The sequence below is a fragment of the Hoplias malabaricus genome, chromosome 14, assembly GCF_029633855.1.
Source record: "Hoplias malabaricus isolate fHopMal1 chromosome 14, fHopMal1.hap1, whole genome shotgun sequence".
Taxonomy (NCBI): Eukaryota; Metazoa; Chordata; class Actinopteri; order Characiformes; family Erythrinidae; genus Hoplias; species Hoplias malabaricus.
In genome coordinates this window covers 33,561,850-33,633,938 of record NC_089813.1, presented here as the reverse complement: position 1 = coordinate 33,633,938, position 72,089 = coordinate 33,561,850, and the positions used below count along the sequence as shown (strand labels likewise).

The window sequence follows — 72,089 nt, the reverse complement described above, 5'->3', positions numbered from 1 at the left end:
GAGCTATAATAAAGGGGCAGTTACAATAAAAAGGCTTCAGTCATGCCTAAAAGGGTAATAGGTTTGGGGAATAATAACAGTGCAAATGCAGAATGATGGTCATAAAAGGGGGTAATAATTATTAAAGGGAAGCTTTTCTGATAGAGAAGCAATAATATTTATTTTTAAGTTAGAAAATGTAGTAAGATTCCAGTTTTGTTCATTGTTGGGTTAACACAGCTGTGGAAAAAAAGGTCTGAGACTATGCTATAGACCATGGGCTATTCACTCAGAAATACGCAATGGAGCTGTACAATAGTTATCTGAAGTGATTGAGGGGATTGACTGTTATAGCTGTGGAATGGGAGGCAGGTTAAGGGAGTCCAGTGCGTTGTGGTAAAGCTCTCTCAAAGCCTTCAGCAACAACAACCGGCAAAACATCTGATTAAAGAGATGAGGTAACGGCTCCTAAAGGGAGGGAGAGGGAGAAAGAGAGAGAGAGAGAGATGAAGAGGGTAGGGGTTAATGTGATTGAGTACTGAACTCCCTGTGAACTGTTTTAATTACATAAATCAAAGGTCCATGCTATACATTAGCCATACGCACTGCACCTTACCCCGAGCACATGAACTCTGTTGTAGTACGAACTAAAGTCCTTACTTAGAGACACCAAGAATCTGCAGATCTGTGTGAGACCACAAATACATATTAGTATCAGTCATTTTTGCTAATTCACTCTTTTAAAATTTTGTACAAAACTGATGCTTGGCATGGTGGAACATTGAGGAATGAGTTTAAAAACACTACCAAATTAAATAATGTGTTCCTACAATTATCAGAATTGTCCAGGCTATGCCTTTTTGTGTCTTTGTCTGTGGTTCTTTATGGAAAACAAAAAAAACAGGACAAGAAAGGAAAAAGATTTGAGAGCATACTGGACAGAAAACTGTAAACAAACAGACCTTTAAAGCCATTTTAAAGCAAACCATTTAAAAACCTAAAGTACTCATACCAATCATAAAAGAACAAGTATATATATTAACATTACAAATGTTAATATTAGGTTAATATTTAAAAATGATGAATATTCTGAGAAGCAACACTTCAGCGCCTCTTATTGCACTCATACACATCATTTAAAAGCTTAACATATTCAAACTGTAATTTCATTAATGTGATATAGTCACACACCAAAACTATATACAAACCTGTTCTGTCCTTAAATTAATTCTGGCTCCTCCTCCATCAAGCTCTAGGGCCTGTGCTGATTGGTCCAGAAGTTCAGAGAATGGAATGAGGTAATTAAAGAGAAGAAGCCACTCCCCCTGTTGAAGATATGTGTAAACAATTTGTGTGATTGCACAAATTAATTTAAGACTAATTAACATTTTATGAGATCTGTATCTATTTTTTCTAGCTATACCTCCTCTTTCAGAGCAGAAAAGTCCAATTCGGTGCCTGCAGGGACTTCTGGGTAGAGACCTGCAGAACAGCGAGGACAGGAATAGACACAGAGAATACGAATTCATTCTTTCAGCTGCAGATCAATAATATTTAATTATGAAGGAAAAAACCTATAACCTACAACTTCTCAAAATCATCAGACGTCACACGTATAAGTGATAAACCTGTGCTTATTTCTATACTCAGTCTGAATTCATCCATAAAGCAGTTGGTGTGTGTTTTTGTACAATGTTGGGACAAGAATCTTCACACTATCTGATTTTCCCTTAGCAAAACGAATACATAATATGTAATATGAATATGAATTACATAATATGTAATATGAAGTGTTCAAATATTTGCACATATTATATATGTACTATACGTGTATATAAAACATACATGACCCAACAGGCTAATATAATAAATAAATTGGTGTTTGTTTGTGTGTATGCGTATGACCTTGTTCTACTCCTTTCTCATAGCTGCTGAACAAAGTGTGAAGTCTAGCACAGTTGTACATCACAAACACTCCACCCCTGGGGCCCTTTGTGGACACTCCGCCTTCACGCTGCACATCAAGAGTTACCTAAAAGAAAGATTCAATCATCGGTGACACAATATCCACATACACACATATACATACAGATAGACATCAAACACAATTCATGTATACAGAAACAATAATGCTATGTAACAACATGCAAAGATGATGATGATGATGAAAACATCCAACTGGTTTGACAATACACACAGTACTCTGCAAAGGTCTTAAATATCTGGGAAAATTATATTTAAACTGTGTGAATGGGTTAGTGTAACCATTTCCATAGCTTTCCTCAAGAAACTCCATACCTACGTCTAATCTATAAATATTAAATTTAACGTACTATTTTCTTAACGTATAGTTATTTTATTTTCATATGTATTACTATATTTTTAGTTGCCCGACATGTTTACACAGTACTGTGGTGTGCTGAAGTGTACACTCACTGGGCTAGTGTGCACAGTAGATAGCAGCTCAAAACGAACTGTAGCACAGGTCATGACCCTGATGATGTCATCCCAAGTCTGCCCTACAATGAAAACAAAAACAAATTAACTGTCAGTCCAATTTATGACTACACATACACACCTTATTTCTCTCACACAAATGACAGAACTCATTTTTATCCTACACATGACACAGATATTCTTTTGACAAGCAAATGATGCTTAGACTCTTACCTTCCACTTGATCTCCATACTTCATTTCTGAAGCCTCCTTCATCTGAGCTCTTCTCAACCTGAAAAAGACATTTATTTATAAGGGTATGCGTATGTGTATGTGGGAGGCCTACCAAACTTCAAATGTGAAACAAGATAAAACAATCAGTTGTTTGTGGACTGCCCAAAAAAAAAAAAACATGGGGTAAAATGAGCAGTTCTGATTACTAAGGGGAATCATTAGAGCGGAGAAATACGACAAATAAGAGCCAAGATGACAAACGCAAAAGTGGATAAATAAGAGAACCACACAAAAACAGTTAAAACATATATAGCTTTTGTGCCTTGTTTCTTGTTGCTGTGTCTGGGGAAAGATATAGGCTCATTAGCTTTTAAAGGAAAAGGCACTAAAAACAGCTTTTGTAAAATGGGCTGTTTAGACATGGAAAGATGTGTGTTTAATTCTTGTGGTTTTCCAAACAAAGCATGTCAAAGACATTTCATTTTCAAGGCCCCGGAGTACTGTGATGTATATTAAATACAAATAACACATGTGCATGGACAACACTGTAAAACTTACTGTAGATACTGAGCTGCACTCATTTGTGTGCCAGGAGTCTTTACTGGACCGCATATCACCAGCCTCTGAGAGAAAGAGAGTGAGAGAGCATGAGAGACAGAGACTTGTTCCTAGAGACTTGGTGGTATGAAAGTGGTCAGCAGTTAGTATGTGAGATACTGGTGTTTGATTCTTAAGTCCATTTCATATTAAATTAAATTGCTGTGGGGCACTGGGATCATTTTGCTTTTGAAGGTGCTTCTGCCTAGAAAACTCAGCATGGGCCTGATCATTTTAGAACAGTCTGAATATAACTCTCTGTGATTTGATGCTGATGGCACTGGGAAAAAAGTTTTCTGACCATTTCTACTCGCCATATTTAGTCTCCTTTTGTGTGGTTCCAGTGATCCTCCCAAACTGCAAAACAAATAATGTATGCTTCTGAAGAGTAAATCAACCATTTCTTGGTCTGTTTATTAAATACTTCACTCCATATGATACTTGGGGAAGCAATATCCAGAGAAAAGAGAAAGTAAAAATAAGATCCCCCTGGCTTGTTAAAGGGATGACTATAATGAAATCTACAGCTAAACGTTGTTAGAAAGTGAGGAGAGAGAGAGAGAGAGAGAGAGAGAGAGAGAGAGAGAGAGAGAGAGAGAGAGAGAGAGAGAGAGAGAGAGGGGCAAAGAAAGTCTGGTCACTGTGCGTGACAGACCTGTGTTGCTGTGGCGCCAGTTGCTCTCCACAGCATAGCTGTCTGCTGCTGGCGGAACTCATCCTGACAGGAAGTGACATGCAGCACTGTTGCCATTGCCGCCTGTAGGATAGACAAAAACAAACATCTTTACTCAGATCACTGGAGCTAAGAGAGAAAAGAGCCCTACACATCAAACCAACAACAAGATCCCTGATCAGTCAGCTTCTGCCTTTTATTTCCTAATTATGATGATGATGATGATGCATATCAGAGGCAGAGAGAATCTAATCAGACATCAGTTTGTACAAGTGATATTGAAAAAACATATCTAAAGTAATGTCCAAAATTATATAGGCCCAGTTGCAAGTGACAGGAAATTTTAGTCTTCTGAAAAAAGCATTTTAAATGTGGTATAACTAACATCAGGCAAACACTACAGATGTGTTTTTTATTCAAGACTCACAGGGTAATGTGCTACAGCTCTGTCCAGCTGAGCCAGATGACTCAATGCATCTCTCTGCACTGTGGGGAGGGAGAGAGAGAGAAACAGAGAGAGATAGAGAGACAGAAAAAGTGGGCCTGTGACATTTCCGCATAAATTGGATGTTTCAGTCCTAAGAACCTTCAGTCCTCTGAGTGCATCAGATGCTCACGAAAGATAGTGCTGGCTGAATCCTGGAATATTTGGTCAAAATAGTGTATCATTCTGTCGTCTTTGACGTATTGGAGAAATACTTGCCACTCACAAACTGGCCATACCACCAGTACGCAAGAAGTTGTAATAGGCTTTTCCCAAACACAGCCTTAGTCTCACCACATAGAAATAGTGCCATCTTGTGAATTAATGCAAAAACAGCAAATTTGATACCCTATTAGTCTAATAATGCATTTACAACATACTAATTATCAAATAATGCCTCATATATGTGTGTGTGTATAAATGCATATGATGTATAGTGCCTTACCCGTGCATGTGCCTAGACTGGGGTCATAACCATGCAGCTCCACCTCCTCCATGACACGTTTAAGGTTTATCCTGACATCTTCTCCCAACCCACCATCCCCTCCCTCCATCTCATCCCCTTTACTCCTCCTCTTCCATTTCTCCTTCTCTTGCTCTCTGTAGGTACAGTTCTCAAGGGCGTTCTTCATCTTCTCTTCTCTATCCTCATTGCTCCAGCTATCGGACACAGCCAGCCAATCAATGCCCAGCATTCTGAGGAAGTTGATGATGTCACTCTCCTCGGGTAAGGCAGGACAGAAGGACACTGTGTACCTGGGTGAGAGAGAATTAAGCAGAGTTACATATTACACACAAATTTAGTAGTCCAGTCTCTCTCTGAACCTCATACACACACCTACCCTTGTTTCCTGAGTAGCGCACCTATGTGGTCAGCAATTAGAACGGTGCGGAGCTGCCCCAGCGTAAGAGTATCAGGAGTGGGCGGGGCTTGTTTGGCATGTAGTGCGGGGCAGTTGATCAAGACACAACCCTGTCTCTGAGCCGCAGGCCTCAGGTATGAGGCTATGCCACACAGAACCCCTCTGAAAGCTGCACAGCGATTCACAGAAACACGCAAACCCTCAGCCATCACCTCACAACTTGCTACTGGCAACACACCACTCCCCCGGAGAGAGAGGATACGACTCACAACTGCCAATGGAACCTGTACACACAGACACGAAAACAATCAACAGATATGCAAACATTTCAGAATTGTATCTGCTATTTCAAACTGTGAATTGGGACTGAGGTATGGTGACTTTGCTAATCAGTTAGAGAGTCCTAGGGTTCAGTCTGTTGGGTGTCACACATGAACAACCTATAGCTGTTATACTGTAATGTGGAAATAATAGTGTTGTGGATATGAACCATAAAAGGACAGGTAGTGGAAGAGAGGTAACTGGACGACTAATAAAGTATTAGTGAAAAAATAAAGCATGCTATTTTCTGTTTAGTGTTTTAACTGAGACACATTTTAAACACAAATACACACCTATTTATGTACACAGATGTATACATACATACACACAGTGTGTGTTGTGTAAATTCAGATTAATGTATTTTGACATTTTATCATGTGAATACACCACGAACTGTTGCCTTATTCTGACCCAAATCTCTGCGGCCACTGAAGAGTTAATAACATTTGCCGCAGGGTTCAAACGTTTGGTCAATAATGGCAATGTCAACCACCTAGCGCAGAGTTCTGGCATCCCACAGCACTTTAAGCAGCTCTGTTTGAGATAATTAATAAAATGCAGGGGTAAAAGTATTAAAAATCATTTTATCAGAGACTGTGCAGAAAACGTACTGAGGCTCAGCAAGCCACAACATCACACCATGCGCTCTCCATCTGCTCAGGATAGAGCCTCAGAGCCTGTTACACTTAAAAAACGAGTTTTATTTCTTTTTTTAATCATAAATGACTCCTTTAAACGTTCAAAAATAAACATTTTTACAAAGTTTCTCAGCATGTAAGAAGCTTAACCCTCTTATGCTAAAATAGTACATTAAATAATAGTATTTCTCGCAACATTTTCAGCGTAAAATAATAAACATGAATTTTTTTGAGCATTAAAATATTAATTGAGCAGGGACCCTGTTTCTACTCTACAGACCGTTACCTGCGGCTGAACTCGAGTTCTAATTCGAACCTTCCATTCCACCTTAAGTAGTACAGTAGTCAGAATGTAACGGCCGCTCTATTTAAGGTGGAACGGGAAATTTGCATCAGAAGCTGGCAAATAAAACCCAGTTCCTGCCTTTTCGCAACACCTCACCTGTCCGTCCGCATACAGCGTGGCCAGGACTGTGTTGGGCGATAGGAAGTCCCGGCTTCTGAGGTTTTTGGCGCTGCTCTCTTTGAACCAGAGCTTGTCGCGCTCATTGGAGCTCCTCTCCCTGCTGTCAGAGCGCTGAGCTTCGGCTTCGTTCTCCGCGTCACTCCGCAAAGCGAACCGCAGAGCCCTCACGGTGGATGCCACACGAAATGTGGCCTTGTCCTCGTTCTCCATCATTCAGCCTCTTCACGGTGTAAACATCGCTGCCGTGAGGTCGACCTCTTCTGTTATTTTTTAAATAAAGACTCGAGTGTTGTGACACTCCCGCTGAGCACGTTCAGGCTACCACCGTTTCGACGGTACACATTTCTCTGTAAAATAGGGGGGTGTCTCAAATGACTCTCTATTCCCTACAAAGTGCACTACCTAGGAATGAAAATATTTTCTTATTTTCTTCAACCCAGTTGTTTTCTAATCATTTATTTTGTAATAACACTTTTTCAGTGGAACATGGATAAATTATTTATTTATTAATTATTTAATTATTTATTAAAATCTATAAATTGACAAAATGTCATATTACGTATAGTGCAATAGTGAGTAGTGAGCCATTTAAGTCTCAGCAATTGGCGTTGGAAACGCGCCATAATACATATGGCAAAGCACCTCAGTAAAACGTATAAAGACGGAACTACTTTAATTATGGTTTGAAGTGTAAATACTGTGCTCATTTAAAGAACTATTTCTTTGTGTCTTTTTTTTCTGGAAACGTTTCTAGGCGAACGTTTGACCTTAGCTACAATGGTTGTTACCGAGTGAGAGGTTTCAGAATATCCAATAGTTCCCAAGGACCATCGTATGGCACTGAACAGGCAGTGATAATAGCTGCTCACATGATAAAAAAACGTTTTGAAATGAGTGTTTGTGGTATATGAAATGAGAAGAACCAAGCAAATACCTGTTCTTAAATTATTTATTGAGTAACAGTATCGTACAGTCATTTTCTTGCAAGTGACTTGAGATAAATTGACCGAATCAAGGAGAGCCGTTAATCTAAGTATGAGGATTGTGGACAGTGGTAGATTGTGATGTCACTTTTGGCTGACACGAAGTTCCCGGTGGCGAAATGTATTTCTTGCAATCCGGGAGAAAACGTGTCATTCTACAGCAACATCAAGATAAATATTATTTTTAAGGAATTATAATTTACTTGATTATGTCAATCGTGGACAAACAAACAATTCTACTGAAACTTGTAGACTATACCTTGTTAATTTGTGAAATAAAAACAGTATGTAACAAACACATAGGCATTTTTCTAATTAGAACAGACAACCAGGTAAAAGGTAGTCATTTTTGTCATAGGGACATCTTTTGGTAATGACTCTACAGCATTATGAAGACCATTTCTGTTTATGGAGGAAAAAGTAAAAATAACACATAACACAAAATAACACACATTTTCAAATTAGTCATTTACTTTTTTAAAGACACAGTAAATTATAATTCTCTAGGCACATAGGATTACTTTAAAAAGCTTGCGATTGTCTCAGCTATAGGGCCCATTGTTGCTGTTGAGCACCACTAAGTGACCTTCACTACCAAACCCTATTGTTGCATCTGCTTAATGTGTCTGTGCCATTATGATTAGCCCGTCCATTAGAATATCGAGTGTGTTCTGTATCTAACACTGAATATGTAATATATTGTGTACACAACGCATTTTTTGATTGATTATGAAAAAGTATTTTGCTAAAGATTTTATTAATTGCACCTTTAGGTATAGATTATATTTGTATCTCTCTCAGCTGTTTAAACAGTTGACTCCATCTGTTGATCATCTGCAGGGAAGATGCTCTATATTGCAGGAGAGGAGGGAAACGGAATCCACATCCAGCTGTCACTCAGCACATCAGCTGCATTATGGGTTCCGTTACCCACCCAGCCGCTGTCCAACAGGGTTTTAATTGCTGCAGGATTCAGGTGAAGGGAAGAGGCATGCCTGAACTTCTGAGCATATGCTTTATATGTTCTGGATTTTTCTGTGATATTCAGTCTGCCTGACAGTCCTCTCAAAGTTATGTATTTCACTGGCGTACAAGTAAATCATTCAGCAGGTAAATCAAGTATTCTCAGAATTCTAAAGTTAAGCAGATAAAAGGAAATAACTTGATGTTGATTCTCACAAATTCTTCAGACTTTTATCAGTCTACCATGGCGTCAGTGTCTTCATGGAAGCAGCAAAAACTTGTTTATTTATCTTGCTTCATCTGCAGTTGGTCAGGAGGCTTGAAAAACCTGTTTCATTATCAGAAAGGCACACAGAGGGGGTGGGGGTATGCAGCTATTTAAAGTAAAGGCAGACAGATTATTAAAGAGATTTGAGAGAAAAAGAGAGCAAAAAGGAATAAAAAGCTAAGAGTATGAGAAGGAAAAGAAGGTTTAAGCTGGAGCTTCATTCATAATACATTATTTAATAGGCACATAGACACTTTGTTCGCTTTTGGAGACCAAAATATATATCAAAGAGCATAAGATGGAAGGAGAGTAGAGAAGAAGAGTGAGGATGAAAGACCCTTTCGCACTCGTTTGGACCAAACTTTCTCTCATTTTCCCTCAGGTCCCTCTGTCTGAGCTCCTGGGGCGAATAAAAGCAGAAGCTGAAGCATATTGCAGCGAGATATACTTGTGTGGGCGTAGAGAAACGAAAGAGAAATAGACACTTACTGTCAGAAAAATGAGAAGAGACACTAAAATACAACTCAAATGACCAGAGTATGCAATGGAAAAAAGGTGAGCAGAAAAGACAAGGCTGTGAAAGATGAAAATAAAAGGGTTATCACAAATTTGGTGGTAAAAAAGCGTGTTTACCTGTCCCGGCCATTCTCACTTTGCTCTCTCACTGTCTCTCACTGCGCTCCAGAGTCCGTCTGCGAATGTGTGTATGTGAATGTGAGTGTGTGAGTATTTATAAGTGCTCACTTCCTCTTCAGAAATCTGAGAAGTGTTTTCACTTTCACTTCTTCACTGGGCTGCCCACAGACACTCCCACCACTCAACTCCTTCTCCTATCAGTCCTTACTGTTTTATGAGCTATACTAATACATTCTCACACAGCCTGATTGTTAGGGCCTCGTGGCAGTTGCTTTCCTTTATCGTACCTGTAGATACAGTTTGGGCACAGCTGAGTTGAGCTGGGCTGAACTAGATTTGATTGTAGTACAATACAAAATCTTATAGTACAAAATAATATGACCCTAAAATAGAAAACATTGTGGTGCTATGGAGGATGCAAATAAAAAAGAATAAAATGATAAATATATTGACTTGTATTTCATTGCAGATATGATATATTTCATTCATAAATTTACATTAAATCCTGCCACTGAGACCCACAGTACCGGAACAGATAACTGTAGGCCAAGTAATTTCTTTTATTTGATTTATATACGGTGACGCAGCAGGTAGTGTCGCAGTCACATGGCTCTAGGGACCTGGAGGTTGTGGGTTCGATTCTCGCTTCGGGTGACTGTCTGTGAGGAGTTGGTGTGTTCTCACTGTGTCTGCGTGGGTTTCCTCCGAGTGCTCCGGTTTCCTCCCACAGTCCAAAAACACACGTTGGTAGGTGGATTGGCGGAAAAAAAAAGTGTCCGTAGGTGTGAATGTGTGTGTGTGTTGCCCTGTGAAGGACTGGCGCCCCCTCCAGGGTGTATTCCCGCCTTGCGCCCAATGATTCCAGGTAGGCTCTGGACCCACCGCGACCCTGAACTGGATAAGCACTTATGGATAAGGAATGAATTAATGATTTTTATGTGATATTAACCAGATGATGTCAGAATGTTATTGTGATCATGATTTGGTTAAAAAATTTGCTTAATCCTTTAGCACCATAAATGGGCCAAGGATCACCACTGTGTAAATAAACGCATGTTCCTTAAGAAGATTAGAAGGAATAGGGATATCGCACCATTTACAATGCATTATGTTATTAATGGAGGATTTTCTTTGCATAAAGGAGCAGGGACCTCAGCTTAATCTGAACAACCACGACCTCTGATCCTCATGATGACACTGCATTTTATGATGGCACAAAACTTGCAATGGCATACACTGCTTTCAAGATGATATCTTTTCCATGGATGCTCAATGGATATTTCAAGACACATCTATTTGACATGGGGCAGAAAAGTTGGGACATTTTGTAAAATGAAATAAAAATATTGTCGCTGTCCAATGAAAAACATGTATACCCATTTTTGAACATTTTTTGTTTACTACATCATTTGAACACAGCAGTTGTCCTTCACATTTTGTGAAAATGATGGAAATGCTCCTAAATTGAGTTTGTGTGTTCTCCCTGTGTCTGTGTGGGTTTCCTCAGGGTGACTGTCTGTGAGGAGTGTGGTGTGTTCTCCCTGTGTCTGCGTGGGTTTCCTCCGGGTGACTGTCTGTGAGGAGTTGGTGTGTTCTCCCTGTGTCTGTGTGGGTTTCCTCCGGGTGACTGTCTGTGAGGAGTGTGGTGTGTTCTCCCTGTGTCTGCGTGGGTTTCCTCCGTGTGACTGTCTGTGAGGAGTGTGGTGTGTTCTCCCTGTGTCTGCATGGGTTTCCTCCAGGTGCTCAGGTTTCCTCCCATAGCCCAAAAAGACAAAGTGTCCATAGATGTGTGAGTGTGTGAGTGAATATGTGAGCATTCGGTGTGAGTTTCTGCCTTGTGCTCAGTGATTCTGGGTAGGCTCTGGACCCACCGTGACCCTGAACTGGAAAAATGAGTTAACGTGTTTCATGAGTTTTTTTTTTTTTACATTAATTTCATGATGTTTAATATAAAGTGATGAGCAAGGACCTATTTTCTTTGCAAATCTGAGCTTTTGTTGAATGCTCCTTTTTCACCTTCTATATTCACATGTTTGTACACTAAACAATCACTGGATTAGGAACACCAACCTTATATCTACACTCACTCTCTATTTTATCAGCTCTAGTGGCCATACAGAAGCACTCTGTAGTTCATCTGTTTCTCTGCATACTTTTCTTATCCCCATTTCACTGTTCTTCAGTGGTCTGGACCCCCACAGGAGGTGAGTTTGGAGCAGGTAGTATTCAGGTGGCAAATCATTCTGAGAACTGCAGTGATACTTTAAATACAGAGGTGTTTGTGCTTGTGTGAGTGGATCAAACACAGCAGTGCTGCTTTTCTTCTTAAAGCCCTCAGTGTCACTGCTGGAATGAGAATAGTCCACTAAAGAAAACATATTCAGTCAACAGCGTTACTGTGGGTGGTGTCTCTGATTTGACAGTGATCTGAATCCAGAGATCATTCAGTGTAGTACAATGTTTCAAAGCACCATGACATGTATTTTCTGTTTTTATTTTGCCCCTGTGACAACTTTTGCTGCTTTAATATATTCCCATTTCTGCTGAAGATGTTTAATATCTTTTTATGCTCTCGCGACTTGTATCTCCAAAGAAAGCAACAGCAATAGAATGAAACACTCTAGAACGGTACACTCTACACCCAATGCCAAGCATCAGCCAGAGGGATATAAAGCCCCCTAGCATCTGACAGAGGAACTGTGTTCCCTGGAGTGATGGTATGAAAAAGAGTGGCGTTTGTAATTCAGAACTAATTCATTATGATTTTGTACACTATAGTGCTATATAAATAAAATACTATGCACAACAATAAATATTATAAATATTACGTTAATTGACGTATTACATGTTCATTTTTGAAGTAGTTTCACTTCCAAACTCAGAATAAAACAATTATATATATGAAAAATATACGAATCCTATTGTTTTTAGGTAAAATGGCACTGAAAAGAATGAATACCACTTTCTCTGATCTGAAATCTGTTCTAAACCTAAGAATGTTCCAGTCAAACAAAGCCAAATTATGTTTCAGTTCACTATGGCCCATGGTTGTTGAAGCACCAGGGAATGATGACTGTAAACTGTATGGCATCAATATATTATGTTTAAACAGTAATTTATACCTCAGTATGTAGCACTATAGTGTATTGTAGTCATTTATAAGCATCAATAAATGCATCAATACTCAATGAAATGAGTAGTTTGATGGATGTAGTAGTTTTGCACACAAACTTGTAGAAGGAATTTCAAGTTATTACAAATTCTAAAATTCTACCTTTCCCTCGATTTATTCTGCTGGTAACGTAAAAACAACATATACAATAAAGAAACATGTAGTGGTCTCAAATATTTGGAACAGTCAGTGAATGATTAAGAACATAAGAGTGTCTAGTGGGATCAATGGGCAATGTGGTGATGTCCAGATTCAGTTAGAGATTGTGTTTCATTTAATATCAGACACCTGGGGTCCTTGACAGAACCTGTCCAGGTGTATACATGTCCTTGTGTGTTCTTTTCCCATTGCGCGCGTGTGTGTGTGTGTGTGTGTGTTCTATCTGGAAAGTCCGGTGGTTTTGGAGGTGCAGGCTTGTTCCCTTGAGACCCATAGGCTAAATGAGGAAGAGTGAATTGCTGCTTCTTGTGAATTAATTTTCACAGATGGGGCAAAGTCACTTTTTTGCCTAAATGTTTAAATCTAGTGAAATCCTGAATGTATCAAATTGAATACAAAATATAGTAATATAACATAAATTGTGTAAGTGTTTGAACTGAATGTACTGCCAAAAGAAGTCTGGAGATCCAGTCAGTTTTTTGTGAGCTTCCCAAATAGAAAAACATGGATTAGAAGGTGTGCTTCTGATTGTGTGCTGCTTCTTGCGCAGAGGGCAGACTCCTTAGAATCATTTATACGAGAGATCAAAGTCTAGGTTAAATGGATTAAAGCACACAAAATGCATACTGACAAAATATGGCAAGAAAACAATGAAGTAGAAAGTGAACCAGGTGATGACGGCTAAAAACCACAGCTCACTCCTGAGCTCTCTCACTGAACTGAGCAGTGGATCATTTTCGTTTAAAGGAACAAGTGCTGAAACCGGCCATTCACAACAGAGCTGTTAAGACGCGGACAGCACAGGTTTGGTGTTTGGTCCTTGTGGTGTTCTGACCATAAGCACAACGCAGATGTTTCATTCAGACCTCAGGTCTGTGTTAACGTGTAAAAAAGTGGTAGAATATGGCCTCTTTTAAATTCAGCTTACATTTCTCCAGCCTACAGTAGTGTTTCAGCTTGGAATGCTTTCTAAATCACGTGTTATGCCTGACATGTGGTAAGGAGGAGAGAACTTGGAAAATGATCATGTAAAAATGAAAACTGCTTAAAACTACAAATATTCACTCTACCTAAGGGAGAAAAAAATAGGATCTGGGCCCTTTAATGTCTGGAAATGCCTATTTGGTTGCGTCTGAACCTTACAGCAGTGAGAAATCAACCACAGCGCTACTTCCTCTTCTGAAAAGCTCATGAATTATTCCGATAAACAATTTTCTCAAAGTTTTGAGAGTCATGTGACCTGGGATTAGCGCTGCTGTATGTGTGAGATCACTTGTTTTCGAATCTGAAAGTACAACAAAATGCAGAGGACTACAACATATTTTAGTGGAAAAAGAAGTTTATTATAATGAATAAACTTCAAGAAAAGTTTTCACATGTTTCAAAAACAAACAGTCTGACCTTAAACTCTCAAACGTATACCCAGCGCACACAAGGGCACATGCACAGTTTCTGTCTGTGTAAAGAGGAAAGAAGGCTGGGAAGACAAAAAAGGGAAGTTGGAGGTTTTGAAATGGGCAGAATGGGTGCATCATTCTGTGTATGCATAAGCAAGTTTGGGTCTGTGTGCAAGGCTGGATTTGAGTTTTTGTAGTGGATCTGCATACGATAAAGTGACTAGAATTTTCTGTGCGTTTTAATACACTGCTGGACTGTAGATGTGGAACTTGGCATCAGTAGACTTCATTAAAACAGGCGTTTCTCGTAGCTGAAAGATAAAAACATAACAATGTAAGTAAGACAAAGCCCAAGATTTGCCCCAAATATGTTCAACTGGTAAAAAAATATATATAAATAGCCATCAAAGATTGCAACTGCAGCGATAAACCACCAGAGGGCAGTGTTACTGCAAATGCAACTTTTGCTTTGGGTATATTACACCAGGAAAATAAAACAAACGTCAGGACCAGTCAACTCCCCTTTATACAAAATGATACTGATTTGGAAATAATAATAATTAATAATTTTTTATAATAATAAAAAATAAGACGACGTTGCATATGTATGTAAAATACGATATCACAAATATATATATACACACACACACACACACACACACACACACACACACACACACACCTGTGTAGACTGTGAACTCCTCCTTCCATCTGAGCTGACAAGGTTCTCTTTTCAAATTTCAGATCCCCAGAATACATCATTGCCCTGGGAATGCAGAGAAAAATTAACTGATATAGAAACTTATTACATGAATGGTTGTTTTGAGCATCCCTTAACCCACTCTCAAAAACGTCTGGTATGACCGGACAGTTCTATATTATAAACAATAATTTGTACAATGCCATAAATGATATAGGAAACACATTTTTGCTGATGTCTGCTTAAAGCGTCCCACAGAGAGTTATACTCTGCACCTAAGGCACCTAAGATAACTATAAATATAACTAAAGCCTTCTCAGTAAGTGTGGTGCTTGTATAAAGTTATATATAATCACAGTAAATACAATATATATATAAAACAAATAAGAGGAATAAGACGTTTTTATCTAAAAAGGAGTAGGTGAAAGTGAGTTTTAAGAACAATGTTTTGTTCAGATTCTCGTTGTTTGCATGACATTATTTAAAATAATTATTAATAATAATTAACCGGTAAAACTAGGTATTGGATGATAACCTCAAATAATACGGACTGCCACCAGGAGAGATCTGGAAAAAGTTAAACCAACACATTCACACTCTCTGGTGCCTAAAACAGTACTGTACTTCTAATAAATAAATAAATAGTTAGTTGTATGATAGGTGTTTTTTGTGTGGGTGCACATGTATGTGTGTTTGCATGTGTTTGTGTATATACCTGAGTTGTGTGAGACTCTTGGCTCCTATATCTTGGCAGGAGTGCTGTATTCCAGCATGGAGGTAGGGAACAAACTTATGGACAGAGCCTTTATCCTGAACTGCGCCTGATACACCCTGAGCCACTTTAATCTTGTCACTTTCACTGAGAGAGACAAAAACAAGAAAGAGCGAGGACATAAATGTGGAGGTTCAGTACTGTAAACTAAGACCAATTTGTCTACAGTCACAAGGCTCAAAAATCCAATCTGCATCTGTGATTGGAAGAGAAATCACATGCACATCAGAATGGGCAACTATATGCAGGAGAGAATGTTTTAGGTACTGAACAATATGGTGTTTAGAGTAACAGTTTATATATCAGTCCCACTGTAGTAGGGTCATCATAGTGCACTCATCTAAAGACCAGACCTGCTAGCGCGGGAGCTTAGTTTGGGAATGTGAAAGAGAAAAGTAAGGACTAAAAGACTGACTGATAACACGAGTGGAGACTGGGTCGTGTTTGTGTGTAATACCTGAAATATCTGGTCTGTGAACCCAGGTTCTTGTCCATGGCGTCGAGTGAGCCCATGCCTCTGTACTTCTTTAGTCTGATTCCATCTGAAAAGAAATACTCACCAGGAGCCTCACTTGTGGCGGCCAGCAGGGACCCCATCATTACTGCAGCGCAAAAAGAAAGAAAAACTAACAATATAAAACTGACTCATTATACTGAGACACAGTGTGATTCTATACAACACTGATTTTAAACATGGCCACCCACCTTGTGTGGGGACATCTCTACAGAGCATTAACTGGTTAATTATACACTTCACTTTTTATTCTGTAACAACACTAATGTTTTCCGTATTGTATCATTTTAATGAAATCATTTTAATCATGTTTTCTTTGAGTCTTATGTACTTTCATTTATTGCACTATTTTAATTGTTTTAAATGACTTATGATGTTTATTATTGCTCTTAATTTAATTGCTTTTAGCAACTGGCACAGCAGGTAGTGTCACAGTCACACAGCTCCAGGGGCCTGGAGGTTGTGGGTTCGAGTCCCGCTCCAGGTGACTGTCTGTGAGGAGTGTGGTGTGTTCTCCCTGTGTCCGCGTGGGTTTCCTCCGGGTGCTCCGGTTTCCTCCCACAGTCCAAAAACACACGTTGGAAGGTGGATTTGTGACTCAAAAGTGTCCGTAGGTGTGTGTGTGTGTGTGAGTGTGTGTTGCCCTTTGAAGGCGCCCCCTCCAGGGTGTATTCCCGCCTTGCGCCCAATGATTCCAGGTAGGCTCTGGACCCACCGTGACCCTGAACGGTTACAGATAATGAATGGATGGATGTGTGTTTTGACTCTGAATTGTATGTAAGGTGCTCTATAAATAAACTTGCTTTACCTAATTCATAGATTACAGAGGATCTACCTCTCCAACTCTCATTTGCACTTTATAAAAACAAATGGAAAAACAACTAATAATGGCATTTTATAGTGATTTTACTCTTTGAGGATAAAAATGACTGAACCCCCCCCTTGTAATAAACATCACAAATGTATTTACCAAGTTAAATTTCAGTGCATGCATTTTGAATCACTTGTTGAGCTTCTCACCTGTGGATGCTCCCAGTGCCAAGGCTTTGGCAACATGCCCAACAGTCTGAATGCCTCCATCTGCAATAACGGGCACGCCAAAACGACGAGCATATTCAGATACTTTATACACAGCTGTAGCCTGCGGCCTGCCACATGCCAGCACTGAGAGAGAGAGAGATTGAGTGTTGAGTTAGTACTGTATCTACAAAACATTAATTCTCATTCAGAACAGTCCTGTGAAAAAGTATTGAGACTGAATTTTACCAACTGTCCAATTGGGGAAGAAAAAAAATGTACTTATTTAATTCAAGGCGGCTCATCAAAAATGCCACAAAAACATGTCCAGATATTCAAGTTAATGTTATAATTATAATTTTTAAATATTGTTAAAACTTTTCATATCCGATAACACTGTAAAATGTATTACAGCCATGGTGTTATGGTGAGTTACCCAGATCCAGAGTTAGATTTTCCATATAGTACAGTAGAACCCCGGAAGTATACCGTTTCTGAAGTCGACATAATCGGAAGCCAATGCCAAATGTCAAGAGAATTTCGACTCGGAGGTTGACCTTAAAACTCGGGACCCGGCCCGACCCACACGACTTTTGTAAACAAACGGCGCTCCTGTTGAGCTTAACTGACGCTAGTTCGTTGATCATTTTCAGTTTATGGCGTCGTTCCGCAAGGTTGGAAGCTTTTTGAGGTTGTGCTCCAAGTTTTTGCGTATTTTACGCGTTTTTGTGACTTTTTTTTTTAGCAAAAGAGAAAATACATCAGAAAGATACATCAGAAATATACAGTATTATCCACCCTCCCCTACTCCGTTTGATTCGCTTGAGTGAGAAGGGGGCGTGGTGAAGTAGCCTAAAATCTTCTGATTGGACGGTCTGACTGTAGAGCTACCGTTATTGGTTGATAACCTTCTCTGTAAACATTTAATTGGTCAGTCTGCACGTCAGTAGTCCTTGTTTACGTCAGGCAAAGCTCAGGTACCTACCCTCATCTCGAGCAGCTATGCCGCAACGTAAATGTAAGTTCTCGGATGAATTAAAAAAAGAAACTCCCATGTTTTGTGTAGCAAAAAAGGTGTAAAGGACTTAAAGCACACATGAGTTCAGCTAAGAATACAACGGCAGTGAGACGTGTCCTCTTTTTCACCATCTCAGATCTGGTCGCCCTAGTCGAGAACCAATTAATCGATTTTCAGTTATTTCTTATGGGGAAATTCGATTCGGAACTCGCGTCGACAACTGATGTGGATTGAAACGGATTACTGTCACCTTCCGGGGCATCACTGTATATCACAATGGCTAGATTCTGCAGGCAGTGGGATTTAACTTTTGAATAGTTTTCAAATATTTTAATTATGTTGTATTTTTCCTGTTCATATTCTTACTGTATGTAGTGGTATTTAATGTTTTGATTTCTGCATCTTACTGCGCAAATAACTATACTTCTTGGGTATAGCTAAGACTTCTGCACAGAACTGCACACTCACACCCACATGCACACAAGATAAATGTCCCAATCAGTGTTTATTCTCAGCATACAGCAGTTAAGCTCAGTGTGTCTTTAGTCTGGATTAAATGGATTGGTTCAGCCAGTTTCCACTGCTGTGGTCAGCACCCATGAGCCAAAGTAAGAAGTCTCTCGCAGCAATCAAAAATTAATTAAGTTTGCTGTAAAACTGTCAGTGTTATTGAATGTATTCATCTTCTGTGCTTGTAGAAAGCATAAAGCCCAGTGGAAAAGAAAACAACAGGAAGAGGAATGGACAAAAGTTTTAAGATGTAAGAGAGAAAATGAGAGATCACTATGTTAGAGGTCTTACTTGCAATGGGAGCACCCTGTTCTGCTTATACTTACATCATTTTTGACAACCCTGCCATGCCCCCCTACATTTTTTCTCCCAAAATTACTTGAGGTTACATCTGAAGAGCGTTTACATCTATTTACAATTTGAAGGTTTGTGGGTAAAGTAGGCAGAGTCAGAGGGGTTGTCAAAACTATGACTGACAGGTTAGTCAGACAGTAACAGGCATCCAAAACCCCAAAAACCCAAACATCAGCAATAACTATCGCTACTGATGCAGAGCCGTTAGCCAATCGGTGCAGCAGGCTGTGAAAAATAGACGGGCAGGTTGTATTACTGAGAAGGGTCCAACCGATAGTTCATCTGTCTGATTAAATTGGCTAAATGTTCATCTACTAGGGAATTAACAGCATCAGTGAAAATGTACTCAACAAAACAGACATCTACAATCATTTTATACATTATATATATATATATATATATATATATATATATATATATATATATATATATATATATATATATATATATATATATATATATATTATTTTATTTTTTTTTAAAGAAATTGGTATTATAAGGCTGAAGCTCTAAATGTAAAGAATGTCAGAATTTATGGGAAGCTCCACTCCCCCTTAACACCATTTCGACAAATCAATATCATCAAACCAAGAATCACTAAAACTACTGGATCCTGTTCCACTGATGACAATTAAAATACATAAATAAATAAAAATAGATCTTTTCAGATATTAGAATTGAAGTGTTCATATCGGTCAGACCCTAGTACTGAGCCTAAAAGAGCCCTGTCTGGGGGTCTCGGGAAGAACTTACTGTAGTATCCCGTTACAGTGGATGGGGTTTTGGGGCTGTGGAGCTTTATATCAGGAGGAATACTAAGTGGAGCTAAAAATAAAGAAAGAAGTTGGGGGAAAAAAAGAGAGAGACACACAAACAAAAGACATGAAAGAAGCAGAAAGGAGAGTGGCATTGTATGTAGAGATTGAAATGAATGCAGGTGTGGAGAATAAGGCCGGATTGATGGGAAGAGCAATGAACAGAGAAGTGTACCAAACAGGAACAAAGACATGAAACAGGAAAATAAACCAACATTAACTTAAATAGATAGAACATAAAAGAATAAAGGGAACAGAAATAAATAGATGGAGGACAAAAGATAAAAATACATGAATATGTTGTTTGGGTATCTTGTAAAGCTTGGGCATCTACAATAAAGCGTTTTTGTTTCCCCTCTCAGGAATAGCCAAGTTTTTTTTTCAGTAGGACCTACGTACTCATCTGTAAGCATTAGTCTCATTGAAGTGAATGGTAACACATTACCTACTAGATATTTTTATTTTACTAGATATTTAAACTCAAAACACAGCATCCAAGGAAAACTAACTGAAGAATTGTGAATGGGATTAAAAAAATATGAATGTATTAATAACATACCCTATGGGCTTCACCTGTGAATTCAGGGCTTGTGGTCATCTGAAATGAGAGTGTATATGTATACGAAGGTGTTCTCACCTTCCTGTGTAATGCAGATGGAGCCACTGCCCATTCCCACTCTCAGAGCATCAACACCAGCATCAATCAGGTTCTTCGTCTGAGCTGCAGTCACCACTGAGACAGAAAAGAGAAAGTGTTCAAGAGCTACATTTTTAAAGCTTAGTTACATACAGGTGTTTTAGGCTCTGTTTAAAAAGAACCCCAAGAAATCCTTCCTGAGATATCAGTTGTGGGCACTTTGTACGTTGATATTATTTATTTAGAACTGATAGCTCAGATACCCAAGTAACTCTATTGACGTACAATGGAACCTCTTCCACTTACGAACCGGGTCACGGAACGGATCAAGTTCGTAAGTAAAGTTCATCTCTCGAGTCAATTTTTCCCATTTAAAATAATGGAAAAGCAATTAATGCGTCCCAGCCCCCACCCCGAAAGTTTACAAAACTCTCAAAAATTTGTAAAAAAAAATCCATGTAGCATTACTAAAAATAAAAAAGAAATATAGTGGTAACAGTAATAAAAAAGAAATAAAAAAAGTTTTAAGTGGTTACATATCGCTACCTTGAAGACGTGACGACTGGCTGGAGCAGTAACACAGGCACTGGCTGTATGACGGGAGGTGGGGGGTGGGTGGAATAACGGAGAGTGGGCGGGTGAACGTGGGGAGACGAAGTGTAGATACGGTTTAATTAAGCACGAATTTCGATGTCTGCTATTTAAACTAATGCTAAATTTCTAAAGCTACAATTCGCTATTCTTAAAAGCTCACTCAAGTCTGGGCGCTGGGAGACTCGTCTATTGGGGTCAGTGGCCATTTCCAGGCTCGGGTTCGTTGGTGGAGGCAAAAAATATTCGAATGCCCGGTTCGTACCTTGGAAAGTTCGTTAGTATAGGTGTTCGTTAGTAGAGGTTCCACTGTATTTGTAAAAAGAGGAGACATTTTAACCCTATGATTTCGTGAAACTATTGTCTGTACAGTTTGGAATTATGAAAACAAAAAGGATGTTTTACATAACCAGTAATTAAATATTAAAACAGCACAGTATGCATACATTTAGATTTCCAAATGGTCAGATCTGGACCTATTCTCACTATTTACATAAAAAATGATGCATGGCAAAAAACACATATATGCTCTAATCATTTTCTACCATCTAGTGGCTTGATCCACCTATTGCAGTTGGTGATATGTTTCACAAAACAACATATTAAATCCTAAACTAGACTTCCTAAACATGATGTATTATAATTATAACAAATAATTAACCATCAGAGCTGAATAATTAATTGCCTTTAATACGGAAATCTTTCAGAGGGCAATAGCTGAGTATTAATCCCTGTTATTTTGGTAAGTACCAACTGTAGAAATACAAGTTAAGAACACAAAGCATGTGAAGGGCAAGCTACGATATCAGTAAGTCGTATATGCTGGGCTTCTTGAAAAGTAAAGGCCTGGATATTTTATACAAAATAATCATATTTAACAACTACAAGATCGGTCAGAAAACATTAGGCCAAAATGGCAGTTAAATACCATTGAATGGAAATATATTACAAGGGCAAGAATGGTATATTAGTTAATGATCGCATTACTTTTATCACACGGCTATGTGCTCTCTCATTAACAAATTACATTGATAATGTAGTATTAGTGCTCGCATTAGTATTAAAATGAACTATTAATAGTTCCCATTAATTCACATGAATTTATTAAATTACTCATGAGATATGAGATCCAAAGTAATGAGAGTTATTGTTACCAGTAATTAATAATTATTTGAGACACGGGATAGCTATTTTGTAATGCTTAATACAATCTTAAATATAATTAACTAATGTACTCTTAATTTGTGTAACCCATTCAATCAGCATCTACTGCAAAAAGACGCTTACCGTTTCCCCCTACAACCTGCAAACTGGGGTATTTCTCCTTTATATATTTGATCATGTTGATCTGGAAAATTGAATTTCCCTGGGAGGAGTCCTGTTAGACAGAAAACATCAGATTATAAACATTAAAATAACTGACATCAAACATAACATACAAAAGACACATTAAAAAACACACACTCACCAGTATGACCACGTCGACCCCGGCCTGCACCAGCAGGTCCAGTCTGTATTTGTCGTCGTTGTGTGTTCCTATTGCAGCGCCACATAGCAGCTGCTTGCGAGAATCTTTAGAGGCCAGAGGGAAATCTCTGTTCTTCTTCAAGTCTGTGCGTGCGATGATGGCCACCAAACAGCCCTCTTCGTTCACTATGGGCAGTTTACCTAGGGAGGATTAAGACCAGTGAATTAGTGAGTCGTGTGACAAAAGAAAACTATAATATTATAGTTTTTTCAATCAATAAATAAATAAAACTAGGTTTATTCATGTACCAGTGAAATTAGGGTCAGGTGACACTGTCAACATTTTATAACTAATGGATTCATTTAAATGGTTTCATTAAGTTACACTGGAGGTTAACAACCTTATTTGTAGCCTGAGTAAAATTTAGTTTATTGGAAACACAAGATTATTCCTCACCTAAGAACAGATAAAATATATCAATGTACCTTTTTTGCTTCTCTGAAGGATCTCATTGGCCTCTTTTAGGGTCACTCCAGCAGGAGCTACTACAAGATCTTCCCTCTTGGTCATCACCTGAGAGACAGGTCAGGCATAAACAGGTTGGTTAAAACAGTTAACAGAAACATTCATTCATTCATTATCTGTAACCGCTTATCCAGTTCAGGGTCGCGGTGGGTCCAGAGCCTACCTGGAATCATTGGGCGCAAGGTGGGAATACACCCTGGAGGGGGCGCCAGTCCTTCACAGGGCAACACAGACACACACTCACACATTCGGACACTTTTGAGTCGCCAATCCACCTACCAACGTGTGATTTTGGACTGTGGGAGGAAACCGGAGCACCCGGAGGAAACCCACGTGGACACGGGGAGAACACACCAACTCCTCACAGACAGTCACCCGGAGCGGGAATCGAACCCACAACTGCGTGACTGCGACACTACCTGCTGTGCCACCGTGAAATGAAAACTGGCTTTTATATGTAACTGTTTATATGGAACTGGCTTGTGACTTTTCCATGTGGTTAAGTTCTCCACAAGCTGGTGCCACTCACTCAGATTTGCAAACTGCTCGATAAAGGTGTGCTGTTTAGTGCTTTGCATCCAGAAAGGCCCCTCCTACCTCATTGAGTGGAAGATCATGCTCCTCCTCTTTCAGAAAGTCAATGTCCCTGGATGAGATAATGCCGACCAGTCGGCCACCCATTTGTCCATTGTCTGTGATGGGAATGCCACAAAATCCATGCCTTGCTTTCGCCTGGAACACATCTCGCACACGCTCGTTGGGACTCATCACCACTGGGTCTGTAATAAAGCCCTGCTCGTACCGCTGGGAGACGGGATGAGGGGAGAGGGAGAAGTCAGGTAAAGGGAGAAAGTGGATAATGGGGGAAGAAGGCAAGGGATGCAGCTATTAGGCAGGGAAATACCACAGGGAGTCACTAAAGGCATCATGACACATTCACATCTTAACACCTGAGACACAACTCTATTTTACTTCCAATTTTGAAAGATTCGAGATATATGTGTAAGATTCGATTATGTGTAACTTATAAACACTTATTATTGTAATAGTTATGTTTCTGTTGAATTTGAAATTCACCATGTGGGGCACCACCATAAAAACTGTGGTTTAATCAGAAAGGGAAAAGATTTTCAGTGAATTACATCTAACAATAATTGATTCTCAATGTATTAAGTTTTTTACCCATAGTATTATGTTACTACAATGTTTCTTTTTCTCCCACACCTAAAGGAATATCAGGGAATCTCTAAAGCCTAAAAGAAAGAAGCAACATTGAGGATGAAAGAACAGAAATACATGTAATTGGTCAATGAGAAAGAAATAGACCTTTTTGCCATTTTTTTCAAAGAGCCAGATAAGTGGGTAAAGTAGAACACATTTAAATTGACATTTACCTTGACCTTCCTCACTTCATTTGCCTGGAATTCTGGTGTGCAGTTATGATGGATGAAGCCAATACCACCCGTCAGCTACAACACAACAAAAACACTTTACACTTTAATGATGCCACTGTATACATCAGTTTACAACATGAGAATTAAAACCATATTACTATGACTAACAATAACAGCACACAATTGATCATGAATTTCACATACAGCCATAGCAATTGCCATCCCAGACTCTGTTACTGTATCCATAGGCGATGAAACCAGTGGTGTCTTCAGTGTGATCTGTTTGGTCAGCGCAGATGTCAGGTCCTAGAGAAATGACCAATCATAATACTCCATTAATCAGACACTGAAGGACACAGGCAGGCGGTTGTGAATAAATGTAATCAGTTCTGTATGTTGAGTTATTGACAACATGAGTGATACGTTTGGGACACATCTTTGGATAAGTGCTTTATTCCTGTTCTATCAGTTCATTTTTTAATTTCTTGCGCATCCCTCACAACGCAAATCAAGTCCACCAAATGAAAGCACTCCTTACACAATGAGTGTGAAATGACACACTTTAGTCATCTGTGCAGATTTGCTGACTGTCAAAGGATATTATAAAACTGCTGTAGGTATAAGTAGATTCTCTAAGAAACTTGTATTATACTTACCACCTGATCAGCTGTGAAGTCAATGTAGCCAGGGAGAATCAAGAAGTCGCTGAAAAATTATATTAGAAAGAGGCCCTTATTAAACGCATAACACAGGAGAAGCAGTTTACACACTCAAACAAGCAATTTAAACTACATTCCAGCAGAAAAAGCTTTCTAAAATCCTGTATCAGAATAAATTCCCTTTTAAAACGACCCATATTCCACAATTGTTCATGCAGTTAATATTTTCTCCTCTGTTTAACTGATCTCCCTTAGGTCCTCTAATAAAGTTTGTATTGTAATTTTAATGCCATTTTATTAATAAGTAATATTAGTATTAATTTAAATAATAATGTATTTACACCTCTAAAAATATTGATGACGTTCACGTGTATGTAAACAAACACTAGGAAACACAACGGGCACTTCTGAGACAAACAGAAATGATTGAGGAACTGTCCATACAGTGTACAATAAATCAATAATGTAATTATTGAGACAGACCTAAATGTTTGCATAGTTTTATGTACCACAAAGATTTTTAATTTATTTTGTGAGATATATTCCATCTACTCTTTGCCCCTTTAAAATTAAACAGGCTGTGTTTGGTTACTATGTCTTTAAGAGTGACATGTGCACATGTCCCTCTTCTGATCGCCTGTTCTGTATTATGCAACATGCAAAAAACTGATTAGAAATAATATTTCAAAATAACACCAGCATTTATAGGCGTACCTCCACTGAAGTAGGCTACATAAACACATGTCAATGTGTCTGTTTTGTGCCACACAAATGCTGAAGTAAATAGGAAGCTTAGTTTCTATATATCACTATGGACGGGATAGTGAACTGCATTTTTGGAAAGGTCAAAATCATTAGCACATTAGATCAAACTCCTAAGGAAATGCTGGTTTTCAGTGATATTAGGATTTTAAATTGATCAAATAGGGATGTGTTCTTACTGCTCTAACGGGGAAAACCAAAAGCTCTTTCAGGAAAAATAAAACAGACTGCTGACAGAATCTGTAATATGAAACTGTGTTTCAGTCCTGGAGACTCTGCACAGTTGTTGTAACCATGATAAGCAGGAAAACAAATATGAAACCTACAGTGATCAGTGGAGAAAGTTTCTTTCTGACAGACAGCAAAAGCTTGAACCTGAAAGCATTCAGACTACCACTGAGACTTTGTAATCCAGGTTATGACGACTATTTAAATAGAAGATGCCAGTACACACACGCGCGAGTCAGTAACAGACATTACAAAATACTCTACTTGTGTCAGCCTTACTGCCAGCTTTATAAGCATTTAAAAATGGTGTCCTTTCATGTCAGCTAAATATATCACCTATATGAAAATACTGATGATCATTTATCTGCAGATTTAGATGCCTAGTTATTATACGCCTAGATGTCAGAGTACAGCTATTGTAATCTATAACTAAAACTTTGCGAATAGTTTTCTGCTGGTCAACTTTCATTAGTCTAAATCGCATCAACATAATCGTAGTCTTAAGAATGAACATTAACACATCTGGTAAAGGCTTATTCAATCATGACTGAGCTGTAATATAGGCTGCAATAATAAGATTCCCCCTAGGGTGTGTTATGACAACAGATGCTTGAGAGAATCAGCTTTTTAGAGGTTTCTGTAGGTCTACGACAGCTTATGACTTACACTTTTATTACCAAAACCTCTTTTCCTTTTTCAAATAGAGGATTTTAAACCTTAATGTGAGTGTTGACACTATTGACTACTGTGGATATTATAGCATAACAGACAGTCGTGATATTATATTATTACTTATTATTAAATGATGGCTGTACAATCACTCTTCATTCTTTAAAATAAGCATTTTTGTGTCTATACACCTCAATTATGTCCTTATTATTTATTTAAATGCTCTGTTCTTTTCGAATGTCCTATACTAAGCCTCATTCCAAAAGGATTCCTTGCTGCAACACTCTTTATAGCTTCAGAGACAGTGGGTGTGGCTTAAACGCTGGAGGCGGGGTTATCTAGAAGTTTGACATCCCAATTATGAATTCGTGTCCATATACGTACAGTACACAAGAGCATAAACTTTCACATACATTACTTAACGGCGTAATTTTACAAAAAATAAATAATAATAAATATATAATATTTCTAATGACATTTCGTTGTTCAGTTTACACACATATATATATATATATGTGTGTGTGTGTGTGTGTGTGTAAACTGAACAACGAAATGTCATTAGAAATATTCTAGAATGCATGTTATTTTAACAGCTTAGACTATCTATCAGTGTCAGTAGCAGAGCCTCTCTGGGGAAACTAAAGCAGTGAAGTTCCCTAGCTCTCCGTTAGCCTGTTTTTCGGTTACCGGTACAGTTCCCGTACTTGTATGTGAGACCGTCTCCGCAGTTAAAGAGCTGCTGGCCCGTGAGACCGTCTTCGGGAACATAACCCGTCTGTCCGCTGATCAGATAGTCCGCCATGGCGCAGAAACTGCGAGAACCCCCTGAACTTGTGCGCTGCAGGAGCGGAGGGATATTACAGTGAGCTCAGTCTGACGAAACACGGCCAGCACCAAGCTCCCAGAGTCCACCTTCCCGGAGCGGATTGCTCTCCTTTCTGTTACTCTGAACGGAGGTCTCGTGGACCCCTGCTGGAGGACAACCCCTGCTCCGTAGTGTCCACTACAACAACACGTGTCTATCTGAGAGCGACCTTGCGCTCCGCGGTTTTAAGTACCACTGCCTGCGTCACGTCCGACTTCCCGACCGCGTCCCAAATCAGACCACACTACACCAAGAACCCTTCTCTAAAGTCTATGAACAACACTTTGGGTTTTGAGCTCTGGAGTGCGCGCTCTTGTGCCTTCCTATAAGTGCCTATAAGATCCCATATGCTCAAAAATGCCAAACACTCAAAAATATTTCCTAAAGACAGGCAGGTCCAGGTCTATCCAGTACATTAGCATTTATTATTAAACAACATGCTTTTGGACTACAATTATATGTTAAATTTACACGGATATTTTGTGTAGTATTGGTTCACATTCAAAATGAATGTTGGGCTTCAACACTGACATATACAGAACACCAGCTACTAAAACAAACGGCCAAAAACAGTTTGTGAAAAGTGCACTCTAGATAAATGTAGAGCACAGTAAACAAGGAACGTCCCTGGACGTTCAAAACAGGTCTAAAAGCAGTCTGTCCGTCAAGGACATATTTTAAACGTCAATGGACGTCCAAAATCCATCTTAATAAGTTAGTTAAGCGGTGACCAATTAATAACGTCAATGGACGTCCAAAATACGTTTTATACAAGTAATTTATTTCGGGACCAATTAATAACGTCAATGGACGTCCAAAATACGTCTAATAGTCGTCTTTTCAATGTCTGCGTTTGGACGTCTTTTCAACCTTAAGAGAACGTTGATTAGACGGCAGTCATTACGTTATTTCAACGTTGAATCAACGGCTAAATGTTTACTGGGCGCGTGCTTAGCATGTTTGTCCACTTAAACTCACACAATGTATGTACCTCATAGAGAAATCTGCTTACACCCAGAGTTCCTAAATATGGACCTGATGCTGTCCTTGGAGGCATTACACTACTGTAGAAGTCCGTAGCACTTACAGTACAGTGGTTTTGGACGCAGCCTATGCTACATTTTCTTACTCTGTTGCGCATGTCCAGCGTTAAACCGAACACAACCAGTAAGTCCACTTATTTGGACGGTATTTATAGGACAGCAGTTTGCCGTTTTGGGTTCAGTCACTTTTCAGGCCTTTCAGACTTTCTAAAAGATACAAACCTCCCCCAGGATGGGGTGAATAAACACGTGTGATGTGTTCCAGTCTGGGGTGGAGTGGATACCCTTCTCTATCTTAGTACACATGTGTTAAGCTCGGGGGGGCCTTTTGGTGAGTTAATTTTATCTCCGGCACGCAGCGCTGACTATATTTGGCCCTCATGAACTGACCTATAAACAGGGACGCGCACAGCACTTGTCCTCAGGTGTGGTGCACGCTGTTTTTGCTACGTGCAGCAGCGCCTTGATCAAAGGTGTCTGTATTAAAGAATAACAACCCATTGTGTTCAGTTTGAATAGACGCTTTTCAAAAGGCAAGCAACCATCATTAGGCCCTTCCATACCACTACAAACATGGGGTCGAACGGTGTTTACCATTCATGAACTGATAGATTGCAGCATATGGATTTTGTTGGACTACTGTTAATAAGTGCTATGGTTCTAAACCGGTTCAGACAATAATTTGAACACAGAAAATGATCATTAACATTACTGCAATAAAATATCATTTGATCCAAATGTGCAAATAACTTTTTCACCCCATGCAATACTGTAAAATATCAATTGGCTCTCATTAGCTTTAGCCCCAGAAACAATTCTAAATTTGCACATGGGTACACCTTTTAAAGAACTTCCTTTTTACTATCGGAGAGTAGATCTCGGGTACCAGCGTGTTTAGCTAATAAGGCATTATATTTGTTACTAAGCAGAAGTAAAAACTTTTTTTCATGAATAGTTCTGAATATACAGAGTTTAACATTGATTAGGATGATTGCATAAAGGGAATAGTAAATAAGAAATGGTTTATTTAAATTAGTGCTGTATTTGATGATATTGACTGTGAACATTCCAAACTTCCCAGAGCGATTGTTTTATTATTATTATTTTTTTTGGGTGAATAAAACACAGGAGTCTAAGTCAGGTTTAAAAACCTTCTCTCAGTAACTCTATTTCTGTATTAATGTACAACCGTTGAAAATTACAGCATGTTTTGCAACTTGTTTTTTTTTTTTTTCTTTTTTCTTTTTTTTAAATGATCTAACTATCAACAGCCATTTTCCAAAAAAAAAAGAAAAAAAAAAAAAGAAATCAACTCAATATGAGGAAAAAGAAAGAATGACAGACTGAAAGGAACACGAGAGTGATTACTGGGGGGTAAAGTGGGAGAAAGGGAGGCAGTTTGTCTATTTTAGAGGAGTGTTTTAATTGTGTATGTGTCCGTGTGTGTGTGTGTGTGTGTCTGCCTGATACTCGTATGTAAAAATGGGGCATGTGCCAGGAATACAATCGTGCTATTCTGAACACTTGCAGCTGCGAGGGCTATAGAGAAAGAGAAATCAAGAAATTAGATGGGCAGAAAAGGTAGGATGATCACAGAAGAGAACACAACAGTAGGTGGCAGTATGTGTGTAACGGGGAAAAGATTGTGGTAAGGAGAGGATGAGAAAAAAAAATAAAATTAAAAAAGCACTGAGCAGAAACAAAAAGAGAAGAGGTGGTGGGATCTTTGGAGAAATGGGTGATAAGAAGAGAGAGAGACAGAGAAACTGCTGCTGGTGGTTCAGACGGATATTCAGGTGTCATGGAAGTCCTTCAGCAGTGTGCGCCTCCTCTGCTCCGCAATGTGCATCTGATTCTCCAAATCCTAACACACAGAAAGTCATGTAAATCTTACATGCAATTGGACAGTCTGAGAGCAGAAGAGAAGAACATGAAACCACATCTTCATTTATGATACATCACCGCACAAACGGATGTCGTGGGCGAAAGCATGCATTTTGTCAACTGATTACTCATAGTACATGCATTAGGTGTAACAAGTACTTATGTTTTTAAGTGCACATCTAAGTGTGAGATGCAGAGTGTAAAGAAAGCTATATCTACATTTAAACTACTATGTTTTCATTTCGCAACACTGTGACAAGCAACAAATCAATTTAAGATTTTCTCAAATCTATGCAAATGAGGTATGATGCGGTGAAGCCACAGGGTCCTAAGTTCAGCCAACTTCTGCTCTCTGACTTTCACCAACTCACGCGAGTAGCTTTGACACACCCAAAAGAAACAAACTTTGGGCAGCGTACATGACTTGTCATGCTAGTGTGAAAGCACAGTGAGAGGTCTCGTCACTCTAGAACTTCTTACCCCTCTGTCTGTAGCATTTAAGTCTCCCTCTCCTCTCTCGTAGCTGTCTGCCCTCTCCACCTTCCATGACAGGTTCTCAATCTCTGCTTCCAACTGAGCCTGCTGGTACTCAAACTGCACACATCGACAAGGAACCAAATTTTATATGAACACTCACAAATAAAATTTATATACTGTTCATATAATAAAATTGTTAATGTGAAATTAGTTAGTAGTTACATACCAGTTTCTTGCGAGGCCCAGACTCCATGTAGTAGGCGTAGGGGTACGTATACTGCAGTGTGTAGCGACACTGTGGACAAAAAACCACGGACATAGTAAAAATGACAACAACATTTATATGACAACAACCAGTCATAATTTCCGTGTTTTGAAAAAGTCATGTTTTATCAAGTTTCAGTGACCAAACCTGCTGCTGACATATGAATGGATGACTTAAATGGAGAGAAAAATGTAAAAAATATCCAGATGTGTGAGAGAGAGAATACATCTATGTCTGCCTACCTTTGCCAGTAGCTTGGCAGCATTTTGCATGTACTGCCAGTCTATCCAGGTGCCTAGGTTATTCATCACCCTCTCCTGAATCTTCTCCTGGATGCGCTGGTATGTCTGAGCCTCCAGCTGCAAACTCTTATTGTGGTTCTCCCACTAATCACACCCACAAAAAAAAAAAAATAATAATAATTATACAGGCGCGCACACACACACACCATTAACAATATGATGTGATATCAATGATTAATGTAGCAGCTTGGGGAAAGCAAGAACATTGTGATTCAGTGTGAACTGATATTACTAGCAGATAAGCTCTCATTGTAAGTGCAAATATATACACAATTCATATTTAAAGGGGATGTCTACGATGATGGGAAACGCTGTTCTCTCTGGTTTGTTTACGTTCAGAAGCTCAGTGTTTTAGGGTGGAACAGTATGTGTGAGGTGAAAAAAAATTACTGTTTGTCTGTGACTAAAATTTAACTTTTATTCACTGTTTTTTTTCACAAAATGTTTCAATAATTTGAATGATCATATAAACTCATTGACACTTCAGTTGTCTTGTCTTTCAGTAAAGCAGTTAACAGTCTCCTGAATTTGGGGACATTCTTTTTTAAGCAATCCCAAACAGCAGCAAGGTGGATATAACCCACCTATGAAGCAGGTAAATAGCAATATCCTAATCACAGTTCATGCAATGCTTTGAGTTCTCTCTGTTGTCGGCTTTTTTTTTTTTTACACAGTGGTGAGCAAATGATGAGGATATGCCTTCAGAATTTTATAAAACGTTACAGAGCCTTCAAGTCAACTGTATAACAACATCACTGCAGAAATATGTGCCTAAGTGAACATATGTTCTCTCTATGCAAAAGAAGAGGATATGTAACTAAATGTCTTACCCTCTCAAAGTAGAAGAGGTATTTTTTTAGGGCTTCTCTCGCCTGCGCCTGTTGGCTCTGGTTGACAATGTCAGGATTCTCTTTGTAGCGACTGCACTCATAGTACTCACTGCCATGAGTTTTCCAATCTCCCAAACACATCCAGCAGAAATCTACAAACGCACGCACAACATTTTTTTATCCAAAGCCGAATTATTGACTAATCCTGCATATCTAGGCTGTTCAAATTTGATTAAGCAATCCTGCATGCATAGCAATAGGACTCTTACCGTGTTTACACTTGGAGCATTGCTGCACACACAGGAGGAAAAAGACACAATATTAATGACTTTAGAAAACTCCACTCAGTCCCCTAAAGACAGTCACTTTTATTTTTTAGATATATATTTTAATGAGACAGACAGTTTGGCGCAAATAAAATCATATACAGGAATAAATTAGACAAATCAATATTTAGTTAAAATATGGGTAATAAATAGCTAATAACTAACAGCTAAATCTGATACACTACCTGGGGGCCAATCATTTTTTATTAGCCATGATAATGTTTGTTTTGCTACCCCCCAAGGAACCAAGGAAATATGCCCCACAATTTCATTTAAGTGCAAATATAAACAAATGTTACATGTGGATATACAGTCATCTTGGTCTATGACAGCAGTAAAATACACTAATAGCTACAAAACTGCAGTGACTGAATGAAGCCAGAGTGCACACTACTCACCATGTGGTTGCAGCCTCCATTTTTCTCAATGCAGATATTGCACTTAGGACACTGCAATCAATAGAAGAACAGAGAAGTTATGTCAGCTCTTTTGCTGCAGATGCAATGCCAGAACCTGTGCTATGATTCTACATGTGAATAATACCTGTTTAATCAAAACAATTGATGTTGCACACAAAAACTAGTGCCTATACCAGGTGTTCTTTTCTTGTACATGTCGTCCTTAACAGATAATTTACTCAAATGCAGAAATATAACCTGGCCAAGAAAGTCCACGTGAACAGGATATCAACACTTTTTAATAATTACATGTGCAAAAGGAGCTCACTTGTACTCACATCTTTAGTGTGTGCACTGATGTAGTTGGCTGTCTCTGAGTCATCTGCACATTTAGTGAGCCATTTGCGGATGGTAGCGCAGTCTGTAGGGGCATGGTACATTTGTCTGCACTTAAAACTAGACAAAGTGAGAAAAAAATAATATCATTAATGTACATTATAATCATACACACAATAAGATGTAAAGATTCCTATGCCAATCTATTAGAGTTTCACATAGGGCTCACCTTACTCTCTTTCTACCTGCAGCCACAACAAAATCCTGTTATCACACATTGTTCCTACACCTAACCACTAAGGTCGCTGTGGCTGTTTATGATCCAATCAAAAACCAGCTACATCTAGCAACATTTAGGTGTAATAGTATCCTACACAAACCCTCTAAGGTTGCTTTGGCTGTTTATGGTGTAATCAGCAACCGACTACCCTTAACAACTAAGGTTACTCACTAAGCCCAGCCCATGAGTACCAAAACCACCCATTGCATCACTATCTCTTCACAGGGGGCATCAGGTAGGCACCTCCCCGCGTCAGTGTTTCGCTGAATTATGCCCACGACACATCTGGAAGGCTCAACAGTGAAGTCTGGTGTCCCAGACCCACGCCCCTCCGAGCTTTACAGTCCTACCTTACCCTTCAACAACCGTAAATCCACCCTGGCCTCTCTGATGACTAAGGCCATACCTAGCCCCACTGGCACTGGTAATGCATGCTTAGTACCACCAGTTCCGTGTGAACTTTACATGCTACATCTCCAACAACCACAACAGCACCTCAACAGTGTATTTCCCCAAGTAATCTGTGCTCTCCTTATCCACAACCACTGACTAGAACTTTCAGCTGTTTCTGGTAACTCCTTCACAGCTGCCCTTAGTTTTTGGGCCCTGATGCTGAACTGAACAAGCAGGGGGTGCTGGCAGACTTGGCTACAAATCCCCTAACACCCATCTCCACTGGTCTGCCACCCATGTTCCCTCACCTCAGCTGCCAAGTCCACATACTTCAGCTTCTTCCTTTCCAATGCTTCATTTACTGCATCCTCAAATTGAATGGTTAACTCTATGAAGTAAGCTATCCATTTACTTTCAGACATCACGTCTAGCCTCAATGTAGTTAAAGGAATGCACTCAGAGACCTGTAATGTCTTTTACCCATGTACACCAGCAATATCCAATCTCATGCTTCACCCCATCTACCAACATTTATAGCCTATGCACACTCTCAAAGAAGGTTGCCTTAAAGAAGGCTGTCCTAGCCTGTTCCTTCTTTTCCCTTCTTAATATTAATACTTATGAAAAAGTATTACATTGCAGAAGTATGTATTCATAGCATCAATAGTGTTTATTTAATAGTGTCAAGGACATTTAACTGTGTGTAATGTTTGTGCATATATTTTGCATGGTTATGGATTTACCAGAACACTTCACCACAGCGACTACACTGGACTCTCCGAGCTCGAGGCTCCTGCACCTTTATGACCATAGGGCAATCTGCACCAGGACACAACTGCAACTGAAAATGACTCTATGCATGAAATATGGGGAGTGAAAAACAGAATGAAAAGAGGAGAGGAGACAAAAAATATATTAAAAATGTAAGCATTATTGTGCAAGTGTTTATATACATTAAAATAAATTCTAAAACCATTTACTGGCTTAGGGCATTTTTCACTACTGAACCTTTAGCACCAGAGGACTGATGAATGGTGCTTTTTCCCTAATCAGCCATCAGTCCTGAAGTGAAGATTGCAGTTTAATGGATATTGGTGCAAAGATTTGCACCAATATACATTTATGTAAATGTCTACTGAAAAAAGTACATCATGTTATTTACTATCAATACAAATGATTTATATGAAGATGATTAGTTACAACATGAGCTTTTAATTTAAACGCCAGTACTTATTTCTAAGGCCTAATCCACACATACACAAGTGATTAACTAAAAACCCCCTTTAATTCAACAGCAAACAGGGTCTCAAAAAAAGGCAGCAGAGCTGGTGGCTTATGTCATGGGTGTGCTGAATGCAGGCGTGACATCCATAGTACATTCTGACACCTCTGTAAAAGTAAGTGTGTGTGTGTGTGTGTGTAAACATGTAATGAGCCCTGTTATCAGTGTTAAAACCAGTGCTGTTCTGACTGTGTTCAGCTTGCAGATAATCGCCACATGTAAACAAAGGAAACAATAGCACAAACTTTGACATCAAACAAAGGAGATAAGAGGGCATAGGTCCATTTTTAGTGACCTAAAAGTCAGTTTGCATGTGATGAAAATCCAAATAGTTATAGAAGTCTTTGATTAAAAACACCCATGAATGTGTGAACAAGGCATTAATGTGCAGTGAAAAAATAAAAATTAATTCTCTCTCACACACACACACACACACACACACCTCCACGTAGTCCCTGAATAGGTAGCGTCTGTATTTTTCCTTCAGTTCCTCGCTGGCCAGCAGGGGCAGGACAAAATCCTCTGGGATCCTGAGGGAACAGTCCTGTGCCATGCATGAGATCCCTACACACAATCACATGCATTTTATACACTTATTAAACACTTAAATAAATTGCTTTGAGTTAGTGTATGAATCATGGTATTAATTCACAAATACAACGTCCTAAATAAAGTCAAACACAAAGGCCAAACCAACAAGTTTGCTCTCCCACACAAACATATCCAATGAAAAATGCATCTCCAAAATAGTAACTTCATAGGAAAGGGACAAAAAAAAAAAACAACATTCTTATCTTTCAATGACAATGTAAAAAGATTTTATTCTAAGTAATTTTGGTGCAATTCTATTGGTCCATTCATCATTTTTTTTCATATGGACAACAACACTATACAAAGTACACTCTTAAAACCATACTATTATTCTCCAGTGTGTGTGTGACAGCCTGTGTGCGTAAACTCACCCACTCCTACGCCATCTTTGACCAGCACGGTACAGTGCTGCTCCCAGCAGGATTTGCAGAAGGAGTGCTGACATGGTAGAGAGAGCAAAGAGTCTCTCCGAACAAACTGCAGACACACACCACACTGCAATGACGTCCCAGCCTAGACACAAGGTGAAGAAGAGTTAGCCAACTGACACGTTTCCCTTGTAAATGACCACACACTATTAAACATAGCTGGATACAAAACTGGGTGTGCATAACATGGACTACACATTGCAAAAGCAAAAAAATACACCCCTTCCAATATACTGAAAGCACACTGGAGATCCCTTAATGTGATGTGATTAAAACCTGGAAGGTAATATTTTGACTATATTACATCTTGATTTATCCAGAACACCCAGGTAACGCCACTTTTGTGATTGGCAAAAGAGAATATTGCAGTCCTTTTTTCAGTTTTGCAAAAGCCAATACTGTGATAACAATTATCAAATGATATATTGTGAAAAACTCATGTACATTCATCATAATATCATCAAAAAACAAATAAACATAGGCTCCTTTTAGAGTCATTTATAAATATTTTACATATATGATATTTGGCATCTCTTACGTAGAGACAAATATACAATCAGATCCACAACAACTGATACACACATCAACAGTACTCACAGTGAGAGATCGGCAGGTGCTTATAGGCTGAACATGGGCCTCACAAAGCAACTGAGAAGAGTTGGACTTATACCTGAATGATCACACAGTTCAAAAATTAAAACAGTTCTCCCTTTGTACCGCTATAAAACGAGAAGTGAAATTATGTGTGTTAACATATATATTGTCTTACCTGTCCAGTATTTGTGACACTTGCCAGTGAAAATGTACAAGGACCAGTTTGGCTACAGCTGGTAACACCTGAAGGGAGAAAAGTCACTTTAAACCTCAGATTATCGCACGTAGAAAACTGAAAAGGGGCTATGCCACCCACACACAGAGCAAAGCCAACTGTGCTCTCTCAGGACTTTCTGCCTCTGATGGCAGTCATCACTATGGTTCAAACTGTCATACCCTGAAATATCAGTTAAATCTAAATTTCTGTCTAATATCTTTAATGTAATACCTGCCAATAACAATTATGATTTAAACCTATTCATGGATCTCTACCAACCAACCGTTATTAATGTGTCATATAATTTATTTTTGACTCTCACAGAAACAGAGCTGATTCTGATGAGGCCATCAGTACATTTTCTGGATGCTCTTTAGAGGAATGGCATGCTGCCACTGACAGATTTAACACTTATGGCTATAAGCACAGGACTAAACCCGAGCTTACACTACCTCAACTGTAACATTTACGGAGTAATCTCTCAAAGACACACACAAACCTTCAGGGTGCCGGCTACATGGTTGACCTCCTCTGTCAGCACTCTCTGACTTTCTCTATATGTCAGACATGTGAACTGGTATTCTTCTGGGTCAAACGCATCAGCTTCCTGTTGCTCTACGTCGCTCTCCACTCCTACATAATAGTCGGCAATATCACCCGGATCCTCCTCTTCTCCATCCCCATCAAAATCTTCCTCATTACTGTCAGATGCCTGGCTACTCATGTCCACAGACATAGCCTTCAGGTCCTAGTCACTCTTGCCGACCGCCGCTCTCCACGGATAAGCGGCCTCTGTGCTGCTGCCTTCTGCCCCAGACTGGACCACGTTTCCCAGGGGGCTGCGAGGTACTCAGCAGCAGCGGAAGAAACAGAAGAAGTCACACTCCCCGTCACTCATGGAGGAACCAGAGAGAGGGATGAACTGGCAGAAATAATAATAATAATAATAAAAAAACCTAAAGAGAGGCAGAAACAGCAGAAGGATGACAAGAAAGTGAGAAAGAAGAGAGAAAATATTATTACTTAGATACAGGCTAAATTATTAAAAACACAACTTTAGAAAAGTTTTATCTGCTGTCTTCATTTGTAACTCGCTACACTATGTATGGGACAAGCACCTCATAAATTGGACCATCAAGTCCAACAAGTCAAAGTTAGGCACACCATGTTCATTTCCGCATAGAACAACTCAGTTCCTAAGCTGAATCAAGGCATTTGCCTTTGACTCATCTGTTGTATATCCAACTGTAGGTTTTTCTCTCTATAGCTATATGAGGTCAATGACACATCAGTAATCCACAGCTGCTGGTCAAGGAGCCAGTGTCTTATCTACAAATACACATGCCTCGCCCAAGTTCACACTTTCAGGGCTGTGCATGTCTGGTTTGGAGGTCAAAACATTGTTGCCCCTCTGTAAAAGTGTAATAGCATGGAATAGCCATGCTTAGCATTCTCACACTTATCCTCCTAACTCTGAGTACACCACAAATGTCATTGCCTAATCCTCAGCAAACCCAAGACGACATATCTGGAGGTATGCATCAGACAAACTCTAATCTTTGAGAGACATGAGATAATCAAGTTTAGCCTTGCTTCAGGTCAGTTCACGAGTTCCTGTACATCCTTTGGAAGGACAACTCAATACGGTGGGAGTGAAAAGTTGCATAGTTGACTGCCTCAGAGACAGGACCTCCATATCACTAAATTAATTTGATATTACTTGGATAATGAGAAGCAGAAAATGCAAGCAACCGTGAAACAGAACTTTGCAGATGTGTAATTATTTGTATATATATTCTGTTGACAAATAATTACATACAGAAGAGATATGAAGGTGTTAATACTGAGGTTTTATTTGGTGTACGGTGGTCTTTTGACTTTTGCACAGTAGAGGCTGTCTGTATGTGTGTGTGTGTGTGTGTCTTGTGAGGAAGGGGGTTTTCTTTTTTTTCAGCGGAGGACGCCGGTGCCTGTCGCGATCCGCTGTGCATTCCGCCCGCTGCTATTTATAGCGCGGCACACGGTGACACACATAAAGAGCCCAAACAGCTCGGTTAGAGATTACACTTTAAGTCCGACGAGGGCGGGGGGAAGAACCACACACAGCAAACTCCCCGTATCAGCTCGCAGTCCCGGTTTGTTTATGTCGGCTTTGCTCACTTTAGAGGGGCTAATGTTAAAGGGCCCATATCCAAGGTTTTTCTTCTATTACATTTTCGTCCCTTTATTACGTTTGTTTTTTTAAATAGTCAAACAATTAATAATTATTTTTATACTATCTAATTAAAACACACGTCCATCATCTATCCCTTAGAACTGCACATGCTGTTTTAACCTGTTCTTAATATAAATGATTGTAAATTAGTTCTATTCTTATTGTTGACTCTCAATGAAAAACGTATTTCATTAATGATTTGTATGTGAATGAGCAGTGCTATACTGCTGTATGCTAAAAACGTAAGATACAAGTATGATGGTCTTCGTGACATCACAAATTCAATGGTGTCTAAACAAGCTCCGCTTCTACATATGCACATTGCATCAGGTTTTGTGACTTTAGCAGGGTTTGTATAATCCATCGAATTTTTCAAATGTGAGAACATGTATGTTTCCCCTTGAAATTGGCTCTTTAACTTAGCTGGATGGCTAAAGAGATCGATGCTGAGTGCTTGGCTCCAGTACTTAGCTAACGTAGTAAGAAACTTAGAAATAAAACATATAAAAAATAAAACCACTGGAGTTTAAACCACTCCAAACCCACTGGTATGTCATAGGATTTGCTATATTTCTGTTCCGAGGGTGAGGGGGGTTTCAGTCCCGTGGGTTAGTGGTTATCGAGGGTAAACCAGGCAGGTTTAGCCCCCGGGAGACGCGTCCTGCCTCCGCCGCCAACGCGCACTTCAGTCCGGGGACTCGCGTGTAAACAAGGCCATTTCGGAAAAGTTCACAAAGTCACACGGTCTAACAAATCAAAGCCCTCATTCTCCACAAAAGCAACGTCTTTACTTCACCTGGAGGAAAGCGTCGAGCTCGTAGACTCCTAGTTGTGAAGGATTTCCAGGCGCAGAAACGCTGCTGATCTTCAGCTAACAGAGCCGCTGCGGAGCGGAACATAGAAAACACAGGAGGAGGGGGAGAATAGCGTCACATCCGCCCGGGGACCGAGGGCCATAATATCAGCCGGAGAAGTGTTAATAACAGCCCACCTGTAGCCTACACTACCACTGTGTTTACATCGCAAAAACAGATAGCTTCTCTTCAAATTCAAGATATAAATCCACAAGGACTGAAAACACAAATATGTTTTATTTTTATTAGACTGACTAACACTAATACTCTGGGCATATATTTCATATCTTTTGATTTGAACACCATTACATCAAAAGCAATTGACTTCATTGAATACATTCATCCATTCATTATCTGTAACCCTTATCCAATTCAGGGTCACGGTGGGTCCAGAGCCTACCTGGAATCATTGGGCGCAAGGCGGGAATACAACCTGGAGGGGGCGCCAGTCCTTCACAGGGCAACACACACACACACTCACACATTCACTCACACCTATGGACACTTTTGAGTCGCCAATCCACCTACCAACGTGTGTTTTTGGACCGTGGGAGGAAACCGGAGCACCCGGAGGAAACCCACGCGGACACAGGGAGAACACACCCAATTCCAGGTCCCTGGAGCTGTGACTGCATCATTGAATACAATTATTTACAAAAATGTCATTAACATATTATTATTATTATTAGTTTTATTCATCATTATTGAGATTTAATTTTCTTATCAAAATGATTCTATTTGCAATCTGAGAAATAACATTTTTCAATAACATTTTCACTGGTCAATTCCATGACTTGACTTTTGAAATTTACTTTGCTTTTAATTCGATGATACAAATGACTGTCTATGCTCTTTTGCCAAGATATTTTTTATATGATGCAGCAGAACCTCTGTGTGATTCTTCACTTCCCATAGCCTTCACGAGGCCCACTGTCACAATGAAACAGTTTGTCACAAACAGAAACAAATATGATTATGATTAAATCATTACTTTAGTAAATTGGTCACCCTTAGTATAAACCAGTTCTACTAGTGTGCTCACAGTACTTCAACTATAATTTTACACCTACTGTTCAACAAGAACTGTTCAGTTTACTTATTGTATATTAAACAATATTGCTAGTACACACTGTACAGCCATTTGTAGTACAGTCACTGTATATACAGCTGTATTACAGAAACCGTTTGTTATTTATATTGTATAATATATTACTATATAATACATCTAAAATACATCTAAAATTAATTTCTGAACACTTTGTTAAGTAAAATGTGGCCTATATGTGGAGAAGGGTAAGTTCAAGATTAAAACTCAGTCATAATTTACACACAATATTTTTATTAGCATCTGCCATTCTAACAAATGTGCTCTACAAAAATAAACTTTGATACAAAATCATTTAGAAAATAATAGTCATATGTTTCATATGAAAGAAGTTTTTATCCGTTTCATGCCCTGGATGAACATTGTAAGGATTATTAGATACGTGTTAAATTGGTTTTCACATACAAAAAATAAACAAATACAAACAACACCTTTGTCAAGATATGATCCAGTATTTTGTTCAGCAAGAGAGGAAAACAAAAATATAATGGTGAATAAAATGTATGGGGAGAGAAGAACAAGTACACCAAGTGAAATTTCCTTTCCAATTTTAAAGTTTGTAAAATTACATTAAAAAAAAGCAGGCACAATAATTGCTTCCATTCCCAGGTGATTATATTGCTCAGACAAACAGTCAACAAGCAAGCCGGTAACTCTATCATTATATAACCTGACACCCATCTTTGCTTATATTATTACTGAACCTCCTGACCCAGTAGTGTTTGCCAGAACTGGAACAGCTCAGGGCAAGCCTAGGCCTGCCTAATCACTTTTGAATCTTTCTCTTCCACAAATTTCCACTATCATCCAGAGGGGCAGGGGGAGGAAAGGAGGGAGGTAGATAGAGACAGAGACAGACAAGGACAGACAAGGAGAGGTCTCCTATTCACATGGTTTTTTCAAATGGGAAGAGATTCTTTTCTTGGCCACGTCTTTCTCTCTTACTGAGAGACCTTTTAGCTCCTCCCTCTTCCTGCTCCTCCTGCCTGTTCTGCGGCCATGAAGCTGCTAATGTGGGCGGGGCAGTGTGAGCTCCACCCTCATCCTCCTCTCCAGATGATAATCCCCCAACTTCATTACCTTGCCCCAGCGCTGTGCTTTTGGCTAGGCCCTGTTGCCCATAGCGACGCTGTAGCCTTTCTTTGATCAGCAGGCCTTTCACCAACAGGGTCCAGTTTGATATCGCTCGCTTCTCACGTTTCTGTAACAAAATCCAAACACAAGAATTACAAAATAAGCATAAGATATACATTCTTATTTCCTTCTTGCGTTTAAGAATAAAAGCTCTAATGAGTCATAGTAAAATCTGTATTCCAGTCTGAACCCAAATATCCTCCGAACAGAGCTGCCATCATAATGCATCACGCGTTTCTAGCATTCTAACTTGCCATTCCTTAGTTAGACAACATTAATCTTCTAAACAGTGACTGCTATATAGATTCCAATATGAGGACATTATAATGCATCATTGGCTCCATTGAACAAATGTACATTTGTCAAACTGGCACAATAAAATCCGAGAATGCGTTGTGTTACAGTAATCCATATGTTCTTATTCAGGCTTTGGGCATTTTACCCTTTAACTTTCTAAAGGATGTGCTTGTCAAACTTTTGTGAAGGTAGTCATATATAACGGAGGAAGCTAATTTTTTCTTACAAATTGTTTAAACCAGTCTCTCGGAATTTCTTATTTTCTCTTTTGCACATGTGCGTATGCTCCCACACAGACACACACACACACACCTCTTGCTCCTTCTTCTGCAGTATGTCTTGCTCATTTTCCCAAGCAGCTTTCAGAATTTCTTGGTGCTCCTCACAAACAATGTATCCATCATTGCTGGAACACATTAATCAAATAAATTAGACACAACACAACACAGACAACTAAGAAAAAACTGTCTACTCGCACTCTTTCACAAACACCCATACATTTATTTCTATTCGTTTTAACACACATACACACAAACACAATTCTTACACGGCATGTGCATAGCCTCCATGAAAATCAAAGCCCGTTACTGCAGCAGCACAATCCAAGTTGAGTTTGCGAGCCACTCTGTGCAGGTTGGGCAGATGCAGGTGCACACATCCCACTGGCAACATGCACGGCTTAAACATATACACGTTCCCAAACTCGTTACGTGGAACCTACAGCACACAAACCCACCATTAGAAAAGTGCAAAAACATCTTAAACATTATCACAGACAATTCCCAGAAGCAGCTAATTTAAATTATTATTATCTGTAACCGCTTATCCAATTTAGGGTCGCGGGGGGTCCAGAGCCTACCTGGAATCATCGGGCGCAAGGCGGGAATACACCCTGGAGGGGACGCCAGTCCTTCACAGGGCAACACAGACACATACACATTCACTCACACACTCACACCTACGGACACTTTTGAGTCGCCAATCCACCTGCAACGTGTGTTTTTGGACTGTGGGAGGAAACCGGAGCACCTGGAGGAAACCCACGCGGACACGGGGAGAACACACCAACTCCTCACAGACAGTCACCCGGAGCTGGAATCGAACCCACAACCTCCAGGCCCCTGGAGCTGTGTGACTGCGACACTACCTGCTGCGCCATGTATTTTTATTCTCTCATTCATTCATTCATTCATTGTTTGAGCCACGTGGTTTTAGATTAAAGGCTTTTCAAACTGTGAAACTACAGAATTATGAGTTTTGTGTAGGTTTAACAGGTTCAACACACACACACGCACACGTACCCTGCCATCAATAGCTAGAGGAGGCTGGTACTCTTCAGTTTGCCAGTGGCCAAACAGGGCCAGGTCCTTGTCATCCTTCTGTTCAGACATCATCCTAGCTTTGCGTGAGCGGTTTGAAAAGCCCTTCACCATCTGAAACAACAGGGGGTCCATACACCATCATTTCAGCTCAGCAGGGTTCAGTGTACATCACCACTTTTTCCCTCTCATTACATCACTAACAAAGTAGGGAAGAGAAATACAACAATTAACATAATTAAATAATATACATAAATATGTAAACATAAATAATGCTAAAAAGAATAGAACATCACTTAGAAAAGCATTCTTCTTCATTTTTTGGACATTTTGACAATGCCAGTTACAGTTTAAACTCCACTGAAACTTCCTTCTGAATAGACCAATAGAAATTATCCAAATTATCCTTTGGTAAATATAGCTTTCTGGATGCTGAAACACCAAGCTCTGATAGAGATGATATATTAAAATTGTAAAAATGAAGGATGCACAACTGGAATCAGCAAAGTTCTACATATTTATTTTGATCCTTAACAGAAAAGAATTCAAATTCCCTCCAAACCTTGTAAGGCTCCTCTCCCAGCCGCACAGTGCGTGCTTCTTTTAGCCAAGTGTCCCTGGAATGCAGCGTGTGGACACAATCCCTTTACATACAACATACACACAGATAACATAAAAGACAGTTATTAGCACCAAGTTATTGCAAACCATTATTGCATTGTATGTTCACACTGTAAGATACCTCATTCTGATTTAACATGATTAAACCTGTTAAGCATACCTTCCAGTGAGTTCGAGTGAGACATTAGGCATATTCAGTAACATAAACAACTCAGAACATGTAAAGAAAACTGATAACATTGCCATTTGTAGGCCTAAGCTACTTCATTCATTCATTCATTCATTATCTGTAACCCGTATCCAGTTCAGGGTCACAGTGGGTCCGGAGCCTACCTGCAATCATTGGGCGCAAGGTGGGAATACACCCTGGAGGGGGCGCCAGTCCTTCACAGGCCAACACACACTCACACCTACGGACACTTTTGAATCGCCAATCCACCTACCAAGGTGCGTTTTTGGACTGTGGGAGGAACCCGGAGCACCCGGAGGAAACGCACGCGGACACAGAGAGAACACACCAAATCCTCACAGACAGTCACCCGGAGCAGGAATCGAACCCACAACCTCCAGGTCCCTGGAGCTGTGTGACTACAACACTACCTGCTGCGCCACCATGCCTCCCCCGGCCTAAGCTATTATCACATTAACACTAAATTATCACATTATTTGAATTCTTGTATGTGACTTTTGAATGTACAATACAAGCAATATGAAGTCTCAGGTGAAAGGATAGTGCAGAATCTAGGAGAACTTGAATGATGTCAGTGTACACATTGCTTTACCGGGAGTAGACTGCTTCTCCTCTGCAGTAGCCCAGGATGGCAGCACTGCTCGGATACAGTGCCTCATACTTCAGCAGGTGTCTCTCCAGCACATACAGAGGATGGTTTTTATACTCTGATATAGATGTTGGGAGTGGCTTATCCAGTAATTTATCCTGCATCTGAGGTGGAGGAACGAGAGTATGTGAATGTGAAGTAGATACTACAAGCCAGAATATTAAATATTTTACCAGTTATAATGCCTGTACAGAGTAAATAACAAGCTCCAAGGTTGATTTTTCAGAATTAATTTAAGTAAATATATTATAAAACAAATGTATTACATGAAATAACATGCTCATTGCCTGATACCAGGTAAACATTCTGTGTAGTAATAAAAGTCTAGCATTTCTTGCTATATACACACATATATACATATGTGCCTTTTTTCTAGCATGGACTTGTGGTGGTCTTTACCTCTTTATCCTCTTGCTTTTCTCTTTCAGAACCTGGACACTCATAGAAATGTATAGTCTCCTCCCACCACTCAGAGTCCACTCGTCTTCGTCTCGATGACGTGAGCCAGGTGGGATCATACCTAGTGCTCAGGTCCTTCAGGTAACCCTCACCATCCACTCCCACCACGTATGTAATGGGCTGAGTGGCCTGATTGGTGCAGAGATGAGGCTTTCCTACCCCTTGATCAACATCAACACACACCCATTTCTTCACCCCATCAAGGTATACTTCAATCCACTCGTCATTTCCTTTTCCCTGCCTTCGCCTCCTTCGCTCCTTTTTTTCTTCCTGCTCATCTTCCTCCTCATCCTCATCCTCATCTTCTTTCTTTGTGCCCTTGACACCGCTGGATCTCCGTGGAGCCTGTCTTTTGCTCTTTCCTTTAGCTTTTGAACCCTTTTTTGACCTCTTAGCCCCTCCCTCTGAGTCATCAGTCTCTTCCTCACTGCTCAGCTGAAACTCCTCCCCCTCGCTGGCCTCCTCTCCTTCACTGCTCTCTTCCTTGTAAGACACTTTTGAAGCGACACTCCTCCTCTTGGTGTTTTTTGGCTTTTGACCCCCAAGTACTTCCTTTTCTTTGCCCTCTCCTTCAGTCTCATTCTTTTTCTGTTTCTTTCCTCCTCTCTCCTTCTTTCCCCCAGTTTTGCCAGTGGATGGGCGTTTAGACCCAGGTGAAACTTTGAGATCTATGGATGTTTCATCAGGACTGTCTTTAGCAGCAGTATTGCTGGAGGTTTGTGCTTTTTCCTGCAACAGAAATGCACATGAAATCAGGTACATAAACATTTTACAAAATACAACAAAGACAATTTGAAGGAAGACGTATAAAACCAAATGTTCAAGCTTCTTAGTAGTTTCTGTATTTTTGTAATTCTTTAGGATTCTTTAGGGCACCTTTTTTCAAGTAACATTTGATAAATCCTGTTTTGGATTTTATAATGAATATAAATATCTGCTCTTATTCTTGTTTGCGTTCTCTAGATACGTTTTGCGACATTCATTCATTCATTCATTATCTGTAACCCTTATCCAATTCAGGGTCGCAGTGGGTCCAGAGCCTACCTGGAATCATTGGGCGCAAGGCAGGAATACACCCTGGAGGGGGCGCCAGTCCTTCACAGGGCAACACACACACACACACACATTCACTCACACACTCACACCTACGGACACTTTTGAGTCACCAATCCACCTACCAACGTGTGTTTTTGGATTGTGGGAGGAAACCGGAGCACCTGGAGGAAACCCACGCGGACACAGGGAGAACACACCAACTCACAGACAGTCACCCGGAGCGGGAATCGAACCCACAACCTCCAGGTCCCTGAAGCTGTGTGACTGCGACACTACCTGCTGCGCCACCGTGCCGCCCCGTTTTGCGACATGAACAATACAAATATGGAAAATAATAAATAGAGCTCTCAGTAGCAAATTGTAATATCTGATGTAAGAAAATCCCAAAACCTAAAACCACTTACCTTTGTATTTGTTGGTTTAAGAGGTACAGGCTGTAATGATAGCACTAATCTAGAGAATATTTTCAGTGATCGTAGCACCAGGAGAAACAGCTGTAAAGAACAATAACATCACATTCATTTATCATTAATCAGTGAGTGTCTGATTCTGACAAGAAAAAGCAAGGTCCACAAAATTCCAAATCAAAAAATACCTGAAAACATGCCGTTTAGTTTATTTGCAGTTTAAATGAAACAGTTGTGCTTCATTTAAAAGCTTGTCAGATAAACTAATGAAATAATATGGAGGTTTAATGGGCTGACATCCAATCAGCTATTTGTTAACATTAAGCTTATGCAACTAACACACACACTGTTGTTTTACTGATACACACATTTGATGAATACTATAAAAGTATTATCAATATGCACAGTGTACTTTGGACAGCTTATTGAGACATACATTATCAGCATTAGCCCAGAGAAAGGCTGCAGCTACAACAATTCCACTGCCACAAGCAAATAATGTCACTCACATAGGTCATCTCCTGATGATCTCTTGCTGACAGACTCCCCAAGCGTCTCTCTATCACCTCCCGCATTTCAACACCATTCTCTTCAGGCAGTTCAGGGTTTAGAGTAAATGTCACTTTAAACCTAGAAACAGGCCGGCCAGACCCAGTGAAACACACACAGAGATATCAGAGAGACAGGGAGCCATCTGACAGTACTGAATGCAAGATCACACCACATATTAAAGTGTTAAAATTATCCTGACCACTTTAGAAGACCCTCCACGAAACCAGTGTTCATACGTTCTGCTGCAACATTGGTGAAATGGGCAGGTAGTAGGGACAGAGCAATGGCTAACAGGTCCGGCTCAAGGCAAAGGCGATTCAGAAACAGTCCACTGGCCAATAAACATAGCAGATGAACCTGTGTGACAGGACGGTGACAGTAATTTAATGAAATGCCAAGGCAATCTGTTTTCTTTTTCTAAATATATGACTTGGGCCAAAATGCCAGGTCAAAATGCCAGCCGATAAAGCCAAATGTAGCAAAATACAGCAGGTGAATATTCCAGTAGTAGGCTGTGGTGAAAAGAATAGAAGAACCATTTGTTGCCTATACATTTAAATAAGTTAAGAAACTTAAGATTGAGTGATCTTATTTAAAAGGTGCTTTATATTCCCACATCTCTTTAACAAACATGGTTCTTCATGGTATTGCTTAAAGAGCCCTTTATTTTTTAGAGAGTGTACATAATCAACACATAATTCCATAAACACACACCTTATGTGTTTCTTCCAGCAGCTCCTTGTTAAAACGTTTCATCATTCGGCGAAGGTAAGTCTCAAATTCAGCTTTCCTCTTCTCCCTGGCAACAGTTACCACAGTGTCAGGCTTTTCCAGCTGTCATTCACTGATCCCAACTGAGTTTGTTGGCTGACAGTTTGACAGGTAATGGAATCTCTCTACAATATGCCACTTGGTATATGAGTTTGCCCAGTTTTCAATCAAATTATAACTTTTAGATAAGTTTAGAAACTTGCGGTTGACTTAACAGTCAGAACTTAATAATCACAACTGAATTCATAAAAACATTGGAGCAAACACATTAATCTATATAAGCGAGCCAAGTCATTTATCAAGCCCCATCACATTCTATTAGTTTCATCCACGCACACTCACTTCCTCTGTCTCTTGCGCATGGCCTCGGCTGTCTCAATCTCAATCTCCACAGGTTCAGAAGGGACTGGAGGCTCTAATTCATTATTGACTGGACCCAAGGGGCCTGCCAGCTCTGAGTAGACACAAAAACAAACAAACACACACACACACACACACACACACACACACACACACACACACACACACACAAAAGATATTCTCTTACAGAAATGGTTCAGGAAACAAAACCTACTTTCAACTTACCCAAAATGCAGTCAATAAACACAAGAATATTCTAGAAGGTTTTGTAACTACATCCACAAAACATCTCTCAACTCGAGTCTTAATCAATTCTGATGAGACTGCAAAGCTTTGTGTGACCACTGATATCCAGATTTGGTAAGTGGTGAATTCTGTTGATTATATCTGGACCACTCCTTCCTTATATTAGTGACGTAGGCTCTTGCACACATTGCCAAAGAACCACACCCTGTACACCCTCACCTTCCACTTCTTCCCACTCCTCATCTTCATCACTCTCATCTTCCTCTCCCTTCTCTGCCTCTTTCATCTTGTTGTTCAGTGTAGTGCTCTCTGGAAATGTCACCTCCACATCCTCGCAGGAATCACTCATCTCATCTGGCTCTTCCTTCAGTGGCTTGTTGATGTCGAAGTATTTACTAGGTTTCTTGTCAGACGGTTTGTCTACAGTTTTTGATGCTTGACATCTGGGCTTTGAGTTCCTGCTGACATTTTTAGCTTCAGTACTGTTTTCTGGTGAAAGAACAATGCACATCAGAAACAGAGATGAAACACTGCTTTCACTATAACTGTGAAACCCCAATGCAGAACCATTGTTAAGCATAGTGGACAACACTGCTGCTTTTTGTGAGGCAGATTGGGATATGGGCTTATTACACTCACCACTAATCAGAAAGGCAACACAATGTTCACTCATGGTATCATTTATGTCGGTCTTTCCCAACAATATAGGGTTTAAATTCATTTGTGTCGCGCAATAATATCGTTTTTATCGATGCTTAAGCATTACTGATGTATAACCATTATTAATAATAGAAATAGAAGCTAGTAGAGACACACTATTGTAGGGGTGGGCAATGTTATATTATTATTGTTTAATTACAAACAGAGCATAATTAATTTGTTTTAATCAAACTTACCAGTGATACTACATAATGTGATGCACCTCGTGTATGAAGAGACTTTCTTGAAGTATGGTGAAATATGAATTTTTGCCTTATCGTCCACTCCTACAATATGGCATAGTTTTAAAGTTGAAAACATAACCATATGGTAATCAACTAGGCAATAAGAATAAGCTGCTTCAGATTTGGAAGAAAAATCATATAAAACACTGTAGAGAAACGGATGTTTATTCCTTCAAACAAAATTAAAGAAACAAATACTAGAGTTCTGCTGTATATTTGGAAAATATTGTAAATCTTCAGTTATTAAGATCTGGTGGCAGTCACTGATTAAACCCTTAAAACTGTATTTCTGTTCATTACATAAATTATTATTTAAAAGTTACTGCCAATAAATAAACAAAAAATAAAAAATAAAGTACTGCCTTAAAAGTGTTGTTTTTCGTTCAGCAGGTTCCCAAGCCGTATGATGTAAGAAACCCTGGCTTTCTGAATTTGCCTGTTTCACAGCATAAGTGCTCAGCCAAGGTGCTGATATGTTTCTTGATACATTACTTATAAACATCATCATGAATAAAAACCTTGATTTAAAAGAATTTTTCACCCTGCACAATTCACACGGGTGCAAGTGTAATGCACATCTGCCACTGAAAGGGTTTGCAGATGTTGCACCAGTTATTGACAAAAACAAATGCACAAGAGCAGCCAAGCAAAGTCCTTAAAGTCCCCAGCTGCAGTCTACAGTCAGATAGCAACAAAACATGTTCTAACTTCCAGCCATTTAACTACAGAAACTCGGGATCAAGACATAATACATTAACAAAACTATCATACAGCAACCTCTGGTTACATTACATTTATTACACGAAGCTATCTCAATACTTAACACAAGTGAATATGAGGTAGTCTATTTAATACAATATACTAACTGCTAATATTGTATTAAAGTTTTCTAGCAGCTGGCCTCTAATCTCTACCTTTGGTCTTCGGGGCTTTGGGCGCTTTTGCAGCTTTGCTCTTCTTCGCAACTTGCTTCAGTTTCTTTGTTGTGTCCTTTTCGGTGGAAACATTTGCAGTGTTTTTGTGTTTAGCCATGCTGCAGTCGCTGCTGTTTTACCGAGAACCAGAGTTCAGAGGTCCGGTGTAGTTTTAGGAGAGAAGGCCTTAGGTAACTTCACACTATCTACACGTGGAGCTGTTTATATAATCCATTCACACACAGCAGTTACTCAACGCTCACTCCATCCTTTCACCCTTTCATTCTTTCATAACACCGCAGCACTCTGAAGACAACGTCACATCCACTTCCTACCGGCGCCATCACCAGAGACTGGAGCTGCTCTCGCCGCCTGAGGGCGCTGTTGCACCGGGTAAATGCAGAATAATAAACCCGGAGATGTGTTTTCCAAACCTTTTTCACAAAGCCAGATAACTTAAACTCAATTCAATACCGTCTTGTATGAGACACGCTAATAATCTTTACTACCGGACAAATCTAAATGTTGTGTTTCGGTTAGGCAGGAGGGTGTTTTATGAAGTAGTTCTCAGTCAGTTAGGCCGGTTAACGGACCGCAGGACAGTTGGCCCAGCCTCAGATATTAACCAGACATTCATGAGGGACTGAAGCCCAAAGCTAACTCTGTTCAATAGGAAAAAAGGTCAAATACAATATTAATGGACAGTCCCAAACCTTGGGTTTATCTTACCCAGCTTAATAAAGAATTCTACTTTGTGAACTGTCCTGTATTTTTCTGTTTATTTTCAGTGAAAGGGCCCGTAAATTAAGCTGATGGATTCTCAACAGGTGTAGAGTGCCCCAAGATTTGGGGAAAAACATCCTAGAACCATGGTCCCCAAATCCACCGTTAGTATTTTTCTTCCCCAAAAACTCAGCTTACATTATTGTGTAAAATTGCTAAAGTAAAAAAAAAAAAAGTAAAAAATTGGGAGGCCAAGGAACACTACTTTTCAAACCTGAGCTACATCCAAAATCACTTCCTCTCATACTACACTTACACTATACTATTACATGTATATAATATGTATAAACTCAAGCAAGGGGGAAAAAAAGAGTAATCCCTGACCAGGACTGGACTCCACTGCTCTAGTGGATAAATTCCTAACCCTTTGTTAATGCAAACTTCCTTTCCAATGGGCTTTGCTTCACTTTTACCTGACTGAGAGTTTATGGCTTCAGTACTGGCAGAGCTGAGATAGTTACCATTGCTCCCAGATCAGGATAACAGCACACAGATCAAAGTTTATATCATTTAACTGAAATATATATATATGACCAATGAGTGCTTTTTTTAAACTAAATGTACTGATTTGGCATTGATGCTTAATCTAAATAAGATAAATCAGATTTAAATGTCTGTCTTTAATTCTGAGGATTTGAAATGTTTAATTATGATTTTTCTAGATACTTGAAGAACTGATGATTATCTGATGAAACGAGTGATTCTGGAATAATGTACCAGAGCAGACGAAACACTGAACTGGACATGTTCTGTTTATATTTATTCCGAAAAAAAAAATGATAACAACAGTTTTAACATTGTTTCTGGTTACAGGATGTAGTTTATAAAGAACATCCGTCTACAGAATTAATATAAGAATTTAGATATCAGCAACATTAATTAAGAAACTGAAAACTAGGATAATGTTTTTATATTTGGTTAACACACGTGTTTTAGTGTGTTCTGCCTGTCCCCACTACTCAAGGCATTGTTTTGCACCACAGTGCTGATGCTTTAGACGGCATTTTATGAAATAATTGCTACCACAGCATAACAGTGAATGCATTTTTCAAATGATGAACCGCATGATGAGCCAGGAAGAGCTTTTCCAGCTCCTTGAAATGATTAAATCTAACACAGCACTGATTTACAGTCCTTTAGCGCAGCTGCGAGTGTGCAATTCAATGTGTAGTTTATTTTGGTAGAAGTGTATCCTGTGTATGTGTGTCTTAAATAGTCAATAGTGTTTATACTGAATATACTGTTGGAAAGGGAAAAAAAGGCAGCAAGGTGTATATCAGATTGCAACTACATCATTTATTTAATATTTCAAGCATTTATTAGTTATTCATCTTTGTTAAAACGAAACTGTTTACTGTAGTTTTCTTTATTGATTTATTTAATTTTACTCCAGTTTGAAAATGTTAACTGTTAACTGTGTACTTCTCTGAAAAACACTATATAAAGCTACAGGTTTTTGTTTGAGTGACAACACATTTCTGCAAACATGATTTCACTGACTTACATATAATATAAATGTACATTTACCACATTCATCCTCTGTAACCTCCTCATTTCATCCTTATTAGGGTCACAGTGGGTCCAGGACTCCCGACTGGAATCATCAAGTGCAAATCAGGAACCCCCCTGGCCTGTCTATCACAGGGCATCATACACTCAACAAGGTACTCACACACTCATGTCTGTGAACACAATTTCACGCATCCAGTCACTCACACCTGTTGACAATTTCACACATTCACCCAGCCACTCTCATATACACACCTGTGGGCAGTTTCATACACACACCATATGGGGGAAAGTTAAGGTGATTCTAAGAGTCTGTGATTGACAGGGCTCCTAAAAATATGTATTACAACATTTTTTTAATTCTTTAATAAATGATTACATTTTCGACATTAATTTTCCGTGTTTGGCAAAAAGTAAGCTCCCGAGCCTCGGCATTGGTTGATTTTCCTCCCTTTTATTTACATTATGTGGTTCAATCTGCCCTCAAAAAAGCTGCAACTTTTATTGGTGAGCAGTGAAGCATCATGTTGGATTTAAAATAAAAAGCTGGTTATCAGAAGTGCAGAAAAAAAAGAAAACCAACAGGAGAGAGAAAGTAAAGGGTGATGGTTTATCACCCAGGTTTTTAGACTAAATTAGTTGCCCCTCCCACTGCCCTGTGCCAGGCCTAGATGAAGCAGCTTCAGGCTCTGCAGCCCTGCCTCCTCATCTGCATATCACAGCCTTACTCTCAATGTTAGCAGCACTGTGTTGAATGACTTGTCAGTTGACACAATTGCAGGGGCTCAGTGGAAATGTCTTCTTATGTTTATTTTTAAAATGTATTTAAATGAAGAAAAAATAATAATGCATATTAAAATATCCCAGGGCTGGTTTTCCAGCGTAACAGTAGCCATTGCGTTTTCCTGGTGACCAGCCACGCTGGTGTATGTTTTATTAATCATTTATTTATTTTCTCCAGCAGGACAATGTTCATGTTATGTTGGTTTTTAGTTTTAATTTATTATTATGTTTAGGGCAACACTTTGCAATAAGGGTACATTAATTCACAATACTTAAGACCGTATAAACCTTACTAAATGGTTAGGTAACGTCACAATTAATCCTTAAGTAATGATAAGCAACATGAATTAGCATTAACTAGCATTCTTTCAGGGTTTTATAAAATCCTAACATAATGCTAGGTCTTGTTTCTGTTGTTACTTAATGATTAATTATGACTTTAGTAATGCTTATTACTTAATACTATTTTAAGTACGGTTAATTAATGTATCCTTATTGTAAGTGTTACCATGTTTTGTAATGTGTAAAAAGTGCATTGCACACTGCATCATATTTTGATTTACAATTAGTGAGTGTTCATTTTATAACTTTCAGTGTTTTTACATCAGATATAAAAAAGTTCAAACTGAGTATTTCTTTTAAATATATTAGCATAAGCTAAATGTAGCTAATTGGCTAATTTTTTAAAAAGCCAACCCTTTAAGTAACCAAATCCATGCTAGGTATTAGCATTGCTGTTTTCAAACATCATATTCAGGCTTCGTGTGGCCTGCGGTGGTTGGGTGGTGGGACCCAGTGTAATATGTTGCCCTGTGGCCCAAAATCCCTGGCAGCACCTGGAGCCATGTGGCAGCAACACTACATGTATCTCCATCATGCTTCCCTGAGTCCCACACGACTAAATACCTGAAACAACATTAAGACTTTAAGAATTATTTCTAAACATTGGTTGTAAATTTGTAGTTCATTGTCATTTTTTAAAAATATCAGTGTCTCTGTTGTCGCTGATTTTCATTTCAAATGCAGTTTGCTGAAGTGTGTCCATGTGAATACACAGTTTTCAGGACAAACAGCAGCATATGTGATGGTATGAATATTTATCACTGCATTATAAACAGAAAGAACATTGTGTTACCAATGTACCTCCAGTATAAAAATGTATAATCCTGTTTTTGGTGACTGTAGAATGAACAGAAGGAACAGAGCAGTGCAAATGAGGGCCGTGTAGAGTAAGCAGATGTTAATAAATAAAATAAAAAGTTGAATAAGTGCATTGTGACCCAATGTATGCACATTATTACAATGTCCATTGGTGTCTCCATTCATTTTACACTGAGCTTAAACTGTTATCACAAAATGAGGCCAGATGTTGCAATAATCATTAGGTTTATGAATGAAATTATGAAGGAATTGAGGTTTTGGAGAAAGAAAATGAATCGTATCCTAACAGATTGTTTCCATGTTGTTTACCACCATGATTTTATTTCTACATTTAGTCCTTATGGGAGGGTCTGCTATCAAACTACAGAGTTCATTCATTCATTGTCTGTAACCGCTAATCAAGTTCACATCTCTATCATTGGTCACATTATAATTTCAATAAAAATAATAAAAATATATATATTTATTTATTTCCTGTTTTTTTTAAACAGGTTTTATTCACATGACATAGCTATGGTTTATCTCTTATGAGTGGCACAACTGTGCAACAGGACACAAGGACTGGGTAAAATCTATTTAAAATCCAAACACCAGTTATTTAAAACAGAATAGGGTTCATTTTTTTATCGCCTAAATGAACACATTGCACATAAACCACAGTCAAGTTAAACAGAACAACAGATTGATGGCCTCTGGTGCTGAATTGGATTAAGTAACACACTGCAGGGAATGGTTTGGTAATGTGTCCCTGTTCAGGTGCATAAAAGACAACATTAAAGTCTCTGTGTGGTTTAAAAGATATCTTATTATTTATTTATTTTCAGTGCAGTCAAAAAAAAGCCTCTGGCTGACAATGTGTTTTAGAAAAGTTTCTCTGAAATATCACTTTGGAAAAGGCCAGTGGGTGAATGAATATCATAAGCTATGGGCCAATAAAAACACCCTTAGAAATGGCTGACAGTGCCTTTAAAGCTCAGAGTGATGGCTCTCTGCTTGTGTTAAACTAGCTCTCAGAGACACGAATCAGCTCACCACAGGTCCTCTTTAATGAGCACGAGGCTGCACCTTTACTCATTAAAGTTCAGCAACTGAGGTCTGTTGGAGTTATGTGTGTGTGTGTGTGTGTGTGTGTGTGTGTGTGTACCTGGTGCCGCTGATGCAAATGAACAGCTGTCTTTGCGTCGCTCCGCAGCAGATGTCCAGCTCAGAAGAGAGAGAGTGTCTGTGTGTATGCGTATGTGTGTGTGTGTGTGTGTGTGTGTGTGTGTGTACGTATTACTTCAGAGAGCTGTCTGTAAACTCGATTGGCAGCACAGTTTCAAACAGTCTCCCTGCAGCAAGAAGGGCTCGCTGGGCATCTGTGCCCGGATCCGTGCCAGCTCAAGTATGCGTGTGCCAGCACAAAGATGTGTGTGTGTGTGTGTGTGTGTGCTGGAGTGAGTGTGAGTGTGTGCCTTATAGTTGACAGGTGAGGACAGTTGTTTGGCCCCACGCCACTGCCCTCCACTATGACCAGTCTCCATGACGACGTGAGCCCCCAGCCCTGCATGGCTTCCATCCCTATATGAAACTCACAACAGTCAGATAGGAATAAAAAGCCATACAGGACAGTGGGCAGGACAAGAAGGACAAAAGAAAGAGCAGCTCCAAATGAAGTCTAGGTTAAGGCTTGATTAAGGCCTGGCTAAGTAGTTAATTTAGTAGTTAATCTTAGATTTGATAAACCTAATATCTAAACGTGTTACCTTGTTATAACCATATTAAACCTTGCCAAGGGGACAGTCCAGTCTTAGCAGCTCTAATGATCGTCTCAGTTAAGTTGTTAGGCTGGTTACGGGTCTAGTTGTTCTTGATAAACCTAGTTTAGCGGTTAGGCTAGTGCTTACTAGGCTAGCATAAACACTAGCATAAAGTGTTAGAACTAATGTATTATGTTTTAGCCAGCTTTCACCAGTTGAACTCTGGTGAAATTAAACCTGGCCATGCTGAATTCAATATTTGAAGTACCACTTCACAGTAAATCTGTAATAGTTTGTGATTCATTTGTCTGAGTTCCGTTTGCCTTATCATCATCACACGGCTAGCTCTGATAAACCCCAACCCAAACTTTACATCTGGACAGTTTTCTTAAAGACAAAGGGAAGTAGCAAACCTTAAAACGAACAAATAAGTCGGTGTCGCTGTGAAGAAAACACTTACCACTTGGACCTGAAAGGTGTTGTGATCACTTTTGAGAAATTATAATCTTTTTAAACAATACACATTGTTGAGTTTGAAATATACAGCTGTTAATTTACTACCTCCAGAACGGTTATCAGTGGATATACGGAATCTATGACATGAAATTCCTCACTTGTTGCCCTTGCAGTGTCCAGAGGCCACGTTCATGAATCGGGAGGTGTGAGCGAGGCTGTGCTTTAGCGCCCCCTGGGACAACAACTCAACCGTAGTCTCCATATGGACTGAAACGGTCAGGACAATCGCACCTGCTTTTCTCCTGCCATACTCACCACCAACTGTGCTCTGAGACCCGCACAGTGTCCATCACTTGGGTCTAAAAACACCAGCCAATGGAGCATCTGATGATAAAAGCCAAACACACAGAGGTATAACTTAGTGTGAAACACGGGAGGGTTGAATGTCTGTGGGGGAAAAAAGGCCAAAGTTTATTAAAAGGTATTTGGACGTATGGAGAGATGAACAAATATACACCCACCACCTGCAAGTAGAATTCCTACCTCAATATTCAATAGTTTTAATTGCTGCTGGAACTCCAGTGATATTAGGTGTGACTGTAAGTTCAGCTATTTCTATTAAATTTGATACTCACAACATGTAAGAACTGATGCTTTTGCCAATTTTCTGGAACTGGAGAGCAGCAAAAAGATTACTTAATCAATATCCATTATAGATTAATATCGGTAGGATTTAAAAAATCTGTTACTTCAGCAGCAAAACTGATGTTTTACCACCAAGTTATTATTGTCAGAAGTAATTACTGTGGGGTGGTTATAAACCACCTCACCCCACCCCACGTCCTCCAGCACCTGCTGGAAATTAAGCTACAGGCACACACACACACACACAAATCCTCCTGTAAATCGTGGGGACATTACACAACATTCCATTCATTTCATGGAGACTCTTCCTTATCGTATTCACAAATACTACCAGCCTAAACAAACTCCACATGACTTCACCTTAAAAAATCATCATTTACGTTTTGGGGACTAGCTTGTGCTCCCCACATGGAAGAGACGTCCCCACAATGTGACTGTGTAAACAGGTTTTGGTCTACACACACACACACACACACACAGCCCCTGTGGCTATAGTCTAACGTTAACACAGCTGATACACACTGTAATGTAAAAGCTACACACCACATTCCTGAAGGCTCAGAGAGTGGAAAAAGCACCTGTTGTCATTGGTTAGCCGGATGAGGAGGTTCTGCTCCACTGAGCCACAACCGGCGCCCTCCGTTGTCCGGTGCGTCTCCGTCCCGCCGTTCCGTCCTGCGCAACAGGAGAAAAACGACGAGGGGACACACGGTGCTTTGGAGAAACGAAATCTGCACCTGGAGGGAGCAGGTCACCGCCGGCGGAGCCTGTGGAGCTGGGGGTGTGGGGACAAACTCTCAGAGGCGCTCGTGCAGGTGACGAACAATCTCCAAACTGCGCAACGCGCGTGTTTACGTGCTGATGGAGCGCGGGTGGCGCGACAGGAGGAAGAGGAGGAGGAGGAGGAGGAGGAGAGTCCCGAGCACGAGACTCAAGTTGGCCCGAGGAGCGAGCGCACAGCTGTAGAAAGTTGGCGGCGAGAAACGGCTAGTGCCGGCGTTTCAGAGCGGCGCTGCGCATCTGCGCGCGTGCGTGCCTCCGTCCGTCCCTCCGGTTGCGTAGGTGATAGTGGGGGTAGAAAGGACAGATCCCCACACTCCTCCTCCTCTTTCTCCTCCACATCTTCCTCCTCCCTCTCCGCCTTCGTTTTAGCCAATGGCGAGCGAGCACCAAGAACGGAGAGAGGACGACCACGTTACCTGAGCGCGAGACAGAGACCCTCGCGCGCGCATGGCTCCTAAATCAGCTTCATACACACATTACATACAAGCACAAACACGCACTACACACACAGTGCCGCAGAGCACTTACATACTGCGCGCGGAAGAGTGGGCACTGGAGCGCTTAAATATGCACACGGTCTGTGTGTGTGTGTGTGTGTGTGTGTGTGTGTGTGAGAGAGAGAGAGAGAGAGAGAGAGAGAGAGAGAGTACGTGTATGTGCGCGCGCACGTGCACGTGAACTCATCTTTTCATTCCCACTACACTCCGTGTGCTTCTGTATAAATCTATACACGTTTGTGTGTGTAGCCTATATTTAAGCTTTGTGGGGACCAGATGTTACACGGGATATAATAGAGTCATTCTGAATTACAGAAACAGCAGGATGACCCCAGAAACGTCATTTATGTCTGTCAAAATGATGGTAAATTATATGTAAATCATGTGTTCATATCACCACCATGGTGAAGAAATCCTTGCTCCTAAATTTCTTTTCAATCAATGTGTTTACAGCCAGTCAATCTTTATTCTAGACATGTCTGGGTTAACTCAATGGAAAAACCCCACAAAGACAGAAATACCAACAAGTGCTTGTAGGAATCTGTAACATCTATTCTGTACTTTCCTCAATAAACTTAAGTGTGTGTGTGTGTGTGTGTGTGTGTGTGTGTGTGTGCCCGGAATATGTAACGTTGTGGGGACTTAACCCTGTTGCAGCACCAATATTGTGGGAGTTCTCTTCCGTTTGAGATCTACAAGTTGGTCCCTACTCCATAAATCATTTAAATTTAATTTTAATTAAGTTTATGGTAAGGGTTAGGATTAGGCCTATAGTACTTATGAATAAATTAAGTGTAAGTCATCACAAAATAGACGGGAGCATATGCAATGGCCCCACGAATCCTGAAAACAAGCTTGTGTGTGTTCTGATCTTCAGACATAGTTTTTGTTACTTTGCCAGGCGCCCGTTCCTTGCGGTTGTCCTAACAACCCACACTGAAAGCCAGAGCCCTTGAGACAAAAGGCAGCCATCTACAGTAAGAAGGAGCAAAAGCAAACTTCTCTAGAGTCCAGGGCAGTTTGAAGAGCGAAGGGCCCCTGGGCTCCTCAGTGCATTCCTCAGCGTTTCCTCAACCCCTCCTCCCACCTTCTACTCAACGTCACACTGGAGTGAAGGGGTGGGGGGGGGCATAGTCCCCAAAGTACAGGCTTTATTTTCTGCAGGCACTAGTAGGCCACAGCCATTTAAAGCAAATGTCAATGATGTCACCCTTATATCTGCCTCCCTTTGTTTGGGTGGATTTGTATTGTGCCAACTGAAAATAATTGTTTGGACTCATAAAGAGAACTATGGAGGAGGCCACGCTGCTTTGTTAGTCAGTTTTAGAACTAGAAAAGAAAAAAATGCTGATTGTCTCAATGCGCTGGAATGAGGGGGATGCAGTCAGTGTATTATTGGAACGTTTTACCTGTTTTCTTTTTTTATTTATTCTCTGAAGTGGGCAAATATCCTATCCTTCTGGGTCCACACTTTCATCATTTCACACCCTGTTGACAAGATTAAAACCTCTGACATTCTCGGCAGAGCTATGTGCATGCTCGGGGAGAGAGGAATCATTAGGGCTCTGTTATGACCAATAGTCTGCCCCGAGGCTCTGAATGTGTGTGTTTGTATGTGTCTGCAGATACATCAGTATTTCAGACACGGACACACACACATACACACACACGCTAAGAAGCTCTCTGGGGGTCTGTATCCACTAAGCAGGCCATCTGATGTCACCAATGAAAGGAATTTATTACTCTTACTCGAAAACCTTGTCACCTGTGTGTCCTGACCATGAAAAAGAACTGATGGAGAATGCTAAAGGAGGTACCCAGGGATTTGTTAGGTTCCTCAACTTTATGGACAACACACTGGATGAAAGCAGCAACGTTCTTCAGACTGGAAAAGAATGTTTCTAAGAGAGCACTTATATTTCAGACTAACACAAGTCACCCCCTTTCAAGCAGCCCTCAAAGAAGCACTATATTCAAGAGTAAATTTAGACTACGCCGTCTTGGCTGAAATAAACAGTGAGTTTTCAGAGCATTGCTAAGAAATCCACAACACCTGCTTACAAACATCAAAACATCTCAGTACGTCGTCTCCAAAAGAAAACCTGGAGGCTCCATCTGCTGTACCACATGACACAATGAACCTGAGGACACTGTATGTGTTGAGGAGAAAATCTTCATAAAGCCTTTTCAATCCACTCCAACACAATAAAACAACTATACACCAATTCGTACCTGCAGGCCATCTATCAGACACAAACCGCATACAACAAATTTGGCATTTTCATTCATCAAGTGCAAGCAGGTTTCAAACTGTGCCAGGGTCCAGTGGCGTAGCTAAAAGCACCGCAGGAGGCCTGTAAATGTCTTTAATAAACCATTATACTGTAACATAAGCAATTTTACAACCATGAATCACGATTAGCTAAAGTTCAGATCTTTATTATAACACTAGCTTAGCATGTCCTAGCCTTATAGGGTCATGTACTCACAAAACAGTGGAGGAAATCCATATTTATTTAAGTAAACAAATAATATGGATGACGTCGATGGATATATTTCATTGCCTTAATATCCAAAGTGAGAGGATGCTGTATGCAGCAAGGAGGTAAATGACTGTGGCATGAATAGTCTTAGTTGGAATAGTCTTAGACAGAAATCAGAGGAAACTGAGACAAAGCCCGGAGGAGCATTTGTATGAAACATTGCTTCTTATCATAATTCAGCACTAGCCTCCACAAAACACAAAGAGTCTCAGAGAGAGAGAGAGAGAGAGAGAGAGAGAGAGAGAGGGGGAATGCAAAGCCCCCTGACTGATTGGAGTTGGCCACAGTGGGAGAGCCAGTTTTAGACTCAGCGCTGCTTTCATGGCTGCACCTGTGTGTGTGTGTGTGTGTGTGTGTGGTTGGTGGATTGAGTGGCCGGCCACTCCGACACTGAGAACACAAAGCGAAAAGAGAAAAACGTGAGCGTCATCTGGTCTGTACCATGGCAGAATTCCCCCATCAGCTCTATGCCCGCCGCTCCAGCACAAGGCCACAAAGAGGCGCGGAATCAAGCGGGATTTACCCAACAAAAAGCCAGCAGCCACCAAACGTACACACACACACACAGGTAGCAAAACACACGCATACGCACACATTCCAGAATTACTGATTCAGCAGCTGGACCTGTTCTGGTGGTGAAGTGTACACACACACACACACACACACACACTCACGCAAACACTTATCAATGATATACAAACATGCATTCAGAGGACAAACACAGGCACACAATCACAAAAATACACAAAAGCTGATTATATGCACACACAGTCAGTGTGTACACACAGCATGGCTGATCACATCAAATATGTTAATATTCATCACTTGAAAATATTGGTCAGATAATATGCGTTATCTATCTTCTGGCCAATGTTTGTCAAATCTGTTGACACACTGAATATGAGAATAATGAATTTCAGCTGGAGATTAGAATCTATGTGCATTTCCAAACCAACAGTAACCCACACCCTTATGAAACACAGTATTTCACATTCATTAAAAATGATCCTCGGTAATTGTAATTATACAGTTAATTAAAAAAAACACATTTTGTCATTATAGCTTGAGACTTATATCCATTCATTCCAGTTCAGGGTCACGGTGGGTCCAGAGCCTACCCATAATCATTGGGCGCAAGGCAGGAATACACCCTGGAGGGGGCGCCAGTCCTTCACAGGGCAACACACACACTCACACATTCACTCACACCTACGGACACTTTTGAGTCACCAATCCAGCTACCAACGTGTGTTTTTGGACTGTGGGAGGAAACCGGCGCACCTGGAGGAAACCCACACGGACACTGGGAGAACACACCAACTCCTCACACACAGTCACCCGGAGCGGGATTCGAACCCACAACCTCCAGGTCCCTAGAGCTGTGTGACTGCGACACTGCCTGCTGCACCACCGTGCCACCCTTTGAAACTTATAAAGTTTCTTAAATATAAAATATTCAGCTTAGCGATGTAAACGCTTAATGTATCTTACTGCATAAAACACATACATCTCAGCTCCATTTCCACTGTGAAGAACCCTTCAGAGCAAACTCCAAGGTCTGAAAAAAAAGTAAACCTATTTATTTGGGCAAAACATCTTTATAAGTTTAAAAATATATTGTGATTTTATGTGTGAGGTGGTACCTAAGAGATATGCACAGCAATATATCTAGTAATGCTTTGTTGCCTGTGTACAGGAGACTCTTCCCTGGGCAGCAAGAATCAATAGGTCGGCCATTAACACAGTCATTAAAGCATGAGTATGATCATCACAGGAACTATCTGCTTATGGCTTTCAGTTTGTGTGATTTATGATCTGTCAGTATAGCTCCCGTTGGTACAGACACTATGCCTTGTCTGTAGATGTGAGGTATGTGGTTTTGTGCGTTTAATGTACGTGTTTACATATGCTTGTACGTAATTTTAATATCCTTTGTTCATAAGGTACCCTTCCTGACCTCGACTTCTGAAAGTAGTAGTGAAGTGTCATATTTTAGATGCTGCATTTTCAGCCATTTTAATAATGTTAACCTCAAAAGACACCTCTGGCAGACACTGCTGGACAAAAGTTGGGGGAAGTCAATGGATAAACCAATAAGAGCAAACTAACAACAGCAGTTCTGTTCCCACTGAAACAAGTGCAGTTTTGAGTCGCCAATCCACCTACCAATGTGTGTTTTTGGACTGTGGGAGGAAACCGGAGCACCCGGAGGAAACCCACGCAGACACAGGGAGAACACACCAACTCCTCACTGACAGTCACCCGGAGGAAACCCACATGGACACAGGGAGAACACACCAACTCCTCACAGACAGTCACCCGGAGGAAACCCACGCAGACACAGGGAGAACACACCAACTCCTCACAGACAGTCACCCGGAGGAAACCCACGCAGACACAGGGAGTACACACCACACTCCTCACAGACAGTCACCCAGAGCGGGAATTGAACCCACAACCTCCAGGTCCCTGGAGCTGTGTGACTGCGACACTACCTGCTGCACCACCGTGCCGCCCCCAATGGAAATCACACGATCTTCATAATCAAGCTCAAGCAAACCCTGTAATTATTTGAAGTATACAACTCATTCCGGCGTCACGGTGGCGCAGCAGGTAGTGTCTCAGTCACACAGCTCCAGGAACCTGGAGGTTGTGGGTTCAATTCCCGCTCTGGGTGACTGTCTGTGAGGAGTGTGGTGTGTACTCCCTGTGTCTGCGTGGGTTTCCTCCGGGTGACTGTCTGTGAGGAGTTGGTGTGTTCTCCCTGTGTCTGCGTGGGTTTCCTCCGGGTGCCCCGGTTTCTTCCCATGATCCAAAAACACACGTTAGTAGGTGGATTGGCGACTCAAAAATGTCCATAGGTGTGAGTGTGAACGGGTCATACTGTGAAGGACTGGCGCCCCCTCCAGGGTGTATTCCCGCCTTGCGCCCAATGATTCCAGGTAGGGTCCGGACCCACCGCGACCCTGAACTGGATAAGGGTTACAGATAATGAATGAATGAATTCATTCTGACGAAAGTTAAATGGAAATGGGAAAAACGAATTACTGAAAATGCAAAATAATCATTTGTAAGGGCAATTAAGATAAAGGAAACTGAATGAAAAATGTTCGGATGATCTTTAAACATGTTCAGCTCTGCATTGCTACATGAAACACTAACAGTAAATCGGTGTCAGAGAGAGTACTTTTTAGCCACACAACACTGTGTGTGTGTGTGTGTGTGTGTGTGTGTGTGTGTGTGCATGGCTGGGCGATTTTGCAGTAGATGGATGCCTGAGAGGAGGTGTGGTAGGGGGTCTAGCAGTGCTTTGATCATTACTGCCTGTGGAAGACAGGTTCTGACACTGAAACTACCCCCTCTTACACACACATCTAAGAAGTATGATTATAGTAACTTTAGTAGCAAATGTACTCCTCTAGCAAGAAATGGAGAATAACTACCCCTCCAGCTGCTACCATAGGCCTCAATACTGCATTTTGTTTTCACTTTCCTTTCAGTCCTCGGGCATAACAGTGGGTCATATTTCATACAAGATGCTTCTTTCCACTTTATCAGCTGCTAGAAATTAGACAAAAATACGATCTATTTGATCAGTTCCTCTTACCATACAGGAACAATTTGTGCATCTTCACTGACCATCTGTTTCTCTGCATAATGTGTTAGACCCCTACAGGACCACCACTGAGCAGGTATGATTTAGGTGATGGATCATTCTCAGCCCTGTGGTGACACACTGGAGGGGGTGAACAATTAATGTGAAGGTAATTATACCTAATAAAGTGGCAATGATTATGATTATGCTTTATTTATGTTTTACGTTGTGAATGCAAATTGTTTTCATCACATATATCCTTTAAATACAGTGTGTACATTAGTTCACAGAATAAACTTCTCCCTCTTCTCACACTCGTAGCTCTCTGTCTAATGTAAATGATGAGAACTGACGTCTTGGTTCCTGTTTAAGTGACAGCTTTGGTTTAGTCTAAGTGCGTATGTAACAGGGGGTCTGTACATGGTCAGGATCTGTCCACAGCTGATCCTGTGTGAATCTACTCTAAGAGGCAGAGTCTCCTGGATGCAGTTCAAGCCTGATCCTCAGTAATCAGTGTAGGTATGTTTCTGAAATATATACATTTGGAACATCTAGATATAAGCAGTGCTGAGGAAACCACCCCTAAGAGCACTCTAGTGTACCCCCTCCTTTCTCCATTTACGTGCGGGTGATGCACACGTGTGTGTGTGGTGAGACAGGCAGCCCTGCCTGCTGAGTGGTTGTCATGACTACAGAGAGGAAATGGAATGCAGTAAATATCTCAATTTGCCAATCAGCCCCCTTCCACTGTCATCAAACACACATGCACACACACACACACGCAGAGGTACACACACACGCGCTTGCGCACACATACACATGCACGTGCGCACACACTTGGTCTTAAGGGTCGCTACATTACAAAAATAGACAAAGGAGAGTGACAAACAAACAAAACAGAGACAGACAGACACAACATGGCTCATATAATGAAAGCATGAATTATTCATGTTTCATCTTCAGGGAAAATACAGAGATGCAGACAAATTATAGAATTATATGGAAAAATATACAAACAATAACAAACTAAATACTGTTCAACATTATTCAAAATCAACATTTCCCAGTGCTTAATGTTTCCAAACATTTCTCCAGAATTCAGTCTTATCCTTATCCTAAAATTCCCCAAAAAACCCTCAATCAGTGATGTTAAGGTCAGGTCTCTGTTGTGGTCAGACCATTGTTCTGAGAACTCCAGTGTATCATTTTCAATGTGCAAATGTTTCTATTCTTGACAGCTCCCCATCCTATCAGACCTAAAGAGCTGATTTGTCTTGTCACTGTGGAAGAACGGACAGAAACACCTGGACCTACACGAACTAGAGCAAGAGTTGAAAAAGAGATGAAGGTTTTTTATTCATAATCATTTTTCACTCACTTCCATAACACTGATGTTTACTGTGTTGTATGAAACTTTTCACAGGTCAATAGAACAATGAGAGCCCTTTATAAAGCATTACAGACAGGTGTCGATAATGTAATAATTTCGTTTATTGGATAGAAAGCCTGCTTTGACTTTAAAGTGACAAAAGACGGCAACTCTTTTTCTCAACTGTCATCCGGCCCACACTGGGGAGATGAGGAAAAGAACGTTTGAAGAAACAAATAAAGGTAGATGGAGGGTAGCCAAAGCAGTGAGAGAGGAGAAAAAACGGACCAGGTTTAAACAGGCAGAAAGAGACAAAGAAGGAAACAAAGATGGAAAGAAAGGAAGGAGGGTGGAGGAGGAGAAGAAGAAGAAGAAGAAGAAGAAGAGAGCCGGTCACCTGGAGATGCCGACCCGGGCAGGGAGGGAATGAGGAAGGGAGGGGAGCTGTCACCATGGAGAGGGGCATTGGTCACTATGGCAACCGCTGGGCCGGGGGTCAGCAGCCACAGGAATGTGTTTGCACACAGAGGTGCATGCTGGGAGGAGAGTCCCACTGCGTATGTGTGTGTGTGTGTTGCCATTACAAAGAGGTAAAATGAGGGGTTTGTGGTTGTAAGGTAGTTTCAGAGAGTTAAGAAGTAGTCCTGAGGAAAGCCTTAAACACACATTAGATTAGAGTCGATATAAGCCTTTATCTTTAGCTACTTAAACCAGCACCTGCACGCTGCCTCACACTCAACCTCTCACCTGCTCAACTCTCATCGACTTAATGGTTACTTTCAAAACATGTATGATGTGCCTGACTACTTCCACAGGGCCTAAGCAGAGTGAATGGGAGTGAATCTGATACGTTTTTAATTAAACGTGGGGGGTGTGCATAGTCTTACAAATCATGCAATTGTATTTTGATTTCCGTATATTCATATATCACTGACAGTGAGCATCACACTGAGTGGAAATAAAAACCAGTGGCAGCTCTATGTCAGGATGCTTTACTGAAGGAGTCACTGTAAATCTGCAACAAGGTTTAAATGTATTCAAGTAATCATTAAATCACTAATCACAGTTAACTACTTCCTTCAGCGATAAACACAGTGCAAATGAAAATTCACTAATGAGTACCCATGTGTAACAGCAAAACCTCTAAAACCTATTGCATCCATGGGTTCAACCAACAACTGATAACTGGAATAAAAAGCAAAACCCAAGCACCACATTAAATCTATACAAATGCACTGATGAAAATACACCCTGCAGTAGCCTTCAAACATTTCACACATCCTCAGTCTCTATACAGCACTCGGTGTTTGAACATAGTTTGCCTCGCATCTCACTAATTCCCAAATTGTCTGTTCTTCTCATTCCTGTCATTACTCCTTAAACAATATGATATAGCAGTTGTTACACTGTGTTTTGTATCTGCAGGGAGCTTTGGAACTAATCCCCTTGGATATGGAGGGCCGGCTGTAGCTGTGCTCATAGGAAAATGTAATATCTTCAACATTTCATCTTAATAGGAAAAAACATCTGATAAAGTATGTTTTACAAAAAAAAAAAAAAGGTACACTAGGTAAGTTTTTTATTTTTTGCTTCTGGGTTCCTCCTACAGCAGCAGTAACTCCCTTTACAGCACAGTCCTGAAATCCATGGGAATGGTGGGCCGGTTTCCCTACCTCCTCCAACAGTTACATAGTGCAGTTGCTGCAGTGCTGAGCTTGGAGGAGCAAGGACAGAAGCTCTATTCTTCTTTTTAAAGGCTAAGCACCACTTAATGGACCTCCATGAATATTTCACATTATTTTAGTTACTAACATATATAAGTATGACTTAAACCTTGACGTCACTGGTGGACAACAGCTGAACAACGCCGCGGTAAAACACCGTTGTGACTGACTGTTATGACAGTATCTTGCTAAATAACCAACATTATTCATGACAGTAGCCTAGCAATAAGCTAAACTCAAATGTAGAGGTACCGTTATTCTTGTAAATGTGATCGAAGTCGAACTCGAATTCATCCGACACTATAAACCTCCGTAATGCAGCTACGTAGCCGAGTATAATCTGAGCCACCGAGTTTAGCAAGTCAAGCTAACGTTAACTAACACCAACTAAAACAGGCGAAGTGAGTGTCCTTACCCTGTTTACCTCCATGTTACAGAGGCTCTTGAACACCTTTAGTTGGTTTCCTTACATGCCCATATTGTTGGAACAGCGCCAGTGAAATGAGCTACAGATAACGGAGTGAGCGGATGGTCCTTTCCAAAGTGCCCTTTTAAAGTTGACAAATGTCAACGGTCTTTTAAACCTTATTCTTTCAATTAGTAAGGAATAACATGTTTTCTGACTATCAAAAAACACAAGTTAGGAACTCAAATTCCACTGTATTTATTTGTTTGACACTTTCATACAGCTGGTGCTTAGCCTTTAAAGGATAGTGGAGCATCACAATGATTTTGAATAATTTTTTTACACAGTGTGAAGCCAGTGTTTTCAGCAGGTGTCAGACATTTGTAATATAACTATAAAAAAAAAGTTAAAATGTTTACAACAGTGATAAACCATGTATGAGTTGCTTATTTTCTGTCTCACTAACTGCCTGCGGTTTTGAGACCAGTGGTGTGAGTGTGTGCCAAAGAGAACAAGTTGACTCGGGGCAGGATATCAGCATATGATTAGCAATGAGCAGCATCCTCAAAGCAAAGGCCATATGCCACGCTCGCCTACCAAATAAACTCCTGCTCTCATACACACAACCACACACACACAACCAGTGCTGATGTTACCGTATTAATGAACACTTCCAGTGGCTTCTGTATTACATTATCTGATTAATGCAAGCCCCCTCCAGGGTGTGTACCCGCCTTGCGCCCGATGATTCGGTGTAGGCTCCGGACCCACAGCGACCCTGAACTGGATGAGCAGTTACATTTTAAAGAAAAATGACATCCTCATGTTTTATATATAAAGAGTAGTAGATTTGAAGCCGTATTTACAACTGTGTTACATTACTTCAAAAGTCAATATACAGAAATTAAGCTTTATTTTGCATTAACAAAGACATGCAAAAGACATTAACAAATATTTCACATTACCTCTGTGAAGGCCTACTGTATTCTCACTTTTAGTCCTTCCCATTGAAAATAAAAATACGATGGATAGGGCTCTGTGTCACTTTCTAGTTCATTCATTCATTATCACATCCTGGAGGGGGCGCCAGTCCTTCACAGGGCAACACACACACTCGCGGACACTTTTGAGTCGCCAATCCACCTACCAACGTGTGTTTTTGGACTGTGGGAGGAAACCGGAGCACCCGGAGGAAACCCACGCGGACACAGGGAGAACACACCAACTCCTCACAGACAGTCACCCGGAGCGAATCGAACCCACAACCTCCAGGCCCCTGGAGCTGTGTGACTGCGACACTACCTGCTGCACCACCGTGCCGCTCATTTTCTAGTTGTTAGTTGTTAATCTATAGCTAATCAATCTGTAATAAGTGGACAACAGCATAGATGAGATTTTATTTGGTGTGTAAATGGTAGAACACATTCATGTCCAACAGCTCCTGGGTGTCTACCGAAAAATATAACTTCTCTTTATTAACAACAATATTTGTAATCACCGTGCCTCTAAACTCCATAACCTCTGGCTCACACTCATCTGTCCAAATCCTTACACACACCTGCCCACCTCTGCCCGCTCTTGTCATTTTCGGTCACAGATTTCGAGCAGTTCATCCAGTTCAAGTCATGCGCACACACGCACTGCTAGGAGTCGGACTGTCCACAGGAGATGCAGTGAGATGGAAAACTTTAATCGCATTAAAAGAAAAAACTTCTCCTTTCATTTGGAAATTCCACAGCTTTTCCCTCCTCACTTCCATTTTCTCTCTCTCTTTCTCTCTCCCTCCCTCCTTCACCCTCCCACCATCTCTCCTCCTCTCTGTCTCTTGTACTTTCCTTGTACTTGAGGCCAAGGCTGCTGTTCACAGACCCCGGTGCCCCCCTCCACCCCCCTCAGCCTCATGAAGGAATCAGAAGCTACCTTTTGCTCTCTCTCTCTCTCTCTCTCTCTCTCTCTCTCTCTCTCTCTCTCTCTCTCTCTCTCTCTCTCTTCTCCTCCTCTTCCAGAATGGGACAGATCAAAGACTCCCCTCCTCATGGTCCAGACGGCATGGTCCCCTTCACTCTGTCACTCGTGCTTTGTGTAACTCTTTCCGGTTTCATGCCACGTCCAAACTCTCCTTTTGTCATCTGGCTCTGCACGCACACACACACACACACACACACACACACACACACACACACACACACACACCACACACACACACACACTCGGCTGGGATGCACCACCTGAGGAGTGGGGGGATTAGCAGCAGTGCGGTTCAAAGAGTGAGTGACTAGTGAGGGAAACATTCTGTACTTCAGCAGAGCTGAGAAAGTTTCACAGTTCACATAAAGTTGGGCCTATTTTAAACAAGTTTAAATTAAACTGATGTCACTGAAAAATACACTTTTTGTGTATTAATAAGCTAGTAATTAAGCCAATTATTAGAATCCTATTAACGTGTGCACTTGTTATCTACACTGTTTAATTTCACGTTACTTCACTTATTAATAATTCTGATTAAAACTGCCATTAAACTTTAATAATACAGAACAGCTTCTTTTACAGCTTCTTCTCTGAGAGCTGTTGCCAGTCTGCAGTACTTCA

The 72,089-nt window shown here is 40.3% G+C and overlaps 4 protein-coding genes across 5 annotated transcripts in view; all 4 read right to left on the bottom strand.

Annotated features, from left to right (window-relative positions):
• dalrd3 (DALR anticodon binding domain containing 3) overlaps positions 1–7,042 on the bottom strand; it is a 7,618-nt gene extending 576 nt beyond the window's left edge. Inside the window, exons 1-13 of the mRNA XM_066643869.1 lie at positions 6,669–7,042; positions 5,247–5,551; positions 4,850–5,160; positions 4,348–4,406; positions 3,903–4,004; positions 3,209–3,273; positions 2,650–2,708; positions 2,416–2,498; positions 1,885–2,011; positions 1,403–1,461; positions 1,188–1,304; positions 596–664; positions 1–447 (exon numbers count right to left, since the gene is read on the bottom strand). The exon at positions 1–447 is cut by the window's left edge and continues 576 nt beyond it. Coding sequence (XP_066499966.1) covers positions 328–447; positions 596–664; positions 1,188–1,304; positions 1,403–1,461; positions 1,885–2,011; positions 2,416–2,498; positions 2,650–2,708; positions 3,209–3,273; positions 3,903–4,004; positions 4,348–4,406; positions 4,850–5,160; positions 5,247–5,551; positions 6,669–6,905 — 1,713 coding nt within the window. The 5' untranslated portion in view covers positions 6,906–7,042 and the 3' untranslated portion in view covers positions 1–327. The remainder of the gene's footprint in view (positions 448–595; positions 665–1,187; positions 1,305–1,402; positions 1,462–1,884; positions 2,012–2,415; positions 2,499–2,649; positions 2,709–3,208; positions 3,274–3,902; positions 4,005–4,347; positions 4,407–4,849; positions 5,161–5,246; positions 5,552–6,668) is intronic.
• A 7,164-nt stretch (positions 7,043–14,206) lies between these two features.
• impdh2 (IMP (inosine 5'-monophosphate) dehydrogenase 2) lies at positions 14,207–27,972 on the bottom strand. 2 transcript variants are annotated; one of them, XM_066644401.1, is made up of 14 exons: positions 27,608–27,972; positions 25,242–25,290; positions 24,790–24,891; positions 24,586–24,660; positions 23,789–24,076; positions 23,152–23,239; positions 22,667–22,866; positions 22,486–22,576; positions 20,608–20,703; positions 17,277–17,420; positions 16,200–16,344; positions 15,686–15,829; positions 14,953–15,036; positions 14,207–14,581 (listed from the first exon to the last, which is right to left on the bottom strand). In XM_066644401.1, the coding sequence occupies exons 1-14, from the start codon at positions 27,703–27,705 to the stop codon at positions 14,560–14,562; spliced, it is 1,626 nt and encodes a 541-aa protein (XP_066500498.1). In that variant the 5' UTR covers positions 27,706–27,972; the 3' UTR covers positions 14,207–14,559. The 2 variants fall into 2 exon arrangements, with proteins under 2 accessions (XP_066500498.1, XP_066500499.1); XM_066644402.1 differs by having other exon boundaries at positions 14,210–14,581; positions 23,789–23,995; positions 27,608–27,966.
• A 1,585-nt stretch (positions 27,973–29,557) lies between these two features.
• arih2 (ariadne homolog 2 (Drosophila)) lies at positions 29,558–40,554 on the bottom strand. The gene is made up of 15 exons (XM_066643661.1): positions 40,426–40,554; positions 37,914–38,370; positions 37,373–37,440; positions 37,201–37,273; positions 36,547–36,688; positions 36,027–36,148; positions 35,046–35,155; positions 33,632–33,749; positions 33,294–33,344; positions 32,839–32,860; positions 32,570–32,721; positions 31,680–31,823; positions 31,399–31,467; positions 31,176–31,289; positions 29,558–30,675 (listed from the first exon to the last, which is right to left on the bottom strand). Exons 2-15 carry the CDS (start codon positions 38,148–38,150, stop codon positions 30,604–30,606), a joined length of 1,494 nt encoding a protein of 497 aa, XP_066499758.1. The 5' UTR covers positions 38,151–38,370; positions 40,426–40,554; the 3' UTR covers positions 29,558–30,603.
• Positions 40,555–41,823: 1,269 nt separating this feature from the next.
• On the bottom strand, positions 41,824–51,829 carry xpc (xeroderma pigmentosum, complementation group C). The gene is made up of 14 exons (XM_066643760.1): positions 51,508–51,829; positions 49,869–50,138; positions 49,386–49,497; positions 48,987–49,071; positions 48,472–48,629; positions 48,230–48,350; positions 47,718–47,807; positions 46,198–46,986; positions 45,742–45,902; positions 44,901–44,982; positions 44,321–44,452; positions 43,567–43,736; positions 43,332–43,425; positions 41,824–42,789 (listed from the first exon to the last, which is right to left on the bottom strand). Exons 1-14 carry the CDS (start codon positions 51,623–51,625, stop codon positions 42,475–42,477), a joined length of 2,697 nt encoding a protein of 898 aa, XP_066499857.1. The 5' UTR covers positions 51,626–51,829; the 3' UTR covers positions 41,824–42,474.
• Between the last annotated feature and the right edge of the window lie 20,260 nt (positions 51,830–72,089).

Bases quoted from the DNA above. Each gene is read 5' to 3' on its own strand.
- impdh2 (XM_066644401.1), bottom strand. From the start codon at position 27,705: ATGGCGGACTATCTGATCAGCGGACAGACGGGTTATGTTCCCGAAGAC. The intron at 24,661-24,789 runs GTATGTGAAATT...GTTGTGTTGTAG, and splicing joins GGATGGCAATTGCTATGGCT to CTGACGGGTGGTATTGGCTT. The intron at 20,704-22,485 runs GTAAGCGTCTTT...TTTCTGTCTCAG, and splicing joins GCAGGTTGTAGGGGGAAACG to TGGTGACTGCAGCTCAGACG.
- arih2 (XM_066643661.1), bottom strand. From the start codon at position 38,150: ATGTCTGTGGACATGAGTAGCCAGGCATCTGACAGTAATGAGGAAGAT. The intron at 32,861-33,293 runs GTGAGTAGTGTG...CTGTGTGTGCAG, and splicing joins ATGGAGGCTGCAACCACATG to CAATGCTCCAAGTGTAAACA. The intron at 32,722-32,838 runs GTAAGAGTCCTA...GTGCGTTTGTAG, and splicing joins ATGCTCCAAGTGTAAACACG to ATTTCTGCTGGATGTGTTTG.
- xpc (XM_066643760.1), bottom strand. From the start codon at position 51,625: ATGGCTAAACACAAAAACACTGCAAATGTTTCCACCGAAAAGGACACA. The intron at 50,139-51,507 runs GTAGAGATTAGA...TTCTTTCACCAG, and splicing joins CAAAGCCCCGAAGACCAAAG to AAAACAGTACTGAAGCTAAA. The intron at 44,453-44,900 runs GTTTGGAGGGAA...CTGTTGTTTCAG, and splicing joins TGGGAGAGGAGCCTTACAAG to ATGGTGAAGGGCTTTTCAAA.